The sequence below is a fragment of the Nannobrachium achirus genome, assembly GCF_963921795.1.
Source record: "Nannobrachium achirus genome assembly, chromosome: 2".
Classification (NCBI taxonomy): domain Eukaryota; kingdom Metazoa; phylum Chordata; class Actinopteri; order Myctophiformes; family Myctophidae; genus Nannobrachium; species Nannobrachium achirus.
Window position 1 is genome coordinate 7251940 of NC_137811.1, and position 72089 is coordinate 7324028.

General features: G+C 41.0%; 5 protein-coding genes across 5 annotated transcripts; all 5 read right to left on the reverse strand.

Annotated features, from left to right (window-relative positions):
* Positions 1-3334: 3334 nt before the first annotated feature.
* On the reverse strand, positions 3335-4820 carry LOC308296115 (zinc finger protein ZIC 2-A-like; the record flags this gene model as incomplete). The annotated part of the gene is made up of 3 exons (XM_080739247.1): positions 3335-3511; positions 3699-3862; positions 3983-4820. The coding sequence occupies 3 exons, from the start codon at positions 4818-4820 to the stop codon at positions 3335-3337; spliced, it is 1179 nt and encodes a 392-aa protein (XP_080595373.1).
* Positions 4821-9654: 4834 nt separating this feature from the next.
* On the reverse strand, positions 9655-11140 carry LOC308296120 (zinc finger protein ZIC 2-A-like; the record flags this gene model as incomplete). Its single annotated transcript, XM_080739259.1, has 3 exons — positions 9655-9831; positions 10019-10182; positions 10303-11140. 3 exons carry the CDS (start codon positions 11138-11140, stop codon positions 9655-9657), a joined length of 1179 nt encoding a protein of 392 aa, XP_080595385.1.
* Positions 11141-12883: 1743 nt separating this feature from the next.
* On the reverse strand, positions 12884-14307 carry LOC308296129 (uncharacterized protein; the record flags this gene model as incomplete). Its single annotated transcript, XM_080739271.1, has 4 exons — positions 12884-12897; positions 13502-13592; positions 13780-13943; positions 14064-14307. Coding segments are annotated over 4 exons (513 nt in total), but the record flags the coding sequence as incomplete, so codon positions are not given.
* A 1050-nt stretch (positions 14308-15357) lies between these two features.
* On the reverse strand, positions 15358-16843 carry LOC308296137 (zinc finger protein ZIC 2-A-like; the record flags this gene model as incomplete). The annotated part of the gene is made up of 3 exons (XM_080739288.1): positions 15358-15534; positions 15722-15885; positions 16006-16843. 3 exons carry the CDS (start codon positions 16841-16843, stop codon positions 15358-15360), a joined length of 1179 nt encoding a protein of 392 aa, XP_080595414.1.
* Positions 16844-20110: 3267 nt separating this feature from the next.
* LOC308296142 (zinc finger protein ZIC 2-A-like) lies at positions 20111-21596 on the reverse strand (the record flags this gene model as incomplete). Its single annotated transcript, XM_080739296.1, has 3 exons — positions 20111-20287; positions 20475-20638; positions 20759-21596. The coding sequence occupies 3 exons, from the start codon at positions 21594-21596 to the stop codon at positions 20111-20113; spliced, it is 1179 nt and encodes a 392-aa protein (XP_080595422.1).
* Positions 21597-72089: the final 50493 nt, after the last annotated feature.

Genomic DNA, 72089 nt, shown 5'->3' on the forward strand with positions numbered 1-72089 from the left:
CATCTGGTGTTGCATTGTCTCGTGAATCGTAGGCCTACCTCAAATACCGAGGTTAGTTTAAGCTGTAGGCCTACTGTAAACCGCGCCTTACGCAGCACAAAGCTGTCGCAATATAAAAACTCGAATAAAAAAGGTGAAAGCAGGTGTCAAGTCCAAATCAAGATGTTACTCAAGTTTACTAGATCAAATCAAGGCAAGACAAAACACAGTGTGCCTCAGAGAATACTCTTCAGTTCAGTTGTGTGTATATCTGTCTATGCTTGAGTAATTAACTAACTTCTTGGACCTCTGTCCTCTCCTTTTACAACAAACGGGGGTCCCACAGACGTGTCTGATTGGTCATGCCCACAAATGCCCTGTGTCTGTGAGAGCCAATAAGGTATGTGTACTATGTTATTAGCATAGAACTCCGCCCAGTGTGACTTTGGAGGACAGGGAAAGTAGCCTCATGACCTGAAAAAGCCCTGGGCAAGAACTATTTTACATTTCAGCGGCAACACAAATTTATCAGGACTTCTTTAGTCTACTGAAAACGTTTTAAATTGTGTAACTGTTAAGGCATTAATGTATAGACTAGCTACTACAAACAATAACAATATACTTAATATAGCCTATGAAATTAGGAACAATTTCTAGGCTCTTTTAAAGAAAAGGTCAGCAAATAAATGCAAGGTTTTACAAAGTTGGGAATGTGTGTGATTGTTTTGAGTCACACACTAGGCTACTTAGTTGCAAGTTATTAATCAAAGTTGCAATGTTTTGTAGGCATATATACGTAGCCTATAAACAGGGGTCCCTCGCAAAACATATATCTGGTATAGGCTATCTGGTAGGGCCATACTTAGGCTATTTTCTAAACTTTCCCTTCATAAGATTCTTTGCGACTTTTTATTTGTCATTCGGGACATATTAAGGATACAACATCAACTGAGTTTGGTTTTGTTGCAATTTGTTGCACCCATTTTTGCATAAAATCCCTGGACTAACAAGCAAAACGTAAGGTGTTAACAATGCATTGTGTCCAATATCTCTACTTATTAACATGCACGCCCATGTTGACATGCACAACACATGCATGTTTATCCCCCGTGGCATATTGATGCATATTGATGCCACGGGGGATGTTCAGCTCATGGCAGTGCTGGTTTTGGAAGAATCTCAGACAGGCAATGGAATGAGAGAAACATTCCATTCCATCCATATGATAATAACCCACTTTTAGTATGCTAAACCTGACCATCAGACAGTGAGTGTGCATGTTAACATGGGTGAGCGTGTTAATAGGTAGACATTGGACACAATGCATTGTTAACACCTTTTGTTTGGTTTGTTGGGAAATCTTCAGATTGGGCTGAAGGCGGTTAGGGTTACGGTTCCCATCTCTTTCTTTAAGAAGCTTAGATGTGCTAAAATATGTTTATAATCAATGCATGCAATATCTTTCTGAAACTTTACTTTCCCATGATGCTACACAGTAAAAATGATTATTTTGTACTGGTTAGGAAGTGGTTTGAAGCAACGGTTTTGGTCAAATTAGTAATCTTAGAACACAAATGATGATACATACAGGGGAATTACCCATTTACCTGTACACTGTGTGGCAAAGGCTGTAGTCAAAATAGTCATCTAAAATACACATGATGAAACATACAGGGGAAAAACCCTTTACTTGTACAGTTTGTGGTAGAGGCTGCGGTCAAATTAGTCATCTAAAAACACATACACGCTTTACATATATGGTTTGTGGCAAAGGCTATATTAACAAAGGTAATCTGAATAGACACATGAGGAGTCATACAGGGGGACAATAAATATATTGATTTGAGGATTGATAACTCTCTGAAAACCCTGTCCTTACAGGACAGTTATCAAACTACATGTGGTTCACCTCCTTTAACTATTTAAGTTGTTTACTTTCCCCACAATAACTGTGGGGCTTGACTGTATTACTATGTACATGGCATACGGCACCAAGGCAGAACTGCCAGTAAAAGTGAAGACCAATCAGACAACCAATGAATAACTGTGGCCAAACATTGTAATTTGTTCTGTTTTAAAGTAAACTAAACAATTTAGGAGCAATGCTGTTGTGCAGACTTTTATTCTTTTGAACTGTGCAGACTTTTATTCTTTTGAATGTCACTCTGTTAAACAGAATGTTCACTTTGTTGAATTAATTATTGGATTAGTTATTAATTAATTATCCTGTCAATGATGTGAAAGTATAGTGAGTTTTTTAGATGGTTAGGCGTTTGGCTCTGTTTCGTTAAACAATATAACAGCAAACCCAGTCAAACTGGGTACTCATGGTTGAGTTTATAATGTATCTATATTTTGTTTAATTATACTATATGTGCAACATAACGTGCTAAACATTGCAGCAATCAAATACGAAATTGTAGGACTATATACCATATAGGACTACATACAATAAATTAAATTGGAAGAGATGAAAAAAAAAGCTATAACCTGGAACACTGTAGATTTGAAGTTCTAATTGTTTAGTTTTTTGTTTGTTTTCAAACAATTAGCCTACATGCTTTACATATAAATAGCCTATAAGTGCGAAAGTTTGTGTGACCAGACAGGACATTATGCGCTTTGTCATGGACTCCCACATCTAATTGTGTTGACCTATATCCTATACATTAGGCTACACACAATTTGAGGCTGCCAGTTGAATATGTTTTGCTTACAAATAGTTAGAATAGAATTACACTTTTCTATTGCAACCTATTTAAAACTTGTAGAATATTTGTCTGTTTTATATTACACAATGAGGATACAGTGATTACCAAAACCAAATATGTTTACTCCCCAAAAACAAAACCTTGAATCCATTTTAGGACACAATCGTGTACTGGGGAAATAATAACCAGCATGGCTGAAATGTATTTATACTAGGCCTATTTCTCTTTTCAAATGTGGTGTGATAAAACAAGCCCAATCAATAGAACATTGCAAATGCAAGAGAAGCAAACAAGAACAGATGAATTCAGTAAATTCCTTTTATTTACACTGTGAATCATAATACAGTTACAAATATATATATAACAATGCTCTGTCACAACATGCTTGGCCAAAATTTGGACTATAGCTAATAATACTGACAACAGAACATTATAAAACACACTATGGTTATTTTTTTACATGGCTTATTGGAAATAATTGCTATCAACACCGCGTGAAGCATCCGTTTGGCTGAAGAAGTCTGCCTCTCCAGTGTAAAAAATAAATAAGGCTTTTGTCTGCATTTGGCGCAGCAGTCGTCACTCCTAATTGTCTCTGGGTTCCGAGAATCACTTGCGCTGTCCTTCCCTTCGCTGGTGTCGTTTCAGACGTACCATTCACTGAAGTTGGCTCCATGAAAACTACTGAGCACCACAGAATCTGGTGACATTTCGCCATGCGTGTCCGAACCCGGGGACACCGTGGGAGTGGAAGAATCGTAGCCACTGCTGGCCGCCGGAGAAGCATCAGAGATTGACCTCGAGGACGTGGAGTCGTGAAGCTATGTGAAAGAATGAAGGAAGTCGGATTAGTTTATTTGTACACAATCAGAGTTAAATGAACACTGAGGTTCAGCAGTGGAGCCCTGTTCAATACATCAGTCCCGTTAAGTCTAAGTTGTCTTACGGAACAACCGTGCGTAATGATGAAACTTGTGCGTAAAAGAGCAAAAAAAAAAGCTTGTTTACCTTCATGTGTTTTCGGAGGGAGCTGGGATGGGTGTAGGAATTGTCACACATCTTGCACACATAGGGCTTTTCAGACGAATGAACATGCATGTGTTTCTTGCGGTCACTGCTGTTGGCGAAGCGTCTCTCACAGCTGAAGTAGTCACACACAAACGGTTTTTCCCCTGAGACAGAAACACAGAACATTAGAATCATGCAGCAAGCTCAACATTTATATGAATGACCAAATATGCATCCAAAATATATTGCATTAAACAATGAGGCTGCATCAGAACTGTGCTCACCTGTATGCGTTCGCTTGTGTATCTTGAGGTTCTCCGAGCGGGCGAACACTTTGCAGCAGCCGGGGAACGGGCATGCGAACGGCTTCTCCCCGGTGTGCGTGCGGATGTGGTTGACCAGCTTGTATTTGGCCTTGAAGGGCTTGGTTTCACGCGGGCATTCCTCCCAGCTGCACACATGTCTGCTATGTTCCGGACCCCCCACATGCTCCACCGAGACGTGCGCGACCAGCTCGTGCATGGTGCCGTAGGTCTGGCCGCAGATCCTCTGGTCGCTCTGCTCTGGGTCGATCCACTTGCACACCATCTCCTGCTTGATGCACTGTTGCCGGGTGTAGCGGAAGAAGGTCTCGGGGTGGTGGTGGACCATGCCTGTCCCCATGTTGGCCACACCGTACTGGCAATAAGGGTCGCCTCTCGCTCCATGGTGGAACTGTTCTCCCACTCCGGCGAGCCTGCCTCCAAGTGCTTGCTCGTGGTGACCGGGATACATGAGGTGCCCGTGGCCCTGGGCGTCTGCGCCAGTGTGGTGGTGCTGCTGCAGAGAGCCCGCCATGGTCCTGAAGAGGTGTTGCTGGTGGACCTGGTGGTCACCAGCCGGTCCCGCTGCATGGGACTCGCCCACAAAGCCACGGTGGTTCCTCATCAGGAAATCCCGAGCGGAGCTCGCGTATGAGGCCGCGTACGATGTGCCCTGGGCCGCAAACGCTGCTGCGCTGTGGTCCTGGGGGGAGATCATGTGGTGCTCGGGGCTGAGTTTGAAGGCAGGCGCGGCACCCATGTGAAGCGGCATGTTAAAATCCATGAAGACGCCGGACTCTCTGTCCATCTGGTGTTGCATTGTCTCGTGAATCGTAGGCCTACTTCAAATACCGAGGTTAGTTTAAGCTGTAGGCCTACTGTAAACCGCGCCTTACGCAGCACAAAGCTGTCGCAATATAAAAACTCGAATAAAAAAGGTAAAAGCAGGTGTCAAGTCCAAATCAAGATGTTACTCAAGTTTACTAGATCAAATCAAGGCAAGACAAAACACAGTGTGCCTCAGAGAATACTCTTCAGTTCAGTTGTGTGTATATCTGTCTATGCTTGAGTAATTAACTAACTTCTTGGACCTCTGTCCTCTCCTTTTACAACAAACGGGGGTCCCACAGACGTGTCTGATTGGTCATGCCCACAAATGCCCTGTGTCTGTGAGAGCCAATAAGGTATGTGTACTATGTTATTAGCATAGAACTCCGCCCAGTGTGACTTTGGAGGACAGGGAAAGTAGCCTCATGACCTGAAAAAGCCCTGGGCAAGAACTATTTTACATTTCAGCGGCAACACAAATTTATCAGGACTTCTTTAGTCTACTGAAAACCATTTAAATTGTGTAACTGTTAAGGCATTAATGTATAGACTAGCTACTACAAACAATAACAATATACTTAATATAGCCTATGAAATTAGGAACAATTTCTAGGCTCTTTTAAAGAAAAGGTCAGCAAATAAATGCAAGGTTTTACAAAGTTGGGAATGTGTGTGATTGTTTTGAGTCACACACTAGGCTACTTAGTTGCAAGTTATTAATCAAAGTTGCAATGTTTTGTAGGCATATATACGTAGCCTATAAACAGGGGTCCCTCGCAAAACATATATCTGGTATAGGCTATCTGGTAGGGCCATACTTAGGCTATTTTCTAAACTTTCCCTTCATAAGATTCTTTGCGACTTTTTATTTGTCATTCGGGACATATTAAGGATACAACATCAACTGAGTTTGGTTTTGTTGCAATTTGTTGCACCCATTTTTGCATAAAATCCCTGGACTAACAAGCAAAACGTAAGGTGTTAACAATGCATTGTGTCCAATATCTCTACTTATTAACATGCACGCCCATGTTGACATGCACAACACATGCATGTTTATCCCCCGTGGCATATTGATGCATATTGATGCCACGGGGGATGTTCAGCTCATGGCAGTGCTGGTTTTGGAAGAATCTCAGACAGGCAATGGAATGAGAGAAACATTCCATTCCATCCATATGATAATAACCCACTTTTAGTATGCTAAACCTGACCATCAGACAGTGAGTGTGCATGTTAACATGGGTGAGCGTGTTAATAGGTAGACATTGGACACAATGCATTGTTAACACCTTTTGTTTGGTTTGTTGGGAAATCTTCAGATTGGGCTGAAGGCGGTTAGGGTTACGGTTCCCATCTCTTTCTTTAAGAAGCTTAGATGTGCTAAAATATGTTTATAATCAATGCATGCAATATCTTTCTGAAACTTTACTTTCCCATGATGCTACACAGTAAAAATGATTATTTTGTACTGGTTAGGAAGTGGTTTGAAGCAACGGTTTTGGTCAAATTAGTAATCTTAGAACACAAATGATGATACATACAGGGGAATTACCCATTTACCTGTACACTGTGTGGCAAAGGCTGTAGTCAAAATAGTCATCTAAAATACACATGATGAAACATACAGGGGAAAAACCCTTTACTTGTACAGTTTGTGGTAGAGGCTGCGGTCAAATTAGTCATCTAAAAACACATAAACGCTTTACATATATGGTTTGTGGCAAAGGCTATATTAACAAAGGTAATCTGAATAGACACATGAGGAGTCATACAGGGGGACAATAAATATATTGATTTGAGGATTGATACCTCTCTGCAAACCCTGTCCTTACAGGACAGTTATCAAACTACATGTGGTTCACCTCCTTTAACTATTTAACCCTTAAGTTCTGTTCAGATTCACTACACCTTCGTTCTGTTCGGGTCATTTTGACCCGGTGGATATTTGGTTTAAAAAAAACAACACTAATATAAATTTTAACTTAACAAATCATCATGATACATTGACTTTGACTCAATACCAAACAATTCATATGGTATATTTGGTAAATGTTTGCATTTCTGCTTTGCTATATCACATTAAACACTGAAAGAGCTAGGCGTTTTTACTGATTTAGCTGAAATCCATGTAAAAAAAACGACTTAATTTAATACTGGGCAATATTGCTCATGCTTATAGGAAGGGGGGGAGGGTTCGGAATGGGGCTTCGGAAGGGGGGTGTTAGAAGTGGGGGTGACTGTGTGTCTGTGTTTTGGCATAATACTGTGTATTTCTGTGCTTCCGGGTCAAAATGACCCGAACAGCACTTAAGGTTCAAAAAATATGAGGGTGGTGTAGCATGGGTGTAGTGCAAAAATATTTTTTTTACATGTTCATCTCAGAAGAATCTTTAAGGCCAGTGAGTTTCAGGTGGAAACATTTTTAACTTCTACCTTTTTTTTTCAAATGAAAATGTAAAACGGGTCAAAATGACCCGAACAGCACTTAAGGGTTAAGTTGTTTACTTTCCCCACAATAACTGTGGGGCTTGACTGTATTACTATGTACATGGCATACGGCACCAAGGCAGAACTGCCAGTAAAAGTGAAGACTGGCCAATCAGACAACCAATGAATAACTGTGGCCAAACATTGTAATTTGTTCTGTTTTAAAGTAAACTAAACAATTTAGGAGCAATGCTGTTGTGCAGACTTTTATTCTTTTGAACTGTGCAGACTTTTATTCTTTTGAATGTCACTCTGTTAAACAGAATGTTCACTTTGTTGAATTAATTATTGGATTAGTTATTAATTAATTATCCTGTCAATGATGTGAAAGTATAGTGAGTTTTTTAGATGGTTAGGCGTTTGGCTCTGTTTCGTTAAACAATATAACAGCAAACCCAGTCAAACTGGGTACTCATGGTTGAGTTTATAATGTATATATCTGTTTTATATCTGGTGACATTTCGCCATGCGTGTCCGAACCCGGGGACACCGTGGGAGTGGAAGAATCGTAGCCACTGCTGGCCGCCGGAGAAGCATCAGAGATTGACCTCGAGGACGTGGAGTCGTGAAGCTATGTGAAAGAATGAAGGAAGTCGGATTAGTTTATTTGTACACAATCAGAGTTAAATGAACACTGAGGTTCAGCAGTGGAGCCCTGTTCAATACATCAGTCCTGTTAAGTCTAAGTTGTCTTACGGAACAACCGTGCGTAATGATGAAACTTGTGCGTAAAAGAGCAAAAAAAAAAGCTTGTTTACCTTCATGTGTTTTCGGAGGGAGCTGGGATGGGTGTAGGAATTGTCACACATCTTGCACACATAGGGCTTTTCAGACGAATGAACATGCATGTGTTTCTTGCGGTCACTGCTGTTGGCGAAGCGTCTCTCACAGCTGAAGTAGTCACACACAAACGGTTTTTCCCCTGAGACAGAAACACAGAACATTAGAATCATGCAGCAAGCTCAACATTTATATGAATGACCAAATATGCATCCAAAATACACTGCATTAAACAATGAGGCTGCATCAGAACTGTGCTCACCTGTATGCGTTCGCTTGTGTATCTTGAGGTTCTCTGAGCGGGCGAACACTTTGCAGCAGCCGGGGAACGGGCATGCGAACGGCTTCTCCCCGGTGTGCGTGCGGATGTGGTTGACCAGCTTGTATTTGGCCTTGAAGGGCTTGGTTTCACGCGGGCATTCCTCCCAGCTGCACACATGTCTGCTATGTTCCGGACCCCCCACGTGCTCCACCGAGTTGTGCGCGACCAGCTCGTGCATGGTACCCAGTCAAACTGGGTACTCATGGTTGAGTTTATAATGTATCTATGTTTTGTTTAATTATACTATATGTGCAACATAACGTGCTAAACATTGCAGCAATCAAATACGAAATTGTAGGACTATATACCATATAGGACTACATACAATAAATTAAATTGGAAGAGATGAAAAAAAAAAGCTATAACCTGGAACACTGTAGATTTGAAGTTCTAATTGTTTAGTTTTTTGTTTGTTTTCAAACAATTAGCCTACATGCTTTACATATAAATAGCCTATAAGTGCGAAAGTTTGTGTGACCAGACAGGACATTATGCGCTTTGTCATGGACTCCCACATCTAATTGTGTTGACCTATATCCTATACATTAGGCTACACACAATTTGAGGCTGCCAGTTGAATATGTTTTGCTTACAAATAGTTAGAATAGAATTACACTTTTCTATTGCAACCTATTTAAAACTTGTAGAATATTTGTCTGTTTTATATTACACAATGAGGATACAGTGATTACCAAAACCAAATATGTTTACTCCCCAAAAACAAAACCTTGAATTTTTAGGACACAATCGTGCACTGGGGAAATAATAACCAGCATGGCTGAAATGTATTTATACTAGGCCTATTTCTCTTTTCAAATGTGGTGTGATAAAACAAGCCCAATCAATAGAACATTGCAAATGCAAGAGAAGCAAACAAGAACAGATGAATTCAGTAAATTCCTTTTATTTACACTGTGAATCATAATACAGTTACAAAAAAATATATATATATAACAATGCTCTGTCACAACATGCTTGGCCAAAATTTGGACTATAGCTAATAATACTGACAACAGAACATTATAAAACACACTATGGTTATTTTTTTACATGGCTTATTGGAAATAATTGCTATCAACACCGCGTGAAGCATCCGTTTGGCTGAAGAAGTCTGCCTCTCCAGTGTAAAAAATAAATAAGGCTTTTGTCTGCATTTGGCGCAGCAGTCGTCACTCCTAATTGTCTCTGGGTTCCGAGAATCACTTGCGCTGTCCTTCCCTTCGCTGGTGTCGTTTCAGACGTACCATTCACTGAAGTTGGCTCCATGAAAACTACTGAGCACCACAGAATCTGGTGACATTTCGCCATGCGTGTCCGAACCCGGGGACACCGTGGGAGTGGAAGAATCGTAGCCACTGCTGGCCGCCGGAGAAGCATCAGAGATTGACCTCGAGGACGTGGAGTCGTGAAGCTATGTGAAAGAATGAAGGAAGTCGGATTAGTTTATTTGTACACAATCAGAGTTAAATGAACACTGAGGTTCAGCAGTGGAGCCCTGTTCAATACATCAGTCCCGTTAAGTCTAAGTTGTCTTACGGAACAACCGTGCGTAATGATGAAACTTGTGCGTAAAAGAGCAAAAAAAAAAGCTTGTTTACCTTCATGTGTTTTCGGAGGGAGCTGGGATGGGTGTAGGAATTGTCACACATCTTGCACACATAGGGCTTTTCAGACGAATGAACATGCATGTGTTTCTTGCGGTCACTGCTGTTGGCGAAGCGTCTCTCACAGCTGAAGTAGTCACACACAAACGGTTTTTCCCCTGAGACAGAAACACAGAACATTAGAATCATGCAGCAAGCTCAACATTTATATGAATGACCAAATATGCATCCAAAATATATTGCATTAAACAATGAGGCTGCATCAGAACTGTGCTCACCTGTATGCGTTCGCTTGTGTATCTTGAGGTTCTCCGAGCGGGCGAACACTTTGCAGCAGCCGGGGAACGGGCATGCGAACGGCTTCTCCCCGGTGTGCGTGCGGATGTGGTTGACCAGCTTGTATTTGGCCTTGAAGGGCTTGGTTTCACGCGGGCATTCCTCCCAGCTGCACACATGTCTGCTATGTTCCGGACCCCCCACATGCTCCACCGAGACGTGCGCGACCAGCTCGTGCATGGTGCCGTAGGTCTGGCCGCAGATCCTCTGGTCGCTCTGCTCTGGGTCGATCCACTTGCACACCATCTCCTGCTTGATGCACTGTTGCCGGGTGTAGCGGAAGAAGGTCTCGGGGTGGTGGTGGACCATGCCTGTCCCCATGTTGGCCACACCGTACTGGCAATAAGGGTCGCCTCTCGCTCCATGGTGGAACTGTTCTCCCACTCCGGCGAGCCTGCCTCCAAGTGCTTGCTCGTGGTGACCGGGATACATGAGGTGCCCGTGGCCCTGGGCGTCTGCGCCAGTGTGGTGGTGCTGCTGCAGAGAGCCCGCCATGGTCCTGAAGAGGTGTTGCTGGTGGACCTGGTGGTCACCAGCCGGTCCCGCTGCATGGGACTCGCCCACAAAGCCACGGTGGTTCCTCATCAGGAAATCCCGAGCGGAGCTCGCGTATGAGGCCGCGTACGATGTGCCCTGGGCCGCAAACGCTGCTGCGCTGTGGTCCTGGGGGGAGATCATGTGGTGCTCGGGGCTGAGTTTGAAGGCAGGCGCGGCACCCATGTGAAGCGGCATGTTAAAATCCATGAAGACGCCGGACTCTCTGTCCATCTGGTGTTGCATTGTCTCGTGAATCGTAGGCCTACTTCAAATACCGAGGTTAGTTTAAGCTGTAGGCCTACTGTAAACCGCGCCTTACGCAGCACAAAGCTGTCGCAATATAAAAACTCGAATAAAAAAGGTAAAAGCAGGTGTCAAGTCCAAATCAAGATGTTACTCAAGTTTACTAGATCAAATCAAGGCAAGACAAAACACAGTGTGCCTCAGAGAATACTCTTCAGTTCAGTTGTGTGTATATCTGTCTATGCTTGAGTAATTAACTAACTTCTTGGACCTCTGTCCTCTCCTTTTACAACAAACGGGGGTCCCACAGACGTGTCTGATTGGTCATGCCCACAAATGCCCTGTGTCTGTGAGAGCCAATAAGGTATGTGTACTATGTTATTAGCATAGAACTCCGCCCAGTGTGACTTTGGAGGACAGGGAAAGTAGCCTCATGACCTGAAAAAGCCCTGGGCAAGAACTATTTTACATTTCAGCGGCAACACAAATTTATCAGGACTTCTTTAGTCTACTGAAAACCATTTAAATTGTGTAACTGTTAAGGCATTAATGTATAGACTAGCTACTACAAACAATAACAATATACTTAATATAGCCTATGAAATTAGGAACAATTTCTAGGCTCTTTTAAAGAAAAGGTCAGCAAATAAATGCAAGGTTTTACAAAGTTGGGAATGTGTGTGATTGTTTTGAGTCACACACTAGGCTACTTAGTTGCAAGTTATTAATCAAAGTTGCAATGTTTTGTAGGCATATATACGTAGCCTATAAACAGGGGTCCCTCGCAAAACATATATCTGGTATAGGCTATCTGGTAGGGCCATACTTAGGCTATTTTCTAAACTTTCCCTTCATAAGATTCTTTGCGACTTTTTATTTGTCATTCGGGACATATTAAGGATACAACATCAACTGAGTTTGGTTTTGTTGCAATTTGTTGCACCCATTTTTGCATAAAATCCCTGGACTAACAAGCAAAACGTAAGGTGTTAACAATGCATTGTGTCCAATATCTCTACTTATTAACATGCACGCCCATGTTGACATGCACAACACATGCATGTTTATCCCCCGTGGCATATTGATGCATATTGATGCCACGGGGGATGTTCAGCTCATGGCAGTGCTGGTTTTGGAAGAATCTCAGACAGGCAATGGAATGAGAGAAACATTCCATTCCATCCATATGATAATAACCCACTTTTAGTATGCTAAACCTGACCATCAGACAGTGAGTGTGCATGTTAACATGGGTGAGCGTGTTAATAGGTAGACATTGGACACAATGCATTGTTAACACCTTTTGTTTGGTTTGTTGGGAAATCTTCAGATTGGGCTGAAGGCGGTTAGGGTTACGGTTCCCATCTCTTTCTTTAAGAAGCTTAGATGTGCTAAAATATGTTTATAATCAATGCATGCAATATCTTTCTGAAACTTTACTTTCCCATGATGCTACACAGTAAAAATGATTATTTTGTACTGGTTAGGAAGTGGTTTGAAGCAACGGTTTTGGTCAAATTAGTAATCTTAGAACACAAATGATGATACATACAGGGGAATTACCCATTTACCTGTACACTGTGTGGCAAAGGCTGTAGTCAAAATAGTCATCTAAAATACACATGATGAAACATACAGGGGAAAAACCCTTTACTTGTACAGTTTGTGGTAGAGGCTGCGGTCAAATTAGTCATCTAAAAACACATAAACGCTTTACATATATGGTTTGTGGCAAAGGCTATATTAACAAAGGTAATCTGAATAGACACATGAGGAGTCATACAGGGGGACAATAAATATATTGATTTGAGGATTGATACCTCTCTGCAAACCCTGTCCTTACAGGACAGTTATCAAACTACATGTGGTTCACCTCCTTTAACTATTTAAGTTGTTTACTTTCCCCACAATAACTGTGGGGCTTGACTGTATTACTATGTACATGGCATACGGCACCAAGGCAGAACTGCCAGTAAAAGTGAAGACTGGCCAATCAGACAACCAATGAATAACTGTGGCCAAACATTGTAATTTGTTCTGTTTTAAAGTAAACTAAACAATTTAGGAGCAATGCTGTTGTGCAGACTTTTATTCTTTTGAACTGTGCAGACTTTTATTCTTTTGAATGTCACTCTGTTAAACAGAATGTTCACTTTGTTGAATTAATTATTGGATTAGTTATTAATTAATTATCCTGTCAATGATGTGAAAGTATAGTGAGTTTTTTAGATGGTTAGGCGTTTGGCTCTGTTTCGTTAAACAATATAACAGCAAACCCAGTCAAACTGGGTACTCATGGTTGAGTTTATAATGTATATATCTGTTTTATATCTGGTGACATTTCGCCATGCGTGTCCGAACCCGGGGACACCGTGGGAGTGGAAGAATCGTAGCCACTGCTGGCCGCCGGAGAAGCATCAGAGATTGACCTCGAGGACGTGGAGTCGTGAAGCTATGTGAAAGAATGAAGGAAGTCGGATTAGTTTATTTGTACACAATCAGAGTTAAATGAACACTGAGGTTCAGCAGTGGAGCCCTGTTCAATACATCAGTCCTGTTAAGTCTAAGTTGTCTTACGGAACAACCGTGCGTAATGATGAAACTTGTGCGTAAAAGAGCAAAAAAAAAAGCTTGTTTACCTTCATGTGTTTTCGGAGGGAGCTGGGATGGGTGTAGGAATTGTCACACATCTTGCACACATAGGGCTTTTCAGACGAATGAACATGCATGTGTTTCTTGCGGTCACTGCTGTTGGCGAAGCGTCTCTCACAGCTGAAGTAGTCACACACAAACGGTTTTTCCCCTGAGACAGAAACACAGAACATTAGAATCATGCAGCAAGCTCAACATTTATATGAATGACCAAATATGCATCCAAAATACACTGCATTAAACAATGAGGCTGCATCAGAACTGTGCTCACCTGTATGCGTTCGCTTGTGTATCTTGAGGTTCTCTGAGCGGGCGAACACTTTGCAGCAGCCGGGGAACGGGCATGCGAACGGCTTCTCCCCGGTGTGCGTGCGGATGTGGTTGACCAGCTTGTATTTGGCCTTGAAGGGCTTGGTTTCACGCGGGCATTCCTCCCAGCTGCACACATGTCTGCTATGTTCCGGACCCCCCACGTGCTCCACCGAGTTGTGCGCGACCAGCTCGTGCATGGTACCCAGTCAAACTGGGTACTCATGGTTGAGTTTATAATGTATCTATGTTTTGTTTAATTATACTATATGTGCAACATAACGTGCTAAACATTGCAGCAATCAAATACGAAATTGTAGGACTATATACCATATAGGACTACATACAATAAATTAAATTGGAAGAGATGAAAAAAAAAAGCTATAACCTGGAACACTGTAGATTTGAAGTTCTAATTGTTTAGTTTTTTGTTTGTTTTCAAACAATTAGCCTACATGCTTTACATATAAATAGCCTATAAGTGCGAAAGTTTGTGTGACCAGACAGGACATTATGCGCTTTGTCATGGACTCCCACATCTAATTGTGTTGACCTATATCCTATACATTAGGCTACACACAATTTGAGGCTGCCAGTTGAATATGTTTTGCTTACAAATAGTTAGAATAGAATTACACTTTTCTATTGCAACCTATTTAAAACTTGTAGAATATTTGTCTGTTTTATATTACACAATGCGGATACAGTGATTACCAAAACCAAATATGTTTACTCCCCAAAAACAAAACCTTGAATTTTTAGGACACAATCGTGTACTGGGGAAATAATAACCAGCATGGCTGAAATGTATTTATACTAGGCCTATTTCTCTTTTCAAATGTGGTGTGATAAAACAAGCCCAATCAATAGAACATTGCAAATGCAAGAGAAGCAAACAAGAACAGATGAATTCAGTAAATTCCTTTTATTTACACTGTGAATCATAATACAGTTACAAAAATATATATATATATAACAATGCTCTGTCACAACATGCTTGGCCAAAATTTGGACTATAGCTAATAATACTGACAACAGAACATTATAAAACACACTATGGTTATTTTTTTACATGGCTTATTGGAAATAATTGCTATCAACACCGCGTGAAGCATCCGTTTGGCTGAAGAAGTCTGCCTCTCCAGTGTAAAAAATAAATAAGGCTTTTGTCTGCATTTGGCGCAGCAGTCGTCACTCCTAATTGTCTCTGGGTTCCGAGAATCACTTGCGCTGTCCTTCCCTTCGCTGGTGTCGTTTCAGACGTACCATTCACTGAAGTTGGCTCCATGAAAACTACTGAGCACCACAGAATCTGGTGACATTTCGCCATGCGTGTCCGAACCCGGGGACACCGTGGGAGTGGAAGAATCGTAGCCACTGCTGGCCGCCGGAGAAGCATCAGAGATTGACCTCGAGGACGTGGAGTCGTGAAGCTATGTGAAAGAATGAAGGAAGTCGGATTAGTTTATTTGTACACAATCAGAGTTAAATGAACACTGAGGTTCAGCAGTGGAGCCCTGTTCAATACATCAGTCCCGTTAAGTCTAAGTTGTCTTACGGAACAACCGTGCGTAATGATGAAACTTGTGCGTAAAAGAGCAAAAAAAAAAGCTTGTTTACCTTCATGTGTTTTCGGAGGGAGCTGGGATGGGTGTAGGAATTGTCACACATCTTGCACACATAGGGCTTTTCAGACGAATGAACATGCATGTGTTTCTTGCGGTCACTGCTGTTGGCGAAGCGTCTCTCACAGCTGAAGTAGTCACACACAAACGGTTTTTCCCCTGAGACAGAAACACAGAACATTAGAATCATGCAGCAAGCTCAACATTTATATGAATGACCAAATATGCATCCAAAATATATTGCATTAAACAATGAGGCTGCATCAGAACTGTGCTCACCTGTATGCGTTCGCTTGTGTATCTTGAGGTTCTCCGAGCGGGCGAACACTTTGCAGCAGCCGGGGAACGGGCATGCGAACGGCTTCTCCCCGGTGTGCGTGCGGATGTGGTTGACCAGCTTGTATTTGGCCTTGAAGGGCTTGGTTTCACGCGGGCATTCCTCCCAGCTGCACACATGTCTGCTATGTTCCGGACCCCCCACATGCTCCACCGAGACGTGCGCGACCAGCTCGTGCATGGTGCCGTAGGTCTGGCCGCAGATCCTCTGGTCGCTCTGCTCTGGGTCGATCCACTTGCACACCATCTCCTGCTTGATGCACTGTTGCCGGGTGTAGCGGAAGAAGGTCTCGGGGTGGTGGTGGGCCATGCCTGTCCCCATGTTGGCCACACCGTACTGGCAATAAGGGTCGCCTCTCGCTCCATGGTGGAACTGTTCTCCCACTCCGGCGAGCCTGCCTCCAAGTGCTTGCTCGTGGTGACCGGGATACATGAGGTGCCCGTGGCCCTGGGCGTCTGCGCCAGTGTGGTGGTGCTGCTGCAGAGAGCCCGCCATGGTCCTGAAGAGGTGTTGCTGGTGGACCTGGTGGTCACCAGCCGGTCCCGCTGCATGGGACTCGCCCACAAAGCCACGGTGGTTCCTCATCAGGAAATCCCGAGCGGAGCTCGCGTATGAGGCCGCGTACGATGTGCCCTGGGCCGCAAACGCTGCTGCGCTGTGGTCCTGGGGGGAGATCATGTGGTGCTCGGGGCTGAGTTTGAAGGCAGGCGCGGCACCCATGTGAAGCGGCATGTTAAAATCCATGAAGACGCCGGACTCTCTGTCCATCTGGTGTTGCATTGTCTCGTGAATCGTAGGCCTACTTCAAATACCGAGGTTAGTTTAAGCTGTAGGCCTACTGTAAACCGCGCCTTACGCAGCACAAAGCTGTCGCAATATAAAAACTCGAATAAAAAAGGTAAAAGCAGGTGTCAAGTCCAAATCAAGATGTTACTCAAGTTTACTAGATCAAATCAAGGCAAGACAAAACACAGTGTGCCTCAGAGAATACTCTTCAGTTCAGTTGTGTGTATATCTGTCTATGCTTGAGTAATTAACTAACTTCTTGGACCTCTGTCCTCTCCTTTTACAACAAACGGGGGTCCCACAGACGTGTCTGATTGTTCATGCCCACAAATGCCCTGTGTCTGTGAGAGCCAATAAGGTATGTGTACTATGTTATTAGCATAGAACTCCGCCCAGTGTGACTTTGGAGGACAGGGAAAGTAGCCTCATGACCTGAAAAAGCCCTGGGCAAGAACTATTTTACATTTCAGCGGCAACACAAATTTATCAGGACTTCTTTAGTCTACTGAAAACCATTTAAATTGTGTAACTGTTAAGGCATTAATGTATAGACTAGCTACTACAAACAATAACAATATACTTAATATAGCCTATGAAATTAGGAACAATTTCTAGGCTCTTTTAAAGAAAAGGTCAGCAAATAAATGCAAGGTTTTACAAAGTTGGGAATGTGTGTGATTGTTTTGAGTCACACACTAGGCTACTTAGTTGCAAGTTATTAATCAAAGTTGCAATGTTTTGTAGGCATATATACGTAGCCTATAAACAGGGGTCCCTCGCAAAACATATATCTGGTATAGGCTATCTGGTAGGGCCATACTTAGGCTATTTTCTAAACTTTCCCTTCATAAGATTCTTTGCGACTTTTTATTTGTCATTCGGGACATATTAAGGATACAACATCAACTGAGTTTGGTTTTGTTGCAATTTGTTGCACCCATTTTTGCATAAAATCCCTGGACTAACAAGCAAAACGTAAGGTGTTAACAATGCATTGTGTCCAATATCTCTACTTATTAACATGCACGCCCATGTTGACATGCACAACACATGCATGTTTATCCCCTGTGGCATATTGATGCATATTGATGCCACGGGGGATGTTCAGCTCATGGCAGTGCTGGTTTTGGAAGAATCTCAGACAGGCAATGGAATGAGAGAAACATTCCATTCCATCCATATGATAATAACCCACTTTTAGAATGCTAAACCTGACCATCAGACAGTGAGTGTGCATGTTAACATGGGTGAGCGTGTTAATAGGTAGACATTGGACACAATTTGTTTAGTTTGTTGGGAAATCTTCAGATTGGGCTGAAGGCGGTTAGGGTTACGGTTCCCATCTCTTTCTTTAAGAAGCTTAGATGGCTAAAATATGTTTATAATCAATGCATGCAATATCTTTCTGAAACTTTACTTTCCCATGATGCTACACAGTAAAAATGATTATTTTGTACTGGTTAGGAAGTGGTTTGAAGCAACGGTTTTGGTCAAATTAGTAATCTTAGAACACAAATGATGATACATACAGGGGAATTACCCATCTAAAATACACATGATGAAACATACAGGGGAAAAACCCCTTTACTTGTACAGTTTGTGGTAGAGGCTGCGGTCAAATTAGTCATCTAAAAACACATAAACGCTTTACATATATGGTTTGTGGCAAAGGCTATATTAACAAAGGTAATCTGAATAGACACATGAGGAGTCATACAGGGGGACAATAAATATATTGATTTGAGGATTGATACCTCTCTGCAAACCCTGTCCTTACAGGACAGTTATCAAACTACATGTGGTTCACCTCCTTTAACTATTTAAGTTGTTTACTTTCCCCACAATAACTGTGGGGCTTGACTGTATTACTATGTACATGGCATACGGCACCAAGGCAGAACTGCCAGTAAAAGTGAAGACTGGCCAATCAGACAACCAATGAATAACTGTGGCCAAACATTGTAATTTGTTCTGTTTTAAAGTAAACTAAACAATTTAGGAGCAATGCTGTTGTGCAGACTTTTATTCTTTTGAACTGTGCAGACTTTTATTCTTTTGAATGTCACTCTGTTAAACAGGATGTTCACTTTGTTGAATTAATTATTGGATTAGTTATTAATTAATTATCCTGTCAATGATGTGAAAGTATAGTGAGTTTTTTAGATGGTTAGGCGTTTGGCTCTGTTTCGTTAAACAATATAACAGCAAACCCAGTCAAACTGGGTACTCATGGTTGAGTTTATAATGTATCTATGTTTTGTTTAATTATACTATATGTGCAACATAAAGTGCTAAACATTGCAGCAATCAAATACCAAATTGTAGGACTATAGACCATATAGGACTACATACAATAAATTAAATTGGAAGAGATGAAAAAAAAGCTATAACCTGGAACACTGTAGATTTGAAGTTCTAATTGTTTAGTTTTTTGTTTCATTTCAAATAATTAGCCTACATGCTTTACATATAAATAGCCTATAAGTGCGAAAGTTTGTGTGACCAGACAGGACATTATGCGCTTTGTCATGGACTCCCACATCTAATTGTGTTGACCTATATCCTATACATTAGGCTACACACAATTTGAGGCTGCCAGTTGAATATGTTTTGCTTACAAATAGTTAGAATAGAATTACACTTTTCTATTGCAACCTATTTAAAACTTGTAGAATATTTGTCTGTTTTATATTACACAATGAGGATACAGTGATTACCAAAACCAAATATGTTTACTCCCCAAAAACAAAACCTTGAATTTTTAGGACACAATCGTGTACTGGGGAAATAATAACCAGCATGGCTGAAATGTATTTATACTAGGCCTATTTCTCTTTTCAAATGTGGTGTGATAAAACAAGCCCAATCAATAGAACATTGCAAATGCAAGAGAAGCAAACAAGAACAGATGAATTCAGTAAATTCCTTTTATTTACACTGTGAATCATAATACAGTTACAAAAATATATATATATATAACAATGCTCTGTCACAACATGCTTGGCCAAAATTTGGACTCTATAGCTAATAATACTGACAACAGAACATTATAAAACACACTATGGTTATTTTTTTACATGGCTTATTGGAAATAATTGCTATCAACACCGCGTGAAGCATCCGTTTGGCTGAAGAAGTCTGCCTCTCCAGTGTAAAAAATAAATAAGGCTTTTGTCTGCATTTGGCGCAGCAGTCGTCACTCCTAATTGTCTCTGGGTTCCGAGAATCACTTGCGCTGTCCTTCCCTTCGCTGGTGTCGTTTCAGACGTACCATTCACTGAAGTTGGCTCCATGAAAACTACTGAGCACCACAGAATCTGGTGACATTTCGCCATGCGTGTCCGAACCCGGGGACACCGTGGGAGTGGAAGAATCGTAGCCACTGCTGGCCGCCGGAGAAGCATCAGAGATTGACCTCGAGGACGTGGAGTCGTGAAGCTATGTGAAAGAATGAAGGAAGTCGGATTAGTTTATTTGTACACAATCAGAGTTAAATGAACACTGAGGTTCAGCAGTGGAGCCCTGTTCAATACATCAGTCCCGTTAAGTCTAAGTTGTCTTACGGAACAACCGTGCGTAATGATGAAACTTGTGCGTAAAAGAGCAAAAAAAAAAGCTTGTTTACCTTCATGTGTTTTCGGAGGGAGCTGGGATGGGTGTAGGAATTGTCACACATCTTGCACACATAGGGCTTTTCAGACGAATGAACATGCATGTGTTTCTTGCGGTCACTGCTGTTGGCGAAGCGTCTCTCACAGCTGAAGTAGTCACACACAAACGGTTTTTCCCCTGAGACAGAAACACAGAACATTAGAATCATGCAGCAAGCTCAACATTTATATGAATGACCAAATATGCATCCAAAATATATTGCATTAAACAATGAGGCTGCATCAGAACTGTGCTCACCTGTATGCGTTCGCTTGTGTATCTTGAGGTTCTCCGAGCGGGCGAACACTTTGCAGCAGCCGGGGAACGGGCATGCGAACGGCTTCTCCCCGGTGTGCGTGCGGATGTGGTTGACCAGCTTGTATTTGGCCTTGAAGGGCTTGGTTTCACGCGGGCATTCCTCCCAGCTGCACACATGTCTGCTATGTTCCGGACCCCCCACATGCTCCACCGAGACGTGCGCGACCAGCTCGTGCATGGTGCCGTAGGTCTGGCCGCAGATCCTCTGGTCGCTCTGCTCTGGGTCGATCCACTTGCACACCATCTCCTGCTTGATGCACTGTTGCCAGGTGTAGCGGAAGAAGGTCTCGGGGTGGTGGTGGGCCATGCCTGTCCCCATGTTGGCCACACCGTACTGGCAATAAGGGTCGCCTCTCGCTCCATGGTGGAACTGTTCTCCCACTCCGGCGAGCCTGCCTCCAAGTGCTTGCTCGTGGTGACCGGGATACATGAGGTGCCCGTGGCCCTGGGCGTCTGCGCCAGTGTGGTGGTGCTGCTGCAGAGAGCCCGCCATGGTCCTGAAGAGGTGTTGCTGGTGGACCTGGTGGTCACCAGCCGGTCCCGCTGCATGGGACTCGCCCACAAAGCCACGGTGGTTCCTCATCAGGAAATCCCGAGCGGAGCTCGCGTATGAGGCCGCGTACGATGTGCCCTGGGCCGCAAACGCTGCTGCGCTGTGGTCCTGGGGGGAGATCATGTGGTGCTCGGGGCTGAGTGTGAAGGCAGGCGCGGCACCCATGTGAAGCGGCATGTTAAAATCCATGAAGACGCCGGACTCTCTGTCCATCTGGTGTTGCATTGTCTCGTGAATCGTAGGCCTACTTCAAATACCGAGGTTAGTTTAAGCTGTAGGCCTACTGTAAACCGCGCCTTACGCAGCACAAAGCTGTCGCAATATAAAAACTCGAATAAAAAAGGTAAAAGCAGGTGTCAAGTCCAAATCAAGATGTTACTCAAGTTTACTAGATCAAATCAAGGCAAGACAAAACACAGTGTGCCTCAGAGAATACTCTTCAGTTCAGTTGTGTGTATATCTGTCTATGCTTGAGTAATTAACTAACTTCTTGGACCTCTGTCCTCTCCTTTTACAACAAACGGGGGTCCCACAGACGTGTCTGATTGGTCATGCCCACAAATGCCCTGTGTCTGTGAGAGCCAATAAGGTATGTGTACTATGTTATTAGCATAGAACTCCGCCCAGTGTGACTTTGGAGGACAGGGAAAGTAGCCTCATGACCTGAAAAAGCCCTGGGCAAGAACTATTTTACATTTCAGCGGCAACACAAATTTATCAGGACTTCTTTAGTCTACTGAAAACCATTTAAATTGTGTAACTGTTAAGGCATTAATGTATAGACTAGCTACTACAAACAATAACAATATACTTAATATAGCCTATGAAATTAGGAACAATTTCTAGGCTCTTTTAAAGAAAAGGTCAGCAAATAAATGCAAGGTTTTACAAAGTTGGGAATGTGTGTGATTGTTTTGAGTCACACACTAGGCTACTTAGTTGCAAGTTATTAATCAAAGTTGCAATGTTTTGTAGGCATATATACGTAGCCTATAAACAGGGGTCCCTCGCAAAACATATATCTGGTATAGGCTATCTGGTAGGGCCATACTTAGGCTATTTTCTAAACTTTCCCTTCATAAGATTCTTTGCGACTTTTTATTTGTCATTCGGGACATATTAAGGATACAACATCAACTGAGTTTGGTTTTGTTGCAATTTGTTGCACCCATTTTTGCATAAAATCCCTGGACTAACAAGCAAAACGTAAGGTGTTAACAATGCATTGTGTCCAATATCTCTACTTATTAACATGCACGCCCATGTTGACATGCACAACACATGCATGTTTATCCCCCGTGGCATATTGATGCATATTGATGCCACGGGGGATGTTCAGCTCATGGCAGTGCTGGTTTTGGAAGAATCTCAGACAGGCAATGGAATGAGAGAAACATTCCATTCCATCCATATGATAATAACCCACTTTTAGAATGCTAAACCTGACCATCAGACAGTGAGTGTGCATGTTAACATGGGTGAGCGTGTTAATAGGTAGACATTGGACACAATGCATTGTTAACACCTTTTGTTTAGTTTGTTGGGAAATCTTCAGATTGGGCTGAAGGCGGTTAGGGTTACGGTTCCCATCTCTTTCTTTAAGAAGCTTAGATGTGCTAAAATATGTTTATAATCAATGCATGCAATATCTTTCTGAAACTTTACTTTCCCATGATGCTACACAGTAAAAATGATTATTTTGTACTGGTTAGGAAGTGGTTTGAAGCAACGGTTTTGGTCAAATTAGTAATCTTAGAACACAAATGATGATACATACAGGGGAATTACCCATCTAAAATACACATGATGAAACATACAGGGGAAAAAACCCTTTACTTGTACAGTTTGTGGTAGAGGCTGCGGTCAAATTAGTCATCTAAAAACACATAAACGCTTTACATATATGGTTTGTGGCAAAGGCTATATTAACAAAGGTAATCTGAATAGACACATGAGGAGTCATACAGGGGGACAATAAATATATTGATTTGAGGATTGATACCTCTCTGCAAACCCTGTCCTTACAGGACAGTTATCAAACTACATGTGGTTCACCTCCTTTAACTATTTAAGTTGTTTACTTTCCCCACAATAACTGTGGGGCTTGACTGTATTACTATGTACATGGCATACGGCACCAAGGCAGAACTGCCAGTAAAAGTGAAGACTGGCCAATCAGACAACCAATGAATAACTGTGGCCAAACATTGTAATTTGTTCTGTTTTAAAGTAAACTAAACAATTTAGGAGCAATGCTGTTGTGCAGACTTTTATTCTTTTGAACTGTGCAGACTTTTATTCTTTTGAATGTCACTCTGTTAAACAGGATGTTCACTTTGTTGAATTAATTATTGGATTAGTTATTAATTAATTATCCTGTCAATGATGTGAAAGTATAGTGAGTTTTTTAGATGGTTAGGCGTTTGGCTCTGTTTCGTTAAACAATATAACAGCAAACCCAGTCAAACTGGGTACTCATGGTTGAGTTTATAATGTATCTATGTTTTGTTTAATTATACTATATGTGCAACATAAAGTGCTAAACATTGCAGCAATCAAATACCAAGGACTATAGACCATATAGGACTACATACAATAAATTAAATTGGAAGAGATGAAAAAAAAGCTATAACCTGGAACACTGTAGATTTGAAGTTCTAATTGTTTAGTTTTTTGTTTCATTTCAAATAATTAGCCTACATGCTTTACATATAAATAGCCTATAAGTGCGAAAGTTTGTGTGACCAGACAGGACATTATGCGCTTTGTCATGGACTCCCACATCTAATTGTGTTGACCTATAGCCTATACATTAGGCTACACACAATTTGAGGCTGCCAGTTGAATATGTTTTGCTTACAAATAGTTAGAATATAATTACACTTTTCTATTGCAACCTATTTAAAACTTGTAGAATATTTGTCTGTTTTATATTACAGTAATATAGGTTTATTGTCCCCCTGTATGACTGTGTGTCTATTCAGATTACCGTTGCCACAAACCATGCATGCAAAGGGTTTGTGTGTTTTTAGATGACTAATTTGACCACAGCATCTGCCACAAACTGTACAAATGTGTGTTTTAAGATTACTAATTTTACCAAAACCTTTTCCACAAACAACTTCCTAACCAGTACAAAATACATACCTTTACTTTTTTAGTTTCAGAAATATTGAATGCATTGATTATAAACGTATTTTACATCCACACTTCTTAAACTAAGGGATGAGATCCCCCCCAACAACATGGTAAACTAAGATGTGTTTGGTTTCTGTATCTGATTTAATACATCTTGTATTTTAATAAGCTTTCTTCGTTCAGAGCCTTAGACTAAATATATGATCTGCTGCTTCATGAATCTATGGCCTGATATTAGATGCAGTCATCAAAGTCTACTTTAACATATAACCCGGTTAGACAATAGCGGTTGGGAGACTCTTATGTTCAACTAACTCAAGTTACTGTACATTGTCATTGACTATTATATTTAAAAGGCTACTTTCACATTGCTTTATGAAAACAAATGCATAATTTACAAAGGATGGTAAAGTTCTCATTTCAAAACAGCAATGTCATTTCACCAAGTATTTACAGGTTTTCCTATGTGCACATACTGTCTGCATTGACCCTCACAGCATGTTTAGAATATAGGCATATTTAGGCCTAGATGTGTCCTATCTGGACATAAAAGTCTATACCATTTGCATTGCAACTGACCTCTACCTGGACATGGTGTGTATGTGGGAAGTGGTGTGATCTACATTAACATTGATGCAATGTGGGCCTTAATGTTGATATACTTACTAAGGTTATCCAACTATTGAATACACAATGTTGATTATACACCAACCAAAATTAAAATTGTTATTGTGAGTGACTCTAATCAAATTCAATGAGATTATTATTTCACGAAAGATCAGACATGCATTATAACGCAATAAAACCAATAGATGTTGTAGTTTACAGAGTATTGTAGTATGGATGAGGGGTCTAGTGTACACAATATTTAACCTGCTAAGATCTTTGTTATTTAGTCACAGTAGTAGGCTACACAGAGCTGGATTTTTCTGAAGCTAGACATTTGCTAGACATTGTTTTGTGCGGTTGGGGCTTGCAGCCACATGAAGCTGGATATTTCGGCAACAAAGCTGGATATTATATTTAAGCCGGAGAAATAAGTGACAACATTGAAAAATGTCCGATTCACTGGATCCGTATAGACATGGTACCCGGATATCTCTTAAGACTTTACTGTGTGTGTGTGTGTGTGTGTGTGTGTGTGTGCTTGTCCCCCTAGTCGAGGTCTGAGTCTGTGGATATCTGTGGCTAGTGGTTCAACCTTTCCAGGCTGTAACCCTACCAGAAGAATCATATTGGAACTGGGGATTCCCCACCCTGACAGCCCATATGGTTTACATAATAATCTTATTTTACATTTTATTTTACAGTTTACATTTTTATTTCATCAAATGTAAACATTTGTATTTAACCCTTAAGTGCTGTTCGGGTCATTTTGACCCGTTTTACATTTTCATTTGGAAAAAAAAGGTAGAAGTTAAAAATGTTTCCACCTGAAACTCACTGGCCTTAAAGATTCTTCTGAGATGAACATGTAAAAAATATATTTTTGCACTACACCCATGCTACACCCCCCTCATATTTTTTGAACCTTAAGTGCTGTTCGGGTCATTTTGACCCGGAAGCACAGAAATACACAGTATTATGCCAAAACACAGACACACAGTCACCCCCACTTCTAACACCCCCCTTCCGAAGCCCCATTCTGAACCCTCCCCCCCTTCTTATAAGCATGAGCAATATTGCCCAGTATTAAATGAAGTGTTTTTTTTTACATGGATTTCAGCTAAATCAGTAAAAACGCCTAGCTCTTTCAGTGTTTAATGTGATATAGCAAAGCAAAAATGCAAACATTTACCAAATATATCATATGAATTGTTTGGTATTGAGTCAAAGTCAATGTATCATGATGATTTGTTAAGTTAAAATTTATATTAGTGTTGTTTTTTTTAAACCAAATATCCACCGGGTCAAAATGACCCGAACAGAACGAAGGTGTAGTGAATCTGAACAGAACTTAAGGGTTAAGGATTTTCCCTGTTGAAATAAATTACAACAGAGAATGAGTTTTGACTGCACACATTTTATTCATGTTCATTCAATTCCAGCAAACAGAATTAGCAATTCAGTGAAACAAAATCATGTCATTTGATATTAGTTCCACCTATGGTTGTGCAAAACAATTCATGTTTCTTTCATTTTTAACAAAAATAAAAAAGACCTCGTTATATAAACATGTTGAATTAATTGAACAAGAACTTATTTTACCTGTTCTGGCCCACATGTTTAGGGCAATCTACCACCGTCAAACTAAAACAAAAGGCCTGCGTCACTGTCTCCAAAGGTTATTTCTTTAAATGTTTCCTGTAACGGAAACATATAGTGCTTAGTGCTTTAAATAACTATTTTGAGAATTACACAATTTTAATTGCCAAGCTCAGTTTGTGTCCTGGTAAAATTCACACATGGAATTATCTTCTACAAGATATACAAGTGTATTGTCAATTGTACACCCTTTTATAAAATAAACTTCAGATCAATATGTATATGCACATTGTGTTTCTGTAGGTAGGTGGCTCTTCCCCACACATATCCATATTTAGAGACAGACAGACAGCTCCATCCACCAGCTACATCTGATCTCACGACTTGACGCTTAATATAATGTGAAGCATACACATATTTATAGATCTAGAATCTAGATAATGTCAAAATCTACAATTGAGCTGCCTGATATAGGATACCACTTCCCTTCTCTGAGTTTGTATTCAATTATAGAACCTTAAGTAGTTAAACTCCTTATGTGTGTATACTGAATCAGTACAGGACTCAGTGGGCTGCTGTTGTGTGTCTGCCACTGCAGTGGAGCGGAAGCGAGGACCAGAGCTCATCCCACAGTCGCTTCTTGATCTTCGCACTCCTGAACATGTGCTCTTTGCGCTTCACCAGGACATCCACCACTGAATGGTACAGCTGCTGGTACTCTGCCACGCTGCGGCCGTGGATCAGCAGGCCTGGAGCATCTGAGGCAACACTTATAAGTGTCTCCCGTCCAGGGGAAGAGATCCGGGGCCTAATGCAGCATTCTGGCAGGACAGCAGCATTCTGGGTGAATCGTGTCTCCAGAGGCTCATTAAAGTCACCCAGACTCTCCTGCTCTGCATGCTTGATTGGTGGTGGTTTGTTCAGTCTGAATAGCAGGCCTGGATCATCTGCACATTCTGGGGCAACACTTTCAGGTTTCTCCCGTTCAGGGGAAGAGACGTGGGGGCAGAGACAGCATTCTGGCAGGACATCGGGATTCTGGATTAATGGCGTCATCAGGGACCTGGATTAAAAAACAAAACGGTATTAATGCATGTAAGTAACACACATAAGTCCTGAATTGTTTAAAATGTACAAATGGTACCAAATGGACCCATGTGGGTTTATTTGCTTCCATTTGTGCATTTTCAGAGTTAAAACAACACAGATGAGTGCAGATTGGCAGATCAAAATGGGGGTTCTTGAAGACAAGGCGTAAGAATCATCGGTTGCATTAAACTCACCCAATGGTTAGCTGGTGTTGAACGCATTAGCCTCTGTGATGATGTTCTGGTTAAAGACCTGCAGAAATTAAATCTAGTACTGCTGGTCATGATAACAAACTGTAAGTTGTCCTCTGTCTGGATAGCAAGCTGTACGATGTCCTCTGTCTGGATAACAAGCTGTAAGGTGTCCTCTGTCTGGATAACAAGCTGTAAGATGTCCTGTGTCTTGATAACAAACTGTAAGGTGTCCTCTCTGTGCTCTGTCTTCAGGTGTTGTGATGCTTTGCAGATTGGTGGTCTACTTATAGCCCACAATGGGTGTGAGGTTTGTATCACCCTCTATCAAGGAGCCAATTGGAGAAGAGAACCCCATGCTGGTTAAAATGCTAATCACACTTGATAATGGCCACTGATTGTCTGACGTTGAATAGATCACCTGGTTTCGGCAAAACTACACAAACATCACATGAATGCCATTCATTGTCCTTGAACAAAATGACCAGGAATGAAATATATGTATAATGTATAATACAATATGAACAACATAGTCATGCACATTGCACTAAACATCAGTTGAAACAAACTCAGAATATCTCAAATGAAAAATGTGTACCAATCAGATATAGATATATTGCCTCGTTAATAGTCCAATAGTGATAAGGCTATTACTTTTGTCTAAGTTTGATTCCACCAAGGTTAAGTTTTTAATTGGTGCCTGATATTAAAATAATAATAATAATAATCATCAAGTAGCACTTGATGTTTTTGTTTGGTGCCTGATAATTAAAAAAGTAAAACTCCACAAGTCACTTACTGAATGTAAATGTGAAAAGGTGTTAATGTTAAAGCAATAGTATTGACAACATTTGACCAATGAATGAGAAGATACTTAATATGATAGTTAGGTGGTTTGAAGTTTGACCACAACAAGTAACATTCAATGATTCTTTTAAGGACGGTTGACTAATACAGTGTATTTTAGGCACACTGCAGATATTTGTCCTTGTTTGTGTTATGATACTTGACGCAGTTCTACATTCTAACAGATTGGATAATGTGACCAATATATCCTACTTGTGTCTTGATTTTTTGGGCCAATAGCCTGGGCATTAAAACATCTGTTTAGTAACAGCTGAGATGTACTACGATGTCACACTATGAGCCCAAAATATGTAAGTAACACACATAAGTCCTGAATTGGTTATAATGTACAAATGGTACCAAATGGACCCATGTGGGTTTATTTGCTTCCATTTTTGCACTCTCAGAGTTAAAACAACACAGAGGAGTGCAGATTGGCAGATCAAAATGGGTGTTCTTGAAGAGAGACACACTATGAGCCCAAAATACCAAGCATGTGTCCTTCACAACACCAGGTTGTATTGTTCTGAAGGAATTTAGAGCATGTACACAATACGTTTCTATAGGAACTTGAATGTCATTGAATGTGTCTTAATGACTCTGCTTGAATAACAATATGGAGATGAGAGACTCTCTTTCACACATGGGGACAGAGTTGTTTAACATGTAAATGACAACACTATGCATAATCAATAGCAGGGACTTTTACAAAGTCAAAAACTGTTTGATAAGTGGTCCCCCATTACTTTTGTAAATCAGATAGTCGGAGGCGACAACAGTCACACTTGTGGGGGAGAACTGTCTTGAGGGCCCTTACCCCTTCTATCCACTGCATGCTGTGTGGTTTGTTATTGTGCACCTAACCCACTTACTGTAGAGTGTGTGTGTGTGTGTGTGTGTGTGTGTGTGTGTGTGTGTGTGTGTGTGTGTGTGTGTGTGTATAAAGTGTGGTTTTGAAGTGTAGTGTAATGGTTTGATCTCTCATCCCCCTACAGTCGATTGTAGTTTTGCTGTGAATATATAGTGATATTATGCCCTTTTCACGTTTTTAATATTAAACTGTGATTTATAAAATACTGAATTAAACTGAAATCTTCTATTGAAAACGTGATATTTTATAGTGTGATTTAAAATAAATGTACTTGATTATTCTTGATAAGCACGTCTCTGCTCCCCTCATTTTACAAATGAACCTGTATTGCTACTCATGTGGTTATTTTAGCACTTTATTCCTTGGGCGAAACTCCCAAAGGGGCGTTGTCGATGTTATTACTATGTTATAAATCTGCCATGGTTACATAAAGTTAACCTGATTATTTCACCTTTAGTGATACAATGTTTAAAAAAAAAGGCTTCTGTAGATTAGACTTCCACTGTTAGATCTGATCTGGACCTGGTCTCCTCTCCACCACACAAGGGTTAATAATGAGAACATATAGGAATGTCCCTTCTTCTTCAGGATTAGAGATTCCTGCTTTGACTGCAGCTTTAAAATGTTTATATTGATATGTGCTTCTATATTACTAAGATTGTTGAAACCTGTTGACACTGTACATATATTCACTTTATGGATTGTATGTCCCATACACTTTGGAATGCAATAACACACATTGTACTGTACTTTAGGATATACAAATGTGTTGGTGTGTCCAAAAACACAAATTACTGCTTTTTTGCTTTAGGGCAGAATAGGCTTTCATTACCCTTTCACCTTCATCGTTTATATTGTACTTTCTAAGGTCAGAGGTACTTGATAACTTCTGTGTTCCATAGCTTCTTATATTGTCAACCTTAACAACTGATACTGTTACTTGGCCAATTAAACATAGTATTTAATATAGTATTTTTGTCATAGATAATGTTGTTACCACTTTTGTAGAGGGTTGCATAGAGCATGTCTGGGGAGGAACGAGGTGTGGAGGACAGTATGTTAGATTGTGATTGGTGGAGAGAAGGTTCTATTGTTGTCTTTGGCCAATCATTCAGAGCAGTTTAGTGTTTTCACCCCAGACTCTCTAGTATAAGAAGAGTTGGTCTGTGTCATTTCTCCACAAGTCTTCCAGGATATCAATCATTTCGGTTCAGGATAAGATGAACTCTCTCAAACTCAACCCTGCTGAACAGGAGGAAAACAAAGACCTTGGTATGTTACTTACTCTACCCTCCTTTTCACCCCTGTTGGTTTCCCTAAATATCATTTTTATACAATCTTACATGTTCTTTCATTGTAATTTGACCTGTAGCATGTTGTAGATTAGATGGAGGTAATTTATCTCATGCACCACAGTTCATCAACATAATTAAAGTGGTTTTAGAATTACTGATGTCTGACCTACCACTTAAGGCATACATTTTAGGGCATGCAATGTTACGGTAAGTCATAGTTAGGTACTTGAAAACACAATGTTAGGTGAGGGTTATTTATTTATTTATACAATGCCACAATATGAGCTATAATGGAAGCCCTTGTGATATTAAAAGTCTGATTACTTAAAATTGTGTGCTATTTTATCGTGAACATGAGGACCAATTATATGAGGTTGAAAAGTATATATTATATATAGGTGGAAAAGTGATGAAGTCGTCCTTTAAACATGTCCATGAAGTCTAAACAATCTTTCCTTGTCTTTGTTTCCAATCCAGTGTTGCATCATCAGTCTGGCCTCCCTGTCCTACCAGAGGCGAATGAAAAGATGAAGTTGGCTAAGCCAAAACAACACTGCTGTGATCAGTGTGGAAAACAATTTCTTAGCATCTCCAATCTTAAAATACACCAGAGAATTCACACATGGGAGAAACCCTATGGGTGTGATGAGTGTGGACAACACTTCTCTAGATTGTTCGGTCTGAAAAGTCACCAGAGAATTCACACTGGAGAGAAACCCTATGGATGTGATCAGTGTGGACAACACTTCTCTAGATTGTTCGGTCTGAAAAGTCACCAGAAAATCCATACTGGAGAGAAACCCTATGGATGTGATAATTGCGGAAAACACTTCTCTAAAACGTCCAGCCTTGCAAGCCACCAGAGAATTCACACTGGAGAGAAACCCTATGGATGTGATCTGTGTGGAAAACACTTCTCTGAAATGTCCCACCTTAAAAGTCACAAGAGAGTTCACACTGGAGAAAAACCCTATGGATGTGATCTGTGTGGAAAACACTTCTCTGAAATGTCCCGCCTTAAAAGCCACCGGAGTATTCACACCGGAGAGAAACCCTATGGATGTGATGAGTGTGGACAACACTTCTCTTTCATGTCCAGCCTTAAACGCCACCAGATAATTCACACTGGAGAGAAACCCTATGGATGTGATCAGTGTGGACAACGGTTCTCTTTAATGCATAACCTTAAAAGCCACCAGAGAATTCACACTGGAGAAAAACCATATGGATGTGATCTGTGTGGAAAACACTTCTCTCAAATGTCCATCCTTAAAACACACCAGAGGATCCACACTGGAGAGAACCCCTATGGATGTGATCAGTGTGGCAAACACTTCTCTCAAATGTCCATCCTTAAAACACACCAGAGGATCCACACTGGAGAGAAACCATATGGATGTGATCAGTGTGGACAACACTTCTCTCAATTGGCCCATCTTAAAACGCACCAGAGAAAAAAAAAACATCACACATGAGAGAACCCCTTTCATTGTGGTGTTATGGATTAATTAAATTCACACAGATGTACACATACCTGACCGAAAACATTGTGAGCAAACTCATATGAAAGATGCATCTGATTTGTGTGAACAGTAGGACAACAGCTTATCTGCCGAGTGTGAAGAACATCGGCACATCATCATATTAAGCAGTGTTGGGTATCGTTAAATTTGGAAGTAACTCTTTAGGTTGCTGTCGTTACTGACTTCAAAAACTAATCTGCTATGTTACTCCGCTACCCAATGAGAATTGTAACTTAACGATTTACTTTTTCTTTTACCGACCATTAAAACCCACCTGCACGGAAGTTTGGTAAACATAAAAAATACAAAAGAATGCAGCCTCCTTTAGCTCATGTTTCCTCTTCAAAAGACTGACGCTCCCCTGCGTTAAACTGTACAGTACCTCGGCCGACATTGCGGACGGGGGATGTATGGCCACGGACGACATTCGCGGCCATACAGAGACAAACAAACCAACAATTAAAAGAAATTGGATGTCTATTGTATGTATTTTTGATGGAGAATTCAAATATGATATTATTTTTTTGATAAGATAACTCTAACCTGCATCAATTTGTATTTTTAAATTGCTAATTGTACCCTATCCATCTAATTTCAATTACACATATATACCTACCTACCCCTATACCAACAACATCTATAAACTATCTAAAACTCCATGAGCGCACTCATATGAAAGAATGATTTGTGTAAGCAGTAAGACTACGGCTTGCATAGATTGGGTGAGAATAGTTATCACATCAACATAACAAACAAAGTCTACCATGTACAGTACCTTCCCTGTTATGAACACATTACATGTATTATGAGCATATTGATTCTATGTTTTAATTATACCGTATTGTTTTTGTGGAACAGGTCCCACTAACATTTGTTGCAGATGTAAATGAACACATCAACATATTTTTTTCTTCTCAATATTATTCTTTTCCATGTAATTTAACCTGTAGCTTTGATGTAGATTAGATTCAGATATTTCTTGTTCTTTGCATTATTGATAGTGTACTAGTTTGAACTGAACTATATTTAATCCCACGGTTCTATTGTTATTAGGGCATCCTTTAGGTTCTTTAGTGAGAGAACATTATTACTTTATTGCTTTGTTAAATGTAAATATTGGTTCGTACAGGTTGTGCAGTCACAAATAAAGACAAACATTCAAGTCAATAGGTGTTTTTGAGCTTTTGTTTATATGGGTATGGTGTGTGTGTGTGTGTGTGTGTGTGTGTGTGTGTGTGTGTGTGTGTGTGTGTGTGTGTGTGTGTGTGTGTGTGTGTGTGGTAATATCAGTCAACCACAGGACATACCCTTTGGAAGGCAATAACACACCTTGTAATGTCCTTTGGGATGTACAGATATGTTGGTGTGTTACTGCACATGGTGTAGGGCAGAATATGCGTTTCATTATGTCACCTTAATGTTTTTTATTCTAGCATTATAACTATAATTGTATATGCCATGTATATGCCATACATATGTAGCACCCAGCCATGAACCAGCGATAACAGCCCTGCTAATCGGGCTCAGCCCTATTAGCACGACTGGTTGTGCGTTGGACTGGCGAGTGGGAGTCCCGGGTCACTACATCTGATTGTAGTGATGCACAGGAGCGGGAATCGAACACCACTCTCCCACTTGCCAGTCCGACACCCAAACCACTGTGCCAATAGAGCTGAGCTCGATTGGCAGGGCGTTTGCGGGTCGGTTTATTGGCTGGGGCTACAATCACCCCCTTGGTCTTTCGAAGCGCGTCCTCGCGCTTCACACTTCACGCCGCGGACCACCGCACACGACGTCCCTCATGTCCCTCACGCAAGGATATCACGCTCCTCATCCTGCCGACAACGCCAGATTGTAGTGATGCGCAGGAGCAGGAATCGAACACCACTCCCACTCGCCAGTCCAACGCACAACCAGTCGTGCTAATAGGGCTGAGCCCGATTAGCAGGGCTGTTGTCGCTGGTTCATGGCTGGTACTAACTGTGGGGGCTACACATAGATTATAATGCAATGTAAGGTTATAATGTGTTAAAGATAGTTATAGGGTGCATAGTATTACAACGGAGGAACAACCGTTCGCTAAGTTCATTCATTCCTTTTAAACATTATTTTTTGGGAAATTCTAAGATGGTGTGTGTGTGTGTGTGTGTGTGTGTGTGTGTGTGTGTGTGTGTGTGTGTGTGTGTGTGTGTGTGTGTATTGTAAATCATACACAAGACTAGGCCTACATGCTTGACGAATTATGCTGTAGGTTTTCCTTCCATTTATAAAAACAATGGAGATCTTTGAAGAGTCTAGCAAACGGTTGCTCCTCCATAGAACACCAGCTTCTATTGTTCTGAAGAAAAGAGCAAGAGTAAAGGCATTTCTAAAGTAATTGTGAAATTCCATTTGGTTGACATGCAAATAGGTTAAATGACGATCACATGTTAATTAATGAGCACATTATCATGTCACACACCTGAGTGTTGCATATTACCTCACAACAATAGAAGCTGGTGTCTATCAGTCTGTAGGGTTTACAGGTTTAAAACCAGGTCAGATATTCTTCATCAGTAGATTAAAATATATCCATAGGCCTACAATATTATATATTAAAATATCTGTGTGTGTGTGTGTGTGTGTGTGTGTGTGTGTGTGTGTGTGTGTGTGTCTGTGTGTGTGTGTGTGTGTGTGTGTGTGTGTGCGCGCGCTCATGCACTATATCAACTTAGCAATACTCACCATTATTTGGAGTTAGTTGTAAACTGTTGATAGTTAAATTATTATGTATTGTTCTGAAGGAATTTAGAGCATTGTGTACACAATACATTTCTATAGGAACTTGAATGTCATTGAATGTGTCTTAATGGCTCTGCTTGAATAACAATATGGAGATGAGAGACTCTCTTTCATACATGGGGACATAGATAGAGTTGTTTAACATGTAAATGATAACAATATGCATACCCAATAGACTTTTACAAAGTCAAAAACTGTTTGATAAGTGGCCCCCCTTTACTTTTGTATAGGTTTTCAAGTAAATCAGATAGTAGCAAACAAACCTGTGTTGCTACTCGTGTGGTTATTTTAGCACTTTATTCCTTGGGCGAAACTCCCAAAGTGGCGTTGTCGATGTTATTACTATGCTATAATTCTGCCATGGTTACTTAAAGTTAACCTGATTATTTCACCTTTAGTGATACAATGTTAAAAAAAAGGCTTCTGTAGATTAGACTTCCACTGTTAGATCTGACCTGGACCTGGTCTCCTCTCCACCACACAAGGGTTAATAATGAGAACATATAGGAATGGAGGGACAGCGAGTGCATTTCCGGCAGCGGCACCTGCCGCGACGTCGTCGGACTTGCCGACAACAGCCGCGGCAATGATTCCTATGCCGTGGCAATTATACCTAATCCGTGGCAACGCCGGACAGACCGACAATCGAGCTGCGTCAGCCGCTGTTGCCGAGCCTATCCTCCCCCCCCCACCCCCACCCACACACACACACACACACACACACACACACACACACACACACACACACACACCGCCCGGGAACGACCCACGGAGCGAGCAACGAACACCCACCCGTCCGTCTCGCCGCCGCCAGAGATGGATCTGTCTGTCTGATCCCCCCCCCCCCCCCCAGATGTCCATAGTTTAATAGTCTGTTATTTGTATTTCTTTCGCCTGGCCTGGCCGTTTAATTATCCATTTCTACCTTAATCAGCCATATTCCATTTTACGCACATTTTACCGACCTCCTCACCCCGAATATAAATATAACCTTCATTTTTCTTTGCAGCTAAATTAACTAAAGGTTCTCCTTAATCGAATTCATCATAGATATGTTTATTTTTCAACACATGTTCTTCATTATTATTATTTAGGCATATGGTTTCTCTGCGCTTGTCATGCGTAAATCTTTGGATTCATTCTGTGACCAGCATTCTGCTTATGTACTATGCGGATTTTATCGATAACAGGTTGGGTTATTCACCACCTCGGCGTCAGGTTTATTATTAACCAAAGCCATTTCCGAACATAATGCCTTAATGACCCAGTTAACCTATAAGATATTAATAATAATACCAGTAAGACTCCCTGTCAGGTAGCAGCGTGATGTAATAGCTTGCAGTATGATGCCCTCATCATGAAAGACAGTATATGCAAAATCCCTGTAATGCTCCAAGAAAGAAAAAGGACATGCGTTTCTATAATACTGACCAGCAGCCAGCAAGCCAGCCATGAGTGTGTGTGTGTGTGTGTGTGTGTGTGTGTGTGTGTGTGTGTGTGTGTGTGTGTGTGTGTGTGTGTGTGTGTGCGCGCGCGCATGTCGTGCAGCCTATATGTTTTGGCCGACGATTTTGACCCCATCCCCCGCAGTGTTTTCCACAGTCAGTGAGAGAGTGTAAAATGAATCCAAACGTCCCCCCCTTACGGGTCCATTTGGTTTCGTTTTAAGCCTACCCGCACAAGAATTAAAATGTCCATAAGGGTCCATTATAGGTTGTCTACTCATTTACCTGGGGACCACCTGGAAGTTCCAGGCGATCGCCTGACCTTACCAAAACACTGACATAATGTCTGCTGGGTAGTTGGGACATGATGCTGCTCTGTTGCGACTGGATCTATCTATCTATCTATCTATCTATCTATCTATCTATCTATCTATCTATCTATCTAGCTATCTAGCTATCTATATCCACTAAATTCTCAATTAATTAAAGTCCTGCATTTTTAAGTGATGCTCTGCTCATTTAATATGTAAAATAAAAGAGGAAACTCTATTGTCATGTTGTGAATCTCTGCTCATTTATTCACATTTATATTATAATTTCAAAGCGTACAATGCTCGCATCTGTATTTCAGTTATTACATAACTTCCTTTATTTTTCTTTTTCTTTTTTTAGCGGCCCACGGCGCCTCCGCAGTTTTTTATGTGTAATAAGACATGCAATAGCTTACTAGGTCTATAGGACCAGGTGATAGGCCTACAGTTAATAACATAAAGTGAATATGAAGTGTAGGCTATGTCTGACTATGCTATCACCATTGACAGCTCAGGTTGGACAGCTGCAAGGACTGAGTCCCAGCTGGGCGTTCAAACAAACAATTAGGTTACAAAAACCTATAATGGCCCAATTTTGACTTCAAAGGAGTGCATGACACTGCAGACAATTAAGTGGCCAATTTGGCCTCTCTTTCTCTCTCTCTCTCTCTTATGAGCATGCTGGTCCACTGCTGATCATGGTGCGTGCGCACGCGTGCCTGCCTGCGTGCGTGTGCATGTGCGTGTGTTCGCTCCTTCTGGGGAGAGAGAGAGAGAGAGAGAGAGAGAGAGAGAGAGAGAGAGAGAGAGAGAGAGAGAGAGAGAGAGAGAAAGTGAGAGTGAGAGTCGGTCCAATCATTGATTGGCCACTTGTCTGCGGATCCCGTCCTCTGAAGTTTGACGCCCAGCAAGGAGTCAGTCCAGCTGTCAATCAGGATATAGGCAATAGCCTAGGCACACTTCATGACTTTATATATTTATGTTATTAACTGTAGGCCTATCACCTGGTCCTATAGAGCTAGTAAGCTATTGCATGTCTTATTACACATAAAAAAACCCGCGGAGGCGCCGTGGGCCGCTAAAAAAATAAAAATAAAAATAAAGGAAGTTATGTAATAACTGAAATACAGATAGATGCGAGCATTGTACGCTTTGAAATTATAATATAAATGTGAATAAATGAGCAGAGATTCACAACATGACAATAGAGTTTCCTCTTTTATTTTACATATTAAATGAGCAGAGCATCACTTAAAAATGCAGGACTTTAATTAATTGAGAATTTAGTGGAGATAGATAGCTAGATAGCTAGATAGATAGATAGATAGATAGATAGATAGATAGATCCAGTCGCAACAGAGCAGCATCATGTCCCAACTACCCAGCAGACATTATGTCAGTGTTTTGGTAAGGTCAGGCGATCGCCTGGAACTTCCAGGTGGTCCCCAGGTAAATGAGTAGACAATCTATAATGGACCCTTATGGACATTTTAATTCTTGTGCGGGTAGGCTTAAAACGAAACCAAATGGACCCGTAAGGGGGGGACGTTTGGATTCATTTTACACTCTCTCACTGACTGTGGAAAACACTGCGGGGGATGGGGTCAAAATCGTCGGCCAAAACATATAGGCTGCACGACATGCGCACACACACACACACACACACACACACACACACACACACACACACACACACACACACACACACACACACACACACACTCATGGCTGGCTTGCTGGCTGCTGGTCAGTATTATAGAAACGCATGTCCTTTTTCTTTCTTGGAGCATTACAGGGATTTTGCATATACTGTCTTTCATGATGAAGGCATCATACTGCAAGCTATTACATCACGCTGCTACCTGACAGGGAGTCTTACTGGTATTATTATTAATATCTTATAGGTTAACTGGGTCATTAAGGCATTATGTTCGGAAATGGCTTTGGTTAATAATAAACCTGACGCCGAGGTGGTGAATAACCCAACCTGTTATCGATAAAATCCGCATAGTACATAAGCAGAATGCTGGTCACAGAATGAATCCAAAGATTTACGCATGACAAGCGCAGAGAAACCATATGCCTAAATAATAATAATGAAGAACATGTGTTGAAAAATAAACATATCTATGATGAATTCGATTAAGGAGAACCTTTAGTTAATTTAGCTGCAAAGAAAAATGAAGGTTATATTTATATTCGGGGTGAGGAGGTCGGTAAAATGTGCGTAAAATGGAATATGGCTGATATGAGAATTAAGGTAGAAATGGATAATTAAACGGCCAGGCCAGGCGAAAGAAATACAAATAACAGACTATTAAACTATGGACAATCTGGGGGGGGGGGGGGGATCAGACAGACAGATCCATCTCCGGCGGCGGCGAGACGGACGGGTGGGTGTTCGTTGCTCGCTCCGTGGGTCGTTCCCGGGCGGTGTGTGTGTGTGTGTGTGTGTGTGTGTGTGTGTGTGTGTGTGTGTGTGTGTGTGTGTGTGTGTGTGTGTGTGTGTGTGTGTTCGGGATAGATGCGTGCAGCGCAAAACAGCTGTGCGTAAAATGGATAGATAGAAGTGGAGAGGCGAGGTGGAGGGAGGGACACACACAGTAGGCGCGGCAGGTGACGGCGGCTAGCGGCGGCTGCCGGTGCAAGCCCGGCAGGTGACGGCAGGTGACGGCGGCTAGCGGCGGCTGCCGGTGAAGCCCGGCAGGTGACGGCAGGTGACGGCAGGTGACGGCGGCTAGCGGCGGCTGCCGGTGAAGCCCGGCAGGTGACGGCGGCTAGCGGCGGCTGCCGGTGAGGCCCGGTGACGGCGGCTAGCGGCGGCGGCTATACGGCGGCTGCCGGTGAGGCCGGCAGGTGACGGCGGCGGCTGCCGGTGACGCCCGGCGGGCCCGGTGGTCCACCAGCAGATCCGGAAGGTCAGCAAGCGACCACCAGTCTACTTCATTCATTTATTTATACATAATTGACTATATGAGCACGTTGGTCCACTAGCTGATCATGGTGCGTGCGTGTGCGTGCATGCGTGCCTGCGTGTGTGTGTGTGTGTGTGTGTGTGTGTGTGTGTGTGTGTGTGTGTGGGGTGGGGGGGGGGGAGGATAGGCTCGGCAACAGCGGCTGACGCAGCTCGATTGTCGGTCTGTCCGGCGTTGCCACGGATTATATAATTGCCACGGCATAGGAATCAATTGCCACGGCATAGGAATCATTGCCGCGGCTGTTGTCGGCAAGTCCGACGACGTCGCGGCAGGTGCCGCTGCCGGGAAGTGTATTCGCTCCTTCTGTAGGAATGTTCCTTCTTCTTCAGGATTAGAGATTCCTGCTTTGAGCCTGACAGTGTCTGTTCTTTTGGATTGGTTTAACATGTTTATATTGATATGTGCTTCTATATCATTAAGATTGTTGAAACCCGTTGACACTGTAAATATATTCACTTTATTGATTGTATGTCCCATACACCTTGCACTGTACTTTAGGATACACAAATATGTTGGTGTGTCCAAAAACACAAATTACTGCTTTTTTGCTTTAGGGCAGAATAGGCTTTCTTTACACTTTCACCTTCATGGTTTATATTTTACTTTCTAAAGTCAGAGGTACTTGATAACTTCTGTGTTCCATAGCTTCTTATATTGTCAACCTTAACAACTGATACTGTTACTTGGCCAATTAATCATAGTATTTAATATAGTATTTTTGTCATAGATAATGTTGTTACCACTTTTGTAGAGGGTTTGCTTAGAGCATGTCTGGGGGAGGAGGTAGAGAGCACAGTATGTTAGATTGTGATTGGTGGAGAGATGGTTCTATTGTTGTCTTTGGCCAATCATTCAGAGCAGTTTAGTCTTTTCACCCCAGACTCTCTAGTATAAGAAGAGTTGCTCGGTGTCATTTCTCCACAAGTCTTCCAGGATATCAATCACTTCTGATCACTTCTGACTGTGGACTCCAGACTTCAGGATAAGATGAACTCTCTCAAACTCAACTCTGCTGAACAGGGGGGAAACAAAGACCTTGGTATGTTGTTTACTCTACCACCCTTTTCACCCCCTGTTGTGTTTCCCTAAATATTCTAAATATTAATTTTATACAATCTTATGTTCTTTTATTGTAATTTGACCTGTAGCATGCTGTACATTAGATGGAGATTGTGCTATTTTATCGTGAACATAAGTGAGGACCAATTATATGATGATAGGTTGAAAAGTGATGAAGTTGTCCTTTAAACATGTCCACGAAGTCTAAACAATCTTTCCTTGTCTTTGTTTCCAATCCAGTGTTGCATTATCAGTCTCCTGTCCTCCCTGTCCTACCAGAGGAGAATGAAAAGATGAAGTTGGCTAAGCCAAAACAACACTGCTGTGATCAGTGTGGAATTCCAACACATTCTCATCCTCCTGGCGTCAGACCCTTGACGTTCTGGCACTAAGCTTTCCGCGTTTATTTGAGAGGCAGGGGGTGGGCTCAGCTGAGCCAGCTCGTCCATTGCAGACGCAGCCAGGCAGGCTCAGTTCCTCCATTGCAGACGGCGGCCAGCGGCAGAGCACGGAGACTGTTGCCATAGCAACATTGGCTAAGGTGGAGACAGCCTAGACCAGTAGAGGGCAGTAATACGCCTGGCGCGTCCACATGAGTACTTGAGTAAAAGTATTAATATACTGCTACAAGGTTGTAGATCGGCAATTTTCAAATAGCTGAGGGCTTAAGTGTTTTTTGTATTCTTTAATATTATAATTAATATCAGCAAAGTAAATAGTAACTAAAGTTTCAAAATAATTGTAGAGGAGTAAAAGTACCATATTTGCCTCTGAGAGTAGTTGAGTAGAAGTAAAAGTATTAGAAATGGGACATACTCAAGTAAAATGCAAATACCTAAATTTGACTTAAGTACAGTACTTGAGTAAAAGTACTTCACACCTGTAAATGGGACATTCTGCATTATGAGTACTTTTACTTTTGGTACTTTAAGTAGGCTAACACTTTCATGCCAATACTTTTTGTATTTTTACTCAAGTAGGCCTACCTATTGAATTTCGGACTTTTACTACTTGTAACAGAATATTTGTATATTGCAGTATTGATCCTTTTACTAAAAAGTAAAATATGTGAGTACTTTTTCCCACCATTAAGTTGTTCTGTGCTCCATTGCTCATGCCTGTTTACTCCCTATGGACTATTATAGTAGCTGTCCGGACGTGCTGACAACAACAACAACAACTCATTAAGGTAAGCTATTTTACTTTCCCATTGTTACATTTTGCACCACCACTAAACGAGGGGTAGTTGTCAACATGTTAGTGCTTAGTGGGTCTGTGAGTTTAAACAGATTGTCTTCTGACAAATAGCCTTCCCTTAGCAAGCTAAAAACAAGCTAAGCTAACAGTAACATCAACCTATTTATTTATATTCATTGGTTCTCAAAGTGGGGTCCGGGGACCCCCAGGGCCAGGGGTCTCCGAGGAAGTTCCAGGGGGTCCCCAGCTAAATGATAATTAGGAACCAAATGGACCCTGAAACAACAGCACCAAGAATATCTATATTTGTGTATTAGGCTAGTCATTTATTTTCATTGGTTCTCAAAGTAGGGTCTGGGGACCCCCAGCGGTCCTTGGAGGAGTTCCAGGGGGTCCCCAGCTAATGATTATTAACCTAATGGACCTGGGTCTGAAACAACAGCAGCAACACATCTGTATAGTGTTGTAGTCATTTATATTTATTGGTTCTCAAAGTGGGGTCCGGGGACCCCCAGGGCCAGGGGTCTTTGAGGGAGTTCCAGGGGGTCCACAACTAAAAGATAATTAGGAAGCAAATGGACCCTTTGGGTCTGTAACTCAGGGAGTGCACAAAATCTACAAATGGAACCAAATGGACCCTTACAGGTCTGTAACTCTGAGAGTGTACAAATGGAACCAAATGGACCCTTACAGGTCTGTAACTCTGAGAGTGTACAAATGGAACCAAATGGACCCTTACAGGTCTGTAACTCCGAGAGTGTACAAATGGAACCAAATGGACCCTTACAGGTCTGTAACTCTGAGAGTGTCTAAATGGAACCAAATGGACCCTACGTGTCCGTAACTCAGGGAGTGTACAGATGGTTGCATTTGTACACTCTTAGAGTTACGTTTACTGATTTTACAAAATACATGGGGGTCTCAGAGATAGAATTGCCATTAGATGGGGTCCATGTCATACTGGGGGTCCTTGAAATCAAAATGTTTGAGAATCACTGCTCACCTGACACCTGGCACATCTTTTCAAATGGGTTTCTGCAGGCTAATATAAGTCAATTTAGGTTCCTTGAAAACATTAATTTATTGTATCTGCCATTTGATTTATAATGTTTGTTTGCACAACACTAAAGGCAAAAAGGCTTTCTTGTGGTGGTTGATTGAATGAATCAACCACTACCCATATCAATAACAGTAGAGTCAAATGCTATCCTAAAATATTAACACAATAAGCCCCAGGGGCTTATTGTGTATCCATTTTGGTCCATTGGTCCATTGTACTCAATTCATCAGTCATACATATCATACCATACAGAGATGCAGTCCAAAACATTTGGGATAAAGCTCTGTTGACTGAGAGACTGGAGATTCTACTAGGAACTATTTCATCACTTGATTTAAAAGTATAATGGGGTTAATATTATTTCCCTCACAGGCTAATCCGGCTGCCAGGACAAAGAGGACAAATTGGACATCATCATGAGAGGATAAAAGATGCTCCACACCCAATAGGATGGATGAACCAAGGCTGGAATTCTTTCAACTCGTGCTTATGCTCTGAATGAGCTGTCATAATGAAAGGTATGTATTATTGCGACCATAGGTCGCAGTTAACTTTGAAAACGGGCACATGTTGTACGTTCACACGTACGCATGTATCTTGGCCTCAATGTCTATAGCTGCCAAACTGTTTGTTGACATTGTGACATCATATCACCTCATTAAAGATCACTGCTCACTGTGTGCGCTCTTGTGACGTTGTTTTAGGCAGAAACAGTTGTCTGATTTTCAGACAACTCCGCACCCAGAAATTTACAATAGAACTGTATATATTCCGGCCGTTTTTCCCCGTCAAACACGGGTACCCGTCGGATACCCGCAGGGCCCCTGACCCATTGTAGGACTCTGATACAGACTACTTGATCATCACCTAGATATCCAGATCCATATATTGAGCTGACCTCTACATCTGATTCCCAGATGATGCCTTGTTAGGGCAACCACACTAATAGAATCCCTTTTATGCCCATCAATATTAAGACCATATGTGGGAATGCCCATATATGGACATACTGTATTGTCATTTGAACAGTTAAACGTAAACAACCAACCGCAACTAGAAACACACTTGAAAATTAATTCTGTCCTGCGTGAATTCCGTCCTGGGCGAGGTCGCTTTTCGCCCTTAGGCATCTTACTGGTATACAACATACTACTGGATTCTCAGCACGTACACATACATGAAAACAATAACATGCTGTACAGTATTCGTTTCCTTCCCTAGACCAGACATACAGTATTTGTACTTTACTCAGTATTTCACCATACTTACTTCTACTCCCACTCCACTACACCACTACAGATCCATATATTGTCCTTTTACTCCACTACTTAAGTAAGTTACTAGTTAGTTGTTTGTAGATTTTGATTCTTATTACAAATCATACACGACTACTCTACTACTTCAGCCCTATATGCATTTGAAAATAGCCATAATACACAGACATATTACACAACTCTGATTACCTTTGTTAATGTTGCTAACACAGGCTTTATTTTGTCTTGTCTACGTCAGGAGAATGTTTCGTCTGGAGCAGAGAACGTCAGCTTTTTGTACGACAGACCGGCCTTTCAAAGGATCCTAGAGCTGCGAGGATGTTTTCTGGACAGAAGCAAACACTTTGTGGACGGACTGTTTTTCCGATGTTGGATAACGTACAGAACAACTTTCGTGGACAGACTGCCTTTTTTACAAGGAGTTTTTATTTTACCTTTTGGAGTTTTTGATTTTTGTGGACTACCTTCTGCCTGGAGACTTGACATTTAGTAATTGGTTTTCATGATGGAAATAAGAACATTATGATGGTGTGTAACAAGGCCTAGTCTTTGGCACAAATCAATATTCACTGCATTGTACCTCACTGCAAATTAGGGATGGGACAATATGACAATTTAATATCACGATTATTGTGACCAAAGAAATTAACATATCCCCAACAGCCATTATCCTGGGGCGGAACATTTGCCAAAAAAATAGCAGATCTGCAAGCTCACAACGCAACGCGACGCGTTGTGAGCTTGTAGATCGGCTATTTTTTGGCAAAGAGATTTGGTAGAGAGTGAAAAAAAGACTATCAAGGATATATTATAAGTACGTTTTATCAATTATAGAAGGTTTAAATGGTACCGGATATGAAGCTTGGCAAATAAAAGGTGAATTGATCCCAGTGCATGACAGAGCACAATATCACGATAAATTAAATTTCCACAATGTGATTATCGTGAGAGCTTTTTATCACGATAAACGATAATATCATGTATCGTCCCATCCCTACTGCAAATGTTTTCTAAATCTAAAAAAAAAAACAGTAATGGTGTGGTTACAATGGTGTGTAAAAAAAACAAATCATGATGGGAAAATGTTTGAACCATGGTAGACCATACGATACATGGACGATATTAGTTAATTGATGGTGATACGATCAGTGGTGCTTTGTTTTTTCTTCTTTTCAGGGAATTTTTTTGACGTCACGTGCATGCGTGCAAGAATGATGTTTTCTAGTCTAAGGGTGCCCTCACACCAAAGTACCTATGAGAGTGGAATCCGCGTTCCGCCAATGCATTTCAATGAGAGTGAAGCGGTTTCATGCCAGCAGAGGATTTCTGCAAAAAACGCTCCCTTCTCATGGAAATGCATTGGCAGAACGCGGATTCCACTCTCATAGGTACTTTGGTGTGTGGGCACCCTTAATTGCATTTCCATATTGTTACTTAAGATTTTATTTTCTAGTTTCATTTAATTCAATTAGAAAATGGTATATTTTTGTGTGTTGTGTAAGAAATAAATATGCCGTTAGGCTAACTCTGATCACTGTGTGTCGTCTCAATCTGAACAGGACAATGCATCAGGACCCCCATAACTGAGAATGTACACATGGGACCAAATTGACCTGTATGGGTCCATTTGGTTCCATTCGTACACTCAGAGTTAATTGACCAAATGGGAAATTAAATGGTCATTATTGGCTTCTACACATGTGTTGATACTGCATACAGGGTTAGGGTGAATAAATCCAAGTCATGAAAAACACAATATATTAAATGTTCATCTAAACAGCTGTTGTGTTGTGAGTGAAGTGAGTTTTAAAAGAGGACAACCTTTAATACACAGTGTAATACTGTGTAATAATAGCCTATTACACAAAGGTGACAGAAACACAATGATTCCCTGGCAGCATCTCCATGACAGCTTCATCTGCTCCAGCTCTTGTGCTGTGCCAGGTGGTTTTGGTCCTCCCAGGTTTTCTTTTGCCTGGTGGTGTCCATCTCAAGGTGAGCTTTGATGTTGTCCTGCACCATTCTAGGCACATGTCCCAGGCATCTCATGCGGCTGTGTTATTTCCTTGGTGATGCTCTGACTCCCATTTCATTTAAAATCTTTTACAGTTCATTGTTTGAGATCTGATTAGGCCAAAAGTCCTGGCATATTTGTTATGGGCATCTATTATGGAAAACCCTTCCATTTTCCTGCTGTTTGTTTTCACCACTCTCCAGCTTTCAGAACCATACTGTAGAACAGATATTACATTGCTGTTGAAAAGTAGCATCTTAGTTTCAACGCGGTATTGCTGTGATCTCCAGATGGAACAGAGTTGGGAGAAGAAGAAGGCCTTTCCCAGCCTTTAATGTCTTTTGAAGAGGATAGGAGAGATGCAAATGTCACTAGGTGTCACATACAGAGATCAGTAATGTGGACCTCTATATGTGACACCTAATGACATTTGGAGCATTCTTGTGTAGAATTCATACAGGGCTCTTTCCTGTTGGGCTGTGAGGGTCCATGTCTCAGCCCCATGTAGATATCACATAGCATAGAGGGACCACATCAGTATGTGGACCTCTTTGGGGTCCTAACACGGGTCACAGACAAGGTCAGAGAGAGAAGGATGAGGTTGGCAGGGCACTGTGTCAGACAACAGAAGGTCAGAGAGAGAAGGATGAGGTTTGCAGGGCACTGTGTCAGGCACCCAGAACTAGAGGCAACGGGAGCCAAGCCAGGGTAAAGCCAGGAGGGGCAAGAAGCAGACCACCTACTGTACGTAGATGCACTGTGGTGCGACAGTTTGGCTAACAACACTGTAGAGCTCTAGACCCAAATGTTAGATAGGAGAGTGTGGAGGGCAGCGGTCCAGTCAGCCCTCCACAGTCCCGAGTTGGTGTTGGTCAGACCTCCCCTCGCCTAGCATCTGCTGTTTTTCCCCGTTGCAGATTCTTATTCGGTAACATGTCATTAGGTCGAACTCCCTTTGGTCCGACCAACTAAAAAGAACCTTAACCCTAACCTCAGTAAAGCTATGCCTAACCCTAACCCTAACCCTTACCCTCAACCTAACCTAACCTAACCTTAACCTTAACCTTAACCCTAACCCTAACCTCAGTAGAACTATGCCTAACCCTAACCCTAACTAAATTCTGACTAATGAGGTTTCTGACTTGGGTAGTCCTCATCAGAAAAAGAGTGGCTCAGGATTAAGAGCACAGACAATCATTGTGTGTCTGTCACCTTTGTGTAATAGGCTATTATTACACAGTATTACACTGTGTATTAAAGGCTGTCCTCTTTTAAAACTCACTTCACTCACAACACAACAGCTGTTTAGATGAACATTTAATATATTGTGTTTTTTATGACTTTTCATGACAGCAATGTAATATCTGTTCTACAGTATGGTTCTGAAAGCTGGAGAGTGGTGAAAAAAAACAGCAGGAAAATGGAAGGGTTTTCCATAATAGATGCCCATAACAAATATGCCAGGACTTTTGGCCTAATCAAATCTCAAACAATGAACTGTAAAAGATTTTAAATGAAATGGGAGTCAGAGCATCACCAAGGAAATAACACAGCCGCATGAGATGCCTGGGACATGTGCCTAGAATGGTGCAGGACAACATCAAAGCTCACCTTGAGATGGACACCACCAGGCAAAAGAAAACCTGGGAGGCCCAAAACCACCTGGCACAGCACAAGAGCTGGAGCAGATGAAGCTGTCATGGAGATGCTGCCAGGGAATCATTGTGTTTCTGTCACCTTTGTGTAATAGGCTATTATTACACAGTATTACACTGTGTATTAAAGGCTGTCCTCTTTTAAAACTCACTTCACTCACAACACAACAGCTGTTTAGATGAACATTTAATATATTGTGTTTTTCATGACTTGGATTTATTCACCCTAACCCTGTATGCAGTATCAACACATGTGTAGAAGCCAATAATGACCATTTAATTTCCCATTTGGTCAATTAACTCTGAGTGTACGAATGGAACCAAATGGACCCATACAGGTCAATTTGGTCCCATGTGTACATTCTCAGTTATGGGGGTCCTGATGCATTGTCCTGTTCAGATTGAGACGACACACAGTGATCAGAGTTAGCCTAACGGCATATTTATTTCTTACACAACACACAAAAATATACCATTTTCTAATTGAATTAAATGAAAGAAAATAAAATCTTAAGTAACAATATGGAAATGCAATTAAGGGTGCCCACACACCAAAGTACCTATGAGAGTGGAATCCGCGTTCTGCCAATGCATTTCCATGAGAAGGGAGCGTTTTTTGCAGAAATCCTCTGCTGGCATGAAACCGCTTCACTCTCATTGAAATGCATTGGCGGAACGCGGATTCCACTCTCATAGGTACTTTGGTGTGAGGGCACCCTTAGACTAGAAAACATCATTCTTGCACGCATGCACGTGACGTCAAAAAAATGCCCTGAAAAGAAGAAAAAACAAAGCACCACTGATCGTATCACCATCAATTAACTAATATCGTCCATGTATCGTATGGTCTACCATGGTTCAAACATTTTCCCATCATGATTTGTTTTTTTTACACACCATTGTAACCACACCATTACTGTTTTTTTTTTAGATTTAGAAAACATTTGCAGTAGGGATGGGACGATACATGATATTATCGTTTATCGTGATAAAAAGCTCTCACGATAATCACATTGTGGAAATTTAATTTATCGTGATATTGTGCTCTGTCATGCACTGGGATCAATTCACCTTTTATTTGCCAAGCTTCATATCCGGTACCATTTAAACCTTCTATAATTGATAAAACGTACTTATAATATATCCTTGATAGTCTTTTTTTCACTCTCTACCAAATCTCTTTGCCAAAAAATAGCCGATCTACAAGCTCACAACGCGTCGCGTTGCGTTGTGAGCTTGCAGATCTGCTATTTTTTTGGCAAATGTTCCGCCCCAGGATAATGGCTGTTGGGGATATGTTAATTTCTTTGGTCACAATAATCGTGATATTAAATTGTCATATTGTCCCATCCCTAATTTGCAGTGAGGTACAATGCAGTGAATATTGATTTGTGCCAAAGACTAGGCCTTGTTACACACCATCATAATGTTCTTATTTCCATCATGAAAACCAATTACTAAATGTCAAGTCTCCAGGCAGAAGGTAGTCCACAAAAATCAAAAACTCCAAAAGGTAAAATAAAAACTCCTTGTAAAAAAGGCAGTCTGTCCACGAAAGTTGTTCTGTACGTTATCCAACATCGGAAAAACAGTCCGTCCACAAAGTGTTTGCTTCTGTCCAGAAAACATCCTCGCAGCTCTAGGATCCTTTGAAAGGCCGGTCTGTCGTACAAAAAGCTGACGTTCTCTGCTCCAGACGAAACATTCTCCTGACGTAGACAAGACAAAATAAAGCCTGTGTTAGCAACATTAACAAAGGTAATCAGAGTTGTGTAATATGTCTGTGTATTATGGCTATTTTCAAATGCATATAGGGCTGAAGTAGTAGAGTAGTCGTGTATGTTTTGTAATAAGAATCAAAATCTACAAACAACTAACTAGTAACTTACTTAAGTAGTGGAGTAAAAGGACAATATATGGATCTGTAGTGGTGTAGTGGAGTGGGAGTAGAAGTAAGTATGGTGAAATACTGAGTAAAGTACAAATACTGTATATCTGGTCTAGGGAAGGAAACGAATACTGTACAGCATGTTATTGTTTTCATGTATGTGTACGTGCTGAGAATCCAGTAGTATGTTGTATACCAGTAAGATGCCTAAGGGCGAAAAGCGACCTCGCCCAGGACGGAATTCACGCAGGACAGAATTAATTTTCAAGTGTGTTTCTAGTTGCGGTTGGTTGTTTACGTTTAACTGTTCAAATGACAATACAGTATGTCCATATATGGGCATTCCCACATATGGTCTTAATATTGATGGCACAAAAGGGATTATATTGTATGGGGATTCCCAGATGCGGGCTTAATATTGATGGGCATAAAAGGGATTCTATTAGTGTGGTTGCCCTAACAAGGCATCATCTGGGAATCAGATGTAGAGGTCAGCTCAATATATGGATCTGGATATCTAGGTGATGATCAAGTAGTCTGTATCAGAGTCCTACAACGGGTCAGGGGCCCTGCGGGTATCCGACGGGTACCCGTGTTTGACGGGGAAAAACGGCCGGAATATATACAGTTCTATTGTAAATTTCTGGGTGCGGAGTTGTCTGAAAATCAGACAACTGTTTCTGCCTAAAACAACGTCACAAGAGCGCACACAGTGAGCAGTGATCTTTAATGAGGTGATATGATGTCACAATGTCAACAAACAGTTTGGCAGCTATAGACATTGAGGCCAAGATACATGCTTACGTGTGAACGTACAACATGTGCCCGTTTTCAAAGTTAACTGCGACCTATGGTCGCAATAATACATACCTTTCATTATGACAGCTCATTCAGAGCATAAGCACGAGTTGAAAGAATTCCAGCCTTGGTTCATCCATCCTATTGGGTGTGGAGCATCTTTTATCCTCTCATGATGATGTCCAATTTGTCCTCTTTGTCCTGGCAGCCGGATTAGCCTGTGAGGGAAATAATATTAACCCCATTATACTTTTAAATCAAGTGATGAAATAGTTCCTAGTAGAATCTCCAGTCTCTCAGTCAACAGAGCTTTATCCCAAATGTTTTGGACTGCATCTCTGTATGGTATGATATGTATGACTGATGAATTGAGTACAATGGACCAATGGACCAAAATGGATACACAATAAGCCCCTGGGGCTTATTGTGTTAATATTTTAGGATAGCATTTGACTCTACTGTTATTGATATGGGTAGTGGTTGATTCATTCAATCAACCACCACAAGAAAGCCTTTTTGCCTTTAGTGTTGTGCAAACAAACATTATAAATCAAATGGCAGATACAATAAATTAATGTTTTCAAGGAACCTAAATTGACTTATATTAGCCTGCAGAAACCCATTTGAAAAGATGTGCCAGGTGTCAGGTGAGCAGTGATTCTCAAACATTTTGATTTCAAGGACCCCCAGTATGACATGGACCCCATCTAATGGCAATTCTATCTCTGAGACCCCCATTTATTTTGTAAAATCAGTAAACGTAACTCTAAGAGTGTACAAATGCAACCATCTGTACACTCCCTGAGTTACGGACGCGTAGGGTCCATTTGGTTCCATTTAGACACTCTCAGAGTTACAGACCTGTAAGGGTCCATTTGGTTCCATTTGTACACTCTCGGAGTTACAGACCTGTAAGGGTCCATTTGGTTCCATTTGTACACTCTCAGAGTTACAGACCTGTAAGGGTCCATTTGGTTCCATTTGTACACTCTCAGAGTTACAGACCTGTAAGGGTCCATTTGGTTCCATTTGTAGATTTTGTGCACTCCCTGAGTTACAGACCCAAAGGGTCCATTTGCTTCCTAATTATCTTTTAGTTGTGGACCCCCTGGAACTCCCTCAAAGACCCCTGGCCCTGGGGGTCCCCGGACCCCACTTTGAGAACCAATAAATATAAATGACTACAACACTATACAGATGTGTTGCTGCTGTTGTTTCAGACCCAGGTCCATTAGGTTAATAATCATTAGCTGGGGACCCCCTGGAACTCCTCCAAGGACCGCTGGGGGTCCCCAGACCCTACTTTGAGAACCAATGAAAATAAATGACTAGCCTAATACACAAATATAGATATTCTTGGTGCTGTTGTTTCAGGGTCCATTTGGTTCCTAATTATCATTTAGCTGGGGACCCCCTGGAACTTCCTCGGAGACCCCTGGCCCTGGGGGTCCCCGGACCCCACTTTGAGAACCAATGAATATAAATAAATAGGTTGATGTTACTGTTAGCTTAGCTTGTTTTTAGCTTGCTAAGGGAAGGCTATTTGTCAGAAGACAATCTGTTTAAACTCACAGACCCACTAAGCACTAACATGTTGACAACTACCCCTCGTTTAGTGGTGGTGCAAAATGTAACAATGGGAAAGTAAAATAGCTTACCTTAATGAGTTGTTGTTGTTGTTGTCAGCACGTCCGGACAGCTACTATAATAGTCCATAGGGAGTAAACAGGCATGAGCAATGGAGCACAGAACAACTTAATGGTGGGAAAAAGTACTCACATATTTTACTTTTTAGTAAAAGGATCAATACTGCAATATACAAATATTCTGTTACAAGTAGTAAAAGTCCGAAATTCAATAGGTAGGCCTACTTGAGTAAAAATACAAAAAGTATTGGCATGAAAGTGTTAGCCTACTTAAAGTACCAAAAGTAAAAGTACTCATAATGCAGAATGTCCCATTTACAGGTGTGAAGTACTTTTACTCAAGTACTGTACTTAAGTCAAATTTAGGTATTTGCATTTTACTTGAGTATGTCCCATTTCTAATACTTTTACTTCTACTCAACTACTCTCAGAGGCAAATATGGTACTTTTACTCCTCTACAATTATTTTGAAACTTTAGTTACTATTTACTTTGCTGATATTAATTATAATATTAAAGAATACAAAAAACACTTAAGCCCTCAGCTATTTGAAAATTGCCGATCTACAACCTTGTAGCAGTATATTAATACTTTTACTCAAGTACTCATGTGGACGCGCCAGGCGTATTACTGCCCTCTACTGGTCTAGGCTGTCTCCACCTTAGCCAATGTTGCTATGGCAACAGTCTCCGTGCTCTGCCGCTGGCCGCCGTCTGCAATGGAGGAACTGAGCCTGCCTGGCTGCGTCTGCAATGGACGAGCTGGCTCAGCTGAGCCCACCCCCTGCCTCTCAAATAAACGCGGAAAGCTTAGTGCCAGAACGTCAAGGGTCTGACGCCAGGAGGATGAGAATGTGTTGGGAATTCACACAGGGGAGAAACCCTATGGGTGTGATGAGTGTGGACAACACTTCTCTAGATTGTTTGGTCTGAAAAGCCACCAGAGAATTCACACTGGAGAGAAACCCTATGGATGTGATCGGTGTGGGCAACACTTCTCTGGATTATCCGGCCTTACAAGCCACCAGAGAATTCACACTGGAGAGAAACCCTATGGATGTGATCTGTGTGGAAAACACTTCTCTGAAATGTCCCACCTTAAAAGTCACAAGAGAGTTCACACTGGAGAAAAACCCAATGGATGTGATCTGTGTGGAAAACACTTCTCTGAAATGTCCCGCCTTAAAAGCCACCAGAGAATTCACACCGGAGAGAAACCCTATGGATGTGATGAGTGTGGACAACACTTCTCTGTCATGTCCAGCCTTAAACGCCACCAGGTAATTCATACTGGAGAGAAACCCTATGGATGCGATCAGTGTGGACAACGCTTCTCTTTAATGCATAACCTTAAAAGCCACCAGAGAATTCACACTGGAGAAAAACCATATGGATGTGATCTGTGTGGAAAACACTTCTCTGAAATGTCCTACCTTAAAACACACCAGAGAATTCACAATGAAGAAAAACCCCATGGATGTGATCAGTGTGGCAAACACTTCTCTCAAATGTCCAGCCTTAAAACACACCAGAGGATCCACACTGGAGAGAAACCCTATGAATGTGATCAGTGTGGACAACACTTCTCTCTATTGTCCCATCTTAAAACGCACCAGAGAATTCACACTGGAGAGAAACCCTATGGTTGTGATAAGTGTGGACAGCGCTTCTCTCAAGCGTCCAATCTCAACATGCATCAAAGACGTCACACATGAGAGAAACCCTTTGTGGTGTTGTGGATTAACCTTTAGCCAATAAAATATTTTAGAAATTCACACAGATGTACACATACTTGACCGTAAACATATCATATGAAAGATGCATCTGATTTGTGTGAACAGTAGGACAACAGCTTATCTGCAGAGTGTGAGAAACATCGGCACATCAACATAAGCAGTGTTGGGTATCATTACATTTTGAAGTAACTCGTTAGGTTACTTTCGTTACTGACTTGAAAAACTAATCCGCTATGTTACTCCGCTACCCAATGAGAATTGTAACTTAACAAGTTACTTTTTTTCCGTTACCAACCATTAAAACCCACCTGCGTGGAAGTTTGGTAAATATAAAAAAGACAAAAGAATGCAGCCTCCTTTAGCTCATGTGTCCTCTTCAAAAGACAGACACTCCCCTGCGTTAAACTGTACCTCGGTGCATCCATTATGGATGGACAATACCAACCATATTGAGACCATGGTTAACACATTCTATGCACCTGGTGTATAATGATTTTTAAACAACTAATAACACAGTATAATTAAGATAACTCAAAATATCCATAATTCAGTCATAACACATGTTCACCTCGGACCAAGATTCAAAGAGTGACAGCCGCTGACCGGCCCGCCCACGTCTAACGGACGCAGCCGACATCGCGGACGGGGGACGTACGGCCTCGGACGACATCACGGTCATACAGAGTCAAACAACAATGAAAACTTTTTTGATAGGATAACTCTAACCTGCATCAATTTGTATTTTTAAATAGCTAATTGTACCCTATCCATAAATTCAATTATACCTACCCCTATACCAACAACAACTCTAAACTATCTAAAACTCCATGAGCGCACTCATATGAAAGAATGATTTGTGTGAGCAGTAGGACTACGGCTTACGTAGATTGGGTGAGAATAGTTAGCACATCAACATAACAAAGTGTACCATGTACAGTACCTTCCCTGTTATGAACACATTACATGTATTATGAGTATATAGATTCTACGTTTTAATTATACCGTATTGTTTTTGTGGAACATGTCCCACTAACATTTGTTGCAGATGTAAATGAACATATCAACATATTTTTTTCTTCTCAATATTATTCTTTTCCATGTCATTAACCTGTAGCTTTGATGTAGATGAGATTCAGATATTTCTTGTTCATTCTTTGCATTATTGATAGTGTACTAGTTTGAACTATATATACTATATTTAATCACACGGTTCTATTGTTATGAAGGTTTAGGGCATCCTTTAGGTTCTTTAGTGAGAGAACATTATTACTTTATTATTTGTTAAATGTAAATATTGGTTGGTACAGGTTGTGCAGTCACAAATAAAGACAAACATTCAAGTCAATAGGTGTTTTTGAGCTTTTGTTTATATGGGTATGGTGTGTGTGTGTGTGTGTGTGTGTGTGTGTGTGTGTGTGTGTGTGTGTGTGTGTGTGTGTGTGTGTGTGTGTGTGTGTGTGTGTGTGTGTGTGTGGGGTAATATCAGTCAACCACAGGAAGGCAATAACACACCTTGTAATGTCCTTTGGGATACACAGATATGTTGGTGTGTTACTACTGCACATGGTGTAGGGCAGAATATGCGTTTCATTATGTCACCTTAATGGTTTATATTCTAGCATTATAACTATAATTGTATATGCCACTTATGTGCCATACATAGATTATAATGCAATGTAAGGTTATAATTAAAGGTGTCGAATTTAGCGCGCTATTATCTAGTTAACTAGAAATCCTTTTAATGCCGAGAATTTTTTTAACGTGCGATTAACGCGAGGCTCAAACGTCATAGAGTTGGCCTCGGTGCGCGCCGTAGTCTGCAGAAGCAGGAAATGAATGCACTCCACACTCACATGCAAGTGCAGCTTGTAAACAACCCGCTGTGAGCAGATGAACACTGACTGAGCAAGATGGAAAAGAATACTTCTCTTCTAAATGGAAAGTTCCGCTTCAAAGCCCTGCCAGATGGCAGTCTCGACAGAACAAAAGTTATTTGCATTTAGGCTTTTAAGGTTGGATAATCGTTACTGACTTGAAAAACGAATTCGCTATGTTACTCCGCTACCCAAAGAGAATTGTAACTTAACAAGTTACTTTTTCCGTTACCGACCATTAAAACCCACCCGCGTGGATTTTTTTTGGTAAACATAAAAAAGACAAAGGAATGCAGCCTCCTTTAGCTCATGCGTCCTCTTCAAAAGACTGACGCTCTCCTGCGTTAAACTGTACAGTACCTCGGTGCATCCATTATGGATGGACAATACCAACCATATTGAGACTATGGTTAACACATTCTATGTACCTGGTGTCTATAATGATTTATAAACAACTTATAATAACACAGTATAATTATAGTTAAGATAACTCAAAATATGCATAATTCAGTCATAACACATGTTCACCTCGGACCAAGAATTGAAAGAGTGACAGCCGCTGACCGGCCCGCCCGCATCCAACGGAAGCGAACAACATCACGTACGGGCTGGTTTTACAGAGTCAAACAAACAGGGGCGTCACAAGGGGTAGGAAAGAAAACAAGGGTTTTGAAACGGCTACAACTATAGAATGGTCCATGGTACATACATCATTCAAATTTCCGGTGAAACTAGAAATTATCCTCTTTCATTTGAGCTACTGTATGGCATTGAACACAGAAGACAGAATTTAGGAAAAATGTTTAAAAATGATACATTTTATTAAACAGCATGGCAGGAAAGCCATACAGTACAATGTTATAATGGCAGCAAATGAGTTAAGATAAACCCCTTCAATAAAATTGGGTTAAAGCCGGATGCACCACGGTGGACTTGAAACCACAACCTGCTGAAGGCCTGACCCTTGAACTTGATAGGTCCTCCCAGAAGAGGAGGGGCCTAGGTAGGTAGAGTGCCCAGGATACAGTGAGGGGGGATGGGGGGCAGGCTCATTATCTGGTGTCTATCCCTTTGAAGTGGGCTACAACTCTACTAGAGTTGTAGGTGAGGATTCATACAGGGGAAATCCCTTTAGCTGTACATATTGTGGTAGCAGATTTAGTAAAGCAATGTGTCTGAAGCGGCACATGCTGATTCATACAGGGGAAAAACCCTTTAGTTGTGAAATGTGGCAAACTTTTGTGATAATAGTAATCTGAAGCAGCACAATGCTGATTCATAAAGGTGAAAAAAAAAATATATATCTGTACAATTTGTGGCAACAGACAGTTTTAGTCAAAATAGTTATCTGAAGCAGCACATGAGGGTTCATACGGGGGAAACCCCTTAAGCTGTAAATGTTGTGTAAAGATAAAGATAGCTTGATTCATTCGTAATCTTTCAGGTCATCACTTAATTATGTCAAATTACCTTGTTATAAAATAAGTAACGTGTCTAAGTAACATTGTTGTGTGACCTAAAGGGGAAAACCACACATTTTCATGACATTGAACAATGTCATGTATATACCTTAGAGGAGTTATGTGGAAATAAGACAAGTGCAAAACATGCACTAACCAATATCATACTGTGTTCATGTAGGCGAACAGTTGTGATGCAACTACGCTGAACTGATTGTTCCCATCTTATGAACTAATAAAGTTGTATTGGTGTTCATTGGCCTGATGAATTGTTTTTTATAACATCTGCATAGAAACATCAGCCATTGTGTAAAGGCTAAATGTCGTTCTAAATGGCAGCAATAGAGTGGAAGAGCAGAATAAAAGGCAAAATCTAGACATGTAACTTATAGACCTACCTGTAGTACTTGAATAAATGTAGCCTACTTAGTTACTTTCCACCACTGTCCAACTCTCAGCAGCACTGTGTTACAATTTGGATCACCATGCCACCTTGGGAGTTTCACCTAAGGAATCAATTAAAGTGCTAAAGTAACCACACTTAATTGCCACAGAGGTTTGTTTGAAGAGAAACATCCATTAACACATTTTGATGAAAATGAAACTGGAAAGTGTACAGTGAACACTGTATATTTATACCTTTGTTTTGAACCAGCAGTGTAGAATTAATTCAGTCTGTAGTGTGTGGTTAATAGTGTGTATGTAGATTTTTTTACACATTCCATTTAAAATGACATGCTGCGATGTAGGCCAAGTGCCCTTTCGCCCTTACTTGAAGCAGTTCCACATTCTAACACATTGGATAATGTGTCCAATATATCCTACTGTGTCTTGATGTGTTTGCTCTGGCCAATAATAGCCTGGTCATTAACACATGAATGAGCCCAAAATACCAAGCATGTCCTTCACCACACCAGGTTGTATTGTTCTGAAGGAATTTTGAGCATTTGCGTACACATTACGTTTCTATTGGAACTTGAATGGCATTGAATGTGTCTTAATGGCTCTGCTTGAATAACAATATGGAGATGAGAGACTCTTTCACACATGGGGAGTTGTTTAACATGTAAATGACAAATTATGCATAATGAATAGCAGGGACTTTTACACAGTCAAAAACTGTTTGTGACGTGGTCCCCCATTACTTTTTGTATAGGTTTTCAAGTAAATTAAGTTACTTCCCACGTGTCAAAGATACATACAAAATGTACATCATAACTAAAGTTAGTCTAGTTATATCACCTTTAGTTGTTGACATGTTTACAAAACAAAGACTTCTGCAGATTAGACTTCCACTGTTAGATCTGACCAGGACCTGGTCTCCTCACACAAGGGTTAATAATGAGAACATATACATCCCTTCTTCTTTAGAATTAGTTATTCCAGCTTTGAGCCTGACAGTGTTTGTTCTTTTGGACTCCTGTTTTAAAATGTTTATATTGATTTGTGTTTCTATATCACTAAGCCTATTAAACCTGTTGACACTGTAAATATATTCACTTTATTGATTGTATATGTCCCATACACTTTGGAATGCAATAACACACCTTGTAATGTCCTTTGGATACACAAATATGTTGGTGTGTCCAAAAACGAAATTACTGCTTGTTTGTTTTGTAGGGCAGAATAGGCTTTCATTACCCTTTCACCTTCATGGTTTATATTTTATGTTTTAAAGTCAGAGGTATTTGATAACTTTTGTGTTCCATAGTGCCTTATATTGTCAATCGTAACAACTGATACTGTTCTTCTGAAAATTAAACATAGTATTTAATATTTATTTTATTTTTTGTCATAGATAGATCTGGTGTTACCACTTTTGTAGAGGGTTGCATAGAGCATGTCTGGGGGGAGGATGGAGGGGTGGAGCACAGTATGTTAGATTGTGATTGGTGGAGAGATGGTTCTATTGTTGTCTTTGGCCAATCATTCAGAGCAGTTTAGTGTTTTCACCCCAGACTCTCTAGTATAAGAAGAGTTGGTCTGTGTCATTTCTCCACAAGTCTTCCAGGATATCAATCACTTCTGATCAGATCTGACTGTGGACTCCAGACTTCAGGATAAGATGAACTCTCTGAAACTCAACTCTGCTGAACAGGAGGAAAACAAAGACCTTGGTATGTTACTTACTCTACCTTCCTTTTCACCCCCAGTTGGTTTCCCTAAATATAAATTTATACAATCTTACATGTTCTTTCATTGTAATTTGACCTGTTGCATGTTGTAGATTAGATGGAGGTAATGTATTTCATGCACCACAGTTCACCAACATAATGAAAGTGTTTTTAGAATTATTTTAGGGCATGCAATGTTAAGGTAAGTCATAGTTAGGTACTTGAAAACACAATGTTAGGTGATTATATTATGTTTGGTTATTTATTTATTTATACATACACAATATAATACACAATATGAGCTATAATGGAAGCCACTGTGATATTAAAAGTCTGATTACTTAAAATTGTGTGCTATTTTATCGTGAACATAAGTGAGGAATGATGATCACATGTTAATTAATGAGCACATTATCATGTCACACACCTGAGTGCTGCACATTACCTCACAACAACAGAAGCTGGTGTCTATCAGTCTGTAGGGTTTACAGGTTTAAAACCAGGTCAGATATTATTCATCAGTAGATTAAAGTATATCCATAAACAATATTATATAAGATCGGTCTGTGTGTGTGTGTGTGTGTGTGTGTGCGCGCGCGCGCGGGCGCATGCACTATATCAACTTAGCAACACTCACCAGTATTTGGAGTTAGTTGTAAACTGTTGATAGTTAAATTATTGATTGCGACCATATGACGCAGTTTACTATGAGAACCGTCATAGCTTGTCCATATAAGTCCGTCCGGACGTGTACACTTTTGTAAGGTCTATGGGTGGATCTTTTAATTTTTATTTAAAACGAAAGTTGAGCTTTTCATATGTATCTTTCTTTTAATAAATGGCCTGAATGATACGAATGTGCATGCATTGTTAATTGCGAAGGCGCTCTTACAACCTGATTAAAATGCAGATAGGCTAAAATGTTGATGATTGAATTGACACAACAAAATATTTAAATGCAGTGAAAATGTGTTAATGGTCAGTGGTTGTGTGGCAATGAATAGATCACATGTTAATGATCATATTATGGTTGGACAATAACAACCCTGTGTGTGAAGCGTGAGGGCGCACTCCAAAGATCAGGGGGGTGATTGTAGCCCCCACAGTTAGTACCAGCCATAAACCAGCGACAACAGCCCTGCTAATCAGGCTCAGTCCTATTAGCACGACTGGTTGTGCGTTGGACTGGCGAGTGGGAGTCCCGGGTTCAATCCCCGCTTCCACGTCTCACTACATAAGGTTACAATTTGTTAAAGATAGGTATAGGTGTATAGTATTACAATGGAGGAACAACCGCTTGCTAAGTAATTCTAAGATGGTGTGTGTGTGTGTGTGTGTGTGTGTGTGTGTGTGTGTGTGTGTGTGTGGATTGTATATCACACACAAGACTACATGCTTGAAGAATTATGCTGTAGGTTTTCCTTACATTTATAAAAAGAATGGAGCTCATTGAAGAGTCTAGTAAACGGTTGCTCCTCCATAGAACACCAGCTTGAGCAGCAAGGCTGATGAACACTCACAACAGTTTTTTTTCCTGGCATCCGTCACGGCTGCACATTTGGGGCATTTTACAGTTTTCGGCTTTGTCATTTTTTATACTGTTGAGACAAAGACAAATATCCAGATTTGTACTTAATGCATTGATTTCTAATTTTACGAATGTACAGAAGGATCAAAATACACTCTTATGGCAGTGGTGCTCTAAAGTAAACGTTTAATGTCAAGGACCCCAAATTATATTCATTTGCTATTCACAAATAGCAGATCTTCAAGCTCACAATATGTTGCATAGCGATGTGTTGTGAGCTTTTAGATCACCCCTTCAATAAAATTGGGTTAAAGCCGGTTGCACCACGGTGGACTTGAAACCACAACCTGCTGAAGGCCTGACCCTTGAACTTGATAGGTCCTCCCAGAAGAGGAGGGGTCTAGGTAGGTAGAGTGCCCAGGATATAGTGAGGGGGGATGGGGGGCAGGCTCATTATCTGGTGTCTATCCCTTTGAAGTGGGCTCATCAGGGGAGTTCTCACACTGTGACATCATGCATAGATCTACTAGAGTTGTAGGTGAGGATTCATACAGGGGAAATCCCTTTAGCTGTACATATTGTGGTAGCAGATTTAGTAAAGCAATTTGTCTGAATCGGCACATGCTGATTCATACAGGGGAAAAACCCTTTAGTTGTGAAATGTGGCAAACGTTTGTGATAATAGTAATCTGAAGCAGCACAATGCTGATTCATAAAGGTGAAAAAAATATATATCTGTACAATTTGTGGCAACAGACAGTTTTAGTCAAAATAGTTATCTGAAGCAGCACATGAGGGTCCATACAGGGGAAACCCCTTAAGCTGTAAATGTTGTGTAAAGATAAAGATAGCTTGATTCATTCGTAATCTTTCAGGTCATCACTTAATTATGTCAAATTATCTTGTTATAAAATAAGTAACGTGTCTAAGTAACATTGTTGTGTGACCTAAAGGGGAAAACCACACATTTTCATGACATTGAACAATGTCATGTATACCTTAGAGGAGTTATGTGGAAATAAGACAAGTGCAAAACATGCACTAACCAATATCATACCAATATCGTACTTCATGTAGGCGAACAGTTGTGATGCAACTACGCTGAACTGATTGTTCCCATCTTATGAACTAATAAAGTTGTATTGGTGCTCATTGGCCTGATGAATTGTTTTTTATAACATCTGCATAGAAACATCAGACATTGTGTAAAGGCTAAATGTCGTTCTACATGACCGCAATAGAGTGGAAGAGCAGAATAAAAGGCAAAATCTAGACATGTAACTTATAGGCCTACCTGTAGTACTTGAATAAATGTAGCCTACTAAGTTACTTTCCACCACTGGCCAACTCTCAGCAGCACTGTGTTACAATTTGGATCACCATGCCACCTTGGGAGTTTCACCTAAGGAATCAATTAAAGTGCTAAAGTAACCACACTTAATTGCCACAGAGGTTTGTTTGAAGAGAAACATCCATTAACACATTTTGATGAAAATGAAACTGGAAAGTGTACAGTGAACTACTGTGTCTTGATGTGTTTGCTCTGGCCAATAATAGCCTGGTCATTAACACATGAATGAGCCCAAAATACCAAGCATGTCCTTCACCACACCAGGTTGTATTGTTCTGAAGGAATTTTGAGCATTTGCGTATACACATTACGTTTCTATTGGAACTTGAATGGCATTGAATGTGTCTTAATGGCTCTGCTTGAATAACAATATGGAGATGAGAGACTCTTTCACACATGGGGACATAGATAGAGTTGTTTAACATGTAAATGACAAATTATGCATAATGAATAGCAGGGACTTTTACACAGTCAAAAACTGTTTGTGACGTGGTCCCCCATTACTTTTTGTATAGGTTTTCAAGTAAATTAAGTTACTTCCCACGTGTCAAAGATACATACAAAATGTACATCATAACTAAAGTTAGCCTAGTTATATCACCTTTAGTTGTTGACATGTTTACAAAACAAAGACTTCTGCAGATTAGACTTCCACTGTTAGATCTGACCAGGACCTGGTCTCCTCACACAAGGGTTAATAATGAACATATTCATCCCTTCTTCTTTAGAATTAGAGATTCCAGCTTTGAGCCTGACAGTGTTTGTTCTTTTGGATTTATATTGACTCCTGTTTTAAAATGTTTATATTGATTTGTGTTTCTATATCACTAAGCCTATTAAACCTGTTGACACTGTAAATATATTCACTTTATTGATTTTATATGTCCCATACACTTTGGAATGCAATAACACACCTTGTAATGTCCTTTGAATACACAAATATGTTGGTGTTTCCAAAAACGAAATTACTGCTTGTTTGTTTTGTAGGGCAGAATAGGCTTTCATTACCCTTTCACCTTCATGGTTTATATTTTATGTTTTAAAGTCAGAGGTATTTGATAACTTTTGTGTTCCATAGTGCCTTATATTGTCAATCGTAACAACTGATACTGTTCTTCTGAAAATTAAACATAGTATTTAATATTTATTTTATTTTTTGTCATAGATAGATCTGGTGTTACCACTTTTGTAGAGGGTTGCATAGAGCATGTCTGGGGGGAGGATGGAGGGGTGGAGCACAGTATGTTAGATTGTGATTGGTGGAGAGATGGTTCTATTGTTGTCTTTGGCCAATCATTCAGAGCAGTTTAGTGTTTTCACCCCAGACTCTCTAGTATAAGAAGAGTTGGTCTGTGTCATTTCTCCACAAGTCTTCCAGGATATCAATCACTTCTGATCAGATCTGACTGTGGACTCCAGACTTCAGGATAAGATGAACTCTCTGAAACTCAACTCTGCTGAACAGGAGGAAAACAAAGACCTTGGTATGTTACTTACTCTACCTTCCTTTTCACCCCCAGTTGGTTTCCCTAAATATAAATTTATACAATCTTACATGTTCTTTCATTGTAATTTGACCTGTTGCATGTTGTAGATTAGATGGAGGTAATGTATTTCATGCACCACAGTTCACCAACATAATGAAAGTGTTTTTAGAATTATTTTAGGGCATGCAATGTTAAGGTAAGTCATAGTTAGGTACTTGAAAACACAATGTTAGGTGATTATATTATGTTTGGTTATTTATTTATTTATACATACACAATATAATACACAATATGAGCTATAATGGAAGCCACTGTGATATTAAAAGTCTGATTACTTAAAATTGTGTGCTATTTTATCGTGAACATAAGTGAGGAATGATGATCACATGTTAATTAATGAGCACATTATCATGTCACACACCTGAGTGCTGCACATTACCTCACAACAACAGAAGCTGGTGTCTATCAGTCTGTAGGGTTTACAGGTTTAAAACCAGGTCAGATATTATTCATCAGTAGATTAAAGTATATCCATAAACAATATTATATAAGATCGGTCTGTGTGTGTGTGTGTGTGTGTGTGCGCGCGCGCGCGGGCGCATGCACTATATCAACTTAGCAACACTCACCAGTATTTGGAGTTAGTTGTAAACTGTTGATAGTTAAATTATTGATTGCGACCATATGACGCAGTTTACTATGAGAACCGTCATAGCTTGTCCATATAAGTCCGTCCGGACGTGTACACTTTTGTAAGGTCTATGGGTGGATCTTTTAATTTTTATTTAAAACGAAAGTTGAGCTTTTCATATGTATCTTTCTTTTAATAAATGGCCTGAATGATACGAATGTGCATGCATTGTTAATTGCGAAGGCGCTCTTACAACCTGATTAAAATGCAGATAGGCTAAAATGTTGATGATTGAATTGACACAACAAAATATTTAAATGCAGTGAAAATGTGTTAATGGTCAGTGGTTGTGTGGCAATGAATAGATCACATGTTAATGATCATATTATGGTTGGACAATAACAACCCTGTGTGTGACCCGTCTTAATGCTTTGTGGACATACTTAAACATGTATTATAATCTACTTATAACACAGTTTAACTATCTCATGAATATGCACAATCCAAAAAGCTTTTATATAATGATGTATATGCCAAGATAGTTATACTTCATAATTACTGGTCATTCTGACATTTTCTTTTGGCAAGGATCATACATTTATTCTAATTATCAGTACCACCGGCCAAATATTGCCACACAGCAAAAGTGATTGATTATAATGCATTATATAATTATTAAATGTATCATCATGTGAACTGATAATTAGAATAAATGTATGATCCTTGCCAAAAGGCACACAATAACTATGATACTCGAAATCGCAATAAAGGAAAAGAAAATATAGAAAAAAAGAATCAGGAATTATGCATATTTATTCAAAAATCTTACAAAGTACAATAATAAATGTACACACATGTATCAAATCAAGTTGACCACAAGTACACAGCAATCTATGCAAATACATTTAAGAACGCAAATGCTTTCTTAAAATTGAGTAGCGACTTGTTTTGTGTAAACACGTTTTCAGGTCTTCGGTGCTTAACAAGATAAGAATAAAATACGATGAAATCCGTCAGGCACACACATAACCAACTGAGCCATTGGAGCCACATACTGCAGACTATGAGACTATAAAGCAAGCCCTTTACCATTGGCTCACAGAGGCATCATTTTTGAATACAACATACTAATGTCTCTTCACTAGGAATTAGATAATGGTCCATTTATTGTGTTTGGTACGTTTCACACGAATTGCTCTGATCAGTAGACATGGATCAAGCGCACATTCTGTTGAAACAGGTGTCTCCCGTTTGGAGTAAGAGTGGTCTGTCAGGACAGCAGTATTTGAATGGTGAAACCAGGGGCTTCTTGAAGGCTCTCAGGCTCTCCTGTTCTGTGTCGTGCTTCCTTTTGTGCTGCTCTGTCAACTCAGCCTGTAAAAAACAAAACAGAGATTGGTCAACAGTAGTTTGGTTAGCTGAGATCTACTTAAGCCTAAGGCTGGACTACTCCAGGCGGACAAAATGGGTGGATTAAAATGCTATAATTACATAGAGATCACTCTGTACACAGTTTAAGTTACAATAGGCTTCTTGTGTATTGCTTGAGCAACACACCGGCTCTGTTCTCGCGCCAAGACAACATGTACACTTCCTGCAGTAGGTGGATCCCTGCTGGCTACCTTTTGACCTAGTCTGGTGTCCTCAATATGGTCCTTAACTTAGCCCTATACTGCCCCTGACTATAGCTGCACTCCCTAAGTCAGTATTTAACAGTAACCAAACAACATTCCAAAACTTAAGCTAAGCTTTAAGCCAACTCCAAACAAAAAATACCAAAACGATGGCTGCTCCCTCTTGCCCATAAGCAATATCTCCTTTACCTGACAAAGTCTTTCAAGTGACCTGGTGGTCTCCTCTCCCTGTGAGAGCGCCTCAGCTCTCCTCCGTCGTCCCCCTCCGCTGGTGCCTCTGCCGTAGCCTCCAGCGCCAGAGCTGCATCTTCTGGGGCAACACTTATACATGTCTCCCGTTCTGACGAGATCCGGGGGATGATCCAGCATTCAGGCAGAAAAGCAGCATCCTGGACGTGTCTCCCATTCGCAGGGAGAGAACCAGGAGCATTCTGGGTGAATAGTGTCACCAGGGGCTTCTTGAAGGCGCTCAGACTCTTCTGTTCTGTGTCACTCTTCCTTGTGTGCTCAGCCTGTAAAAAAAAAGGTTCAATAAGAAAACAGGTCAACACTGGAAGGGTTAGCTGAGGTCTGGTCTGTACTAAGGCTGGAGTACTCCAGGTGGATTAAAATAGTACAATAATAGTCATACAAATGAATATAATTATTTATATTTATATCATTAAAAGATTAAATTGTAATATGGATGATCTAATTCAACTCACCACTTTTCCTTTCACCAAAAGCTTAACCGGTGTTTGATCTTCAGAGTCTCTGACTGAACGGGGTGAACGCTCTTGCAACAGTGATGATGGTGTCGTTGTGGGCATGCTCCAGCTGTCCACCAATTTCTCTATTTCATTAAGCTCTGCCCAAAATAGTTTCTCCATCCCTTGTAGTTCCGGCTGAGATTAGCCTTCTCAGCCTGGAGAAGATCCTCCCACAAGATCATTGCAGAAGATGTGTCTGCAGCAACCTGAATTATGAAAAGAAATGATTAGATTTGACATTGCATCTGCAATTTAACGGTTCTTAGCAGTTATTAAGTAGTTAGTGTAGATTGACATAACAATTATAATGGGTGTCCACTCATACATTAACAAACTGGAGCCTTGATTCATTTTAAAACAACTCACCCTACGCTTAGCTGCTGGTTGGTCATCGGAGGCTGAACGATTTAGCCTCTGTGATGATCGTCTGGTTGAACTCAGTCTATTACTGCTGGTCATGTTGATAATCTGTAAGGTGTCCTCTGTCTGGATAATAAGCTGTAAAATGTCTTGAGTCTGGATAACAAGCTGTAAGGTGTCCTCTGTCTGGATAACAAGCTGTAAGATGTCCTCTCTGTGCTCTGTCTTCAGGTGTTGTGAGGCCCTGCAGATTGGTGGTCTACTTATAGCCCACAATGGGTGTGAGGTTTGTATCACCCTCTATCAAGGAGCCAATTGGAGAAGAGAACCCCATGCTAATCACACTTGATAATGGCCACTGATTGTCTGACGTTGAATACATCATCTGGTTTCGGCAAAACTACACAAACATCACATGAATGCCATTCATTGTCCTTGAACAAAATGACCAGGAATGAAATATAATAAATGCATAATACAATATGAACAACATAGTCATGCACATTGCACTAAACATCAGTTCCAAGATAGCGCCGCCCATGGCTGCTGTGGTGACTATGTGTGTTGCGTTCTGTCGGTGTTTTTGTGTTTGTTTGTTTTTGTTTTTGTTTATGTTATATGTGAAAAAATTGATTTGAATGCAAAAATGTAGTATGCCAAAGCAAATTCCTATGTGTATTACACAATGGTTAATAAAGAAATCTGAATCTGAATCTGAATCTGAATCTGAATCAGTTGAAACAAACTCAGAACACCTCAAATGAAAAACGTGTACTAATCAGTATGGATATATTGCCTCGGCAATAGTCCAATAGTGATAAGGCTGTTACTTTTGTCTAAGTTTGATTCCATCAAGGTTATGTTTTTGTTTGGTGATAATTAAAAAAATAAAAATAAAACTCATCAAGTAGCACTTACTGAATATTTTGTTTGGTGCCTAATAATTAAAAAAGTAAAACTCCACAAGTCACTTACTGAATGTAAATGTGAAAAGGTGTTAATGTTAAAGCAATAGTACTGACAAGTTTGACCAATGAATGAGAAGATACTTATGATAGTTAGGTGGTTTGAAGTTTGACCACAAGTAACATGATGAATTATGATGTAGAATGGATCTCATTGAAGAGTCTCCTCACATAGTGTAGCAAACTGTTGTTCCTCCATAGAACACCGGCTTCTATTGTTCTGAAGGAACGAGCAGCACTCAGGTGACATTAGAGTAAAGGCATTCTGAAGTAAACGTGAAGAAACACATTATTCCAGCTGGTTGACATGCAAATAGCTTAAATCACAATCACCTGTTAATGAGAACATTATCATTTCAAACACCTGAGTGCTGCACATTACCTCACAACAATAGAAGCTGTTGTCTATCAGTCTTCAGGGTTTACAGGTTTAAAACCAGGTCAGATATTCTTTATCAGTATGTGGCCGGCTAGGTGTGAACTAGTGGGGCCACCGTAGCACTACCGGCATGCCCCACATCTGCATTCCTTTCAATGAGGGTTAGTATTTAAATGCTCAGCCGGCAGCACAGACACAAACGCTGGGTGGTGTCGGCTGCAGGGCTTCGTGACCTTTTTTATGTGTTTATTTCCCTACACAGGGGTTAAGTGCAGTGCTGTGAGGTGACGAGCCATGTCTCCTGTTGCACTAAAGGGACGTTGATCAAACGAGTCCATGGTTCCCATTGTCCATGGGGATAATATGATTCGGAATCAAGATTGTTGAGTCACCACTGCTGTTTTGTTTAGTTAGAATTTTGTTTTGTTTGAGCCATTTCTTGTATTTAATATTTGTTCTCTTTGTTTTCTTCCAAACGCAACAAATAACCTACTTAAAGCTGCTGGGCACCAGAGGAACAGCCAGGCTGGCTTCACGGGGTCACCATAAAGGACACTAATAGCCCACTACTAGTAAGGCTTTGTGTGAATGCGATCACCTTTTTGGCACGGTGTCGCTTTATTTCTTCTCTTGCATGCGTTGTGTGTGTGTGTGATGTGTTGATTTCTTCTTTAGCTTGGCCTTGGGCGTTGAGTTAGTTTTCCCCTTTTTTGGCTTAGCACCTCCTGTGAAGCAGTTCTGTTTGCTCCCTCCAGCCAGTAGCTAAAGTCCATGATTGTTTATTTATTTGATTATATCGCTTGATATTGAATGTATTAGCACACTGAGCTCTTATTCTTGACTGTGATATTATTGTCTTGCATTACCTTTTAATTAATAATTTAATAAACTTCCATGTGTTTGGGGGAAAAATCATGTCTCGGGTCTCGTTGTTCTGAACATGCATATGGGGAACCCAGCTTACAGAAACTATAGTACATTCTTTAATTTCCTCGATTTCCTCGAGGTGGCGTTGTCTGGTAAATTGACATTTGAGAGTAAATGCAAAACCTCACCAGGTCACAATCTGGCGTTTGTCGGCAGGTTTCAACGAGACAAATGAGACATGATTTCTTTTTGTTAATTCTGTTTTATTTTATTGTGTTGAAATGGCTCAAAATTTGTTTGTTTGAAATAGTTAGTTTGATTTAACAAAACAGCAGTTGTCTTGTACAAAGGACATCAGAAGTGTCGGCTATGGAGGAAGAAGTCCAGGAGCTGAGGGCCTTGGTGCGCCAACTACAGGCTGACAAGGTACAGCTGCTGGTTGAACGGGAGATGGCGGAGATTAAAAACATTTTAAAACAACAGCAAGAGCAGCTAAATACACTTGTACAAGGCCTCCTTGCATTACAGTCAGTCTCTAAGCCTTGTCAGCCAGCCTCTAGAAACTTCAAGTCTCGCTTTTCACGGCCAGTGGTGTGCTGGCGTTGCCAGCTACCAGGTCATCTTGCCAGGGAATGTGACGGTGCTAGAGTTGCCAAAGTGAGCCGGCAGCCGCGGGGGTGCCAGCTTGGTGAACGAGGTGGCCCCCCGAGACATTGCCAGCCTCTGGCAAAGACCCCCAACCTTCATCAGGTTGTCAACCCCCCTAGGCCAGGTGATTTTGGTTACATCATTGCACCACAGAAGGACCTGTCCCGGGTACCTCGGGTCAATCGCGGCATGCTCAAGCCTGTGCCAGGGTTTGGTCCTGTGTCTCAACGACTGAACCAGAGGGCCTGTGGTCGGAGGGACGAGGAGGAAGATGAGGGGGTATATATTATGGTGGGCCCTGCTCATTCCCCAAGATCAGGTCCAGAGGTTGCCCGGGCCAGCGACACTCTCCCCACTGGTCCATTGGTGGTGAGCCCTCCGCCTGCCTCTACACATCAACCAGCCCCTCCCGGTGAAGTCCCTAGACCATCTGCGGTTATGCGTCCTGCAGCCCCTCCCTGTGAAGTCCCTGGACCATCTGCGGTTATGTGTCCTCCTGCCCTGGTGCAACCTCCAGCCCCTCCCTGTGAAGTCCCTGGACGGTCTGCAGTGATGAGCCCTCCTGCCCCCATGTATCCACGGGCCCCTCCCTGTGAAGTGACTATTCGAAGGTCTGCCCGTGAGACAGCGGGCAGACATTCTAACCTTCACCACTTACCTGTGAAATTGGGGGGTGGGGCATTCCAGGTGCCAATTGTGAGCAGCGCCGCTACGTCAGTTTTGTTTAGGCCATGGTTTTAGGTCTGTATTGTCGGGGACGACAATAAAAAGAAAACGGGGGTATATGTGGCCGGCTAGGTGTGAACTAGTGGGGCCACCGTAGCACTACCGGCATGCCCCACATCTGCATTCCTTTCAATGAGGGTTAGTATTTAAATGCTCAGCCGGCAGCACAGACACAAACGCTGGGTGGTGTCGGCTGCAGGGCTTCGTGACCTTTTTTATGTGTTTATTTCCCTACACAGGGGTTGAGTGCAGTGCTGTGAGGTGACGAGCCATGTCTCCTGTTGCACTAAAGGGACGTTGATCAAACGAGTCCATGGTTCCCATTGTCCATGGGGATAATATGATTCGGAATCAAGATTGTTGAGTCACCACTGCTGCTTTGTTTAGTTAGAATTTTGTTTTGTTTGAGCCATTTCTTGTATTTAATATTTGTTCTCTTTGTTTTCTTCCAAACGCAACAAATAACCTACTTAAAGCTGCTGGGCACCAGAGGAACAGCCAGGCTGGCTTCACGGGGTCACCATAAAGGACACTAATAGCCCACTACTAGTAAGGCTTTGTGTGAATGCGATCACCTTTTTGGCACGGTGTCGCTTTATTTCTTCTCTTGCATGCGTTGTGTGTGTGTGTGATGTGTTGATTTCTTCTTTAGCTTGGCCTTGGGCGTTGAGTTAGTTTTCCCCTTTTTTGGCTTAGCACCTCCTGTGAAGCAGTTCTGTTTGCTCCCTCCAGCCAGTAGCTAAAGTCCATGATTGTTTATTTATTTGATTATATCGCTTGATATTGAATGTATTAGCACACTGAGCTCTTATTCTTGACTGTGATATTATTGTCTTGCATTACCTTTTAATTAATAATTTAATAAACTTCCATGTGTTTGGGGGAAAAATCATGTCTCGGGTCTCGTTGTTCTGAACATGCATATGGGGAACCCAGCTTACAGAAA